The sequence below is a fragment of the Anolis sagrei genome, chromosome Y (genome assembly GCF_037176765.1).
Source record: "Anolis sagrei isolate rAnoSag1 chromosome Y, rAnoSag1.mat, whole genome shotgun sequence".
Classification (NCBI taxonomy): Eukaryota; Metazoa; Chordata; class Lepidosauria; order Squamata; family Dactyloidae; genus Anolis; species Anolis sagrei.
In genome coordinates this window covers 38,965,666-39,037,754 of record NC_090035.1, presented here as the reverse complement: position 1 = coordinate 39,037,754, position 72,089 = coordinate 38,965,666, and the positions used below count along the sequence as shown (strand labels likewise).

The 72,089-nt window shown below is 45.3% G+C and overlaps 1 protein-coding gene across 1 annotated transcript; it reads left to right on the top strand.

The window, feature by feature from the left end:
• Window positions 1-44,510: 44,510 nt before the first annotated feature.
• Window positions 44,511-71,528, top strand: LOC137095342 (ribonuclease ZC3H12A-like). Its single transcript, XM_067461878.1, has 6 exons — window positions 44,511-44,593; window positions 45,787-46,268; window positions 61,043-61,182; window positions 67,311-67,545; window positions 67,672-67,778; window positions 69,138-71,528. The coding sequence occupies exons 2-6, from the start codon at window positions 45,829-45,831 to the stop codon at window positions 70,196-70,198; spliced, it is 1,983 nt and encodes a 660-aa protein (XP_067317979.1). The 5' UTR covers window positions 44,511-44,593; window positions 45,787-45,828; the 3' UTR covers window positions 70,199-71,528.
• The last annotated feature ends 561 nt before the right edge of the window (window positions 71,529-72,089 follow it).

Here is a 72,089-nt window from a genome sequence, read left to right as displayed (position 1 = left end):
AATACTAGAAGGGTTTGGTGGGCATTGACCTCGAATTTTGAAGTTGTAGTTCACCTACCTCCAGAGAGCACTGTGGACTCAAACAATAATGTATCTGGGCCAAACTTGGCACAAATACTCAATATGCCCAAATGTGAACACTTGTAGAGTTTCGGAAAAATAGACCTTGACCTTTTGGGAGTTGTAGTTGCTGGGATTTATAGTTCACCTACAATCAAAGAGCATTCTGAACCTCACCAACAATAAAATTGGGCCACACTTCCCACCCCCATGACTAATAGAAAATGCTATGTTTACTGATGGTCTTTGGCAATCCTCTGACACCCCATCCAGACCCCCCAGGGGTCCTGACCCCTAGGTTAAGAAACACTGCTCTAACTGATCTATCCTATCTTTATCTATCGATCGATCTATCTATCTATCTATCTATCTATCTATCTATCTATCTATCTATCTAATATATCTCAGTGATTCACAATCTTTTTTTTTTTAGCCAGGGACCACTTGAACAGGGACTAGTTTGACTAGGGACCACTCTTCAACATTAGTACCAAAACCGTTACGAATTAGTTTTTGGTCAACCTGAGATTCGGTTTGGTTATTTGGGGTGCTGATCCAGAAAATTGCATTGACTACACTATATATTCCATCCAGTAGTTGCCGTCTGCTCACCCACAGAAAACCATATTTAATAATCTACAGCTGATGTGGTCTATCTGATGCAATTTTCTGAATCAGCATCCCCAAATAATTCCAGGATCAGGCCCTAAAACGAAGACACCAAGGAGCCCTCATTTCCAAAAACCACATGGATCAGCTCCGCTTAGGGAGAGGGGGGTGGAGGAGGAGAAGCAGCAATCAGAAAGCTGCTGTACTGCTTTTCATGGATAGTCAGCCTCCCCCCTCCCCCCCCCCCCCCCCCGACAACCCTGTTGCCTCGGAACTATAAAAGTCGCTCTTGTTCCTACGTGGCTTCGAGGCAATGGTATAGTAATGGTGAGTCCACAGACCATATTGTCATTCTTGTGGATCACTGGTGATCCACAGACCACAGACTGGAAACCACTGATCTATCTAATCTATCCTATCTATCAATCATTCAATCTAATCTATCCTATCCATCCATCCATCCATCTAATATATCCTATCTATCTATCCATATCTTATCTATCTATCTATCTATCTATCTATCTATCTATCTAATCTACCCTATCCTATCCTATCCTATCCTATCTACCTATCCCACTTCTATCTCTTGATCTCACAACATTAAAAGACAATATAATTCCAAATCCATAGCATTTGGCACAAGAAGGATGTAAATGGGAAGGAAGCGTCCACACTTGACTCAAGGTGGGAACACGTACTTGGCATTGGAAGAGGGCATTGCTCTAAAAGGGGCTGTTTTTAGGACACAAGTACCAGGAAAAGAAACAAATCTTTCCTATCCATGAGTTAAGTGTTTTGCTTTAAGGACAATCACAAGCATGCCAGGACAGGTTCTAAATATGAAAAATCAATTCCATCTGTGGTTGGCTGCAGAGTTGTGGGCCAATGCCATGGGTTGACTTTACTACTGATGAGGCTAAAACTTGGATCCAAAAGGCTACACTGTTCTCAACAGCAAGCAAAGGAAGCTATTGGCACATAGACCAGTGGCTAGTTGTCATTCTCCATTGCAACTGATTGCCTTGAGGTTTCTGCACTCCAGATCCCATAATCACAGACCACTGGATAAGCAAGGAGAGTTCACAACAAAGGAGAGTTCACTACCGAAGATCTCACCTGTGCCCTTTGATTTCGGTCACGTCCGTCATACCACCCACGCTGAAGTGGAAGTTTTCCTGGTTGAGGGTCTGGGCGATGGAGTGGGCGATGCTGGTCTTGCCGGCCCCCGGGGGCCCATAGAAGCAGAGGATCTTTCCCTGCATGGAGCCCTGCAACTGGCTGGAGCAATGAATTCCTGCAGGACGAAAGACCAGAGTTCAAGAGGAAGAAGAAAAAGCAGAGAGGAGAGGAAGCTCCTCTGCAAGAAGGTGGAGAGAACATATTAACACACATGCCTTTTGATTTTAGCCTTGCTACAGATGCAGAAAGAGGAACTTGTCTGACTGACAATGCAACCTCAGTCTTTTTAGGCCTTTGGGATACCCTGTCATGGTTCTCTGAGACTTCAAAGGGATGCCTTTCACGGATGGAAATTACAGCCATCTGGCATCATCAAGGCCAAGAAAGGAGAGGAAGCCACAAGTGTTTACCTGGTCAGATTCAGAGTGCTCAGAAGATGAGGAAGGAGATGCTGGGATAAATTTGGAGTGCCCAGAGGAGTCTGGAGAGAGTTGTTTTGGAATCTCCTGGTGGTTCTCATGAGGCTGGAGAAAGCTATATCAGTTCTCATGAGAACCTGCCAGAAGTGCAGGCTGAGAAAAATGTGGGGGACATATGTTTGTCCAGATCCAGGCGTTTGGAACTTCAGAGGCAGAGCGTACAACATAGACAGATGACTCGCTTTTCTCAGAGGCTTAGAGATCAGAAGAGGAAAAGCAGGTGTGTGTGCAATGATGTCATGGGAGTGATTGAGGTCTTTTAAAGTGGTTTCTGCTGGTACAATCTTTGGTGAGAGCAACGCTGAATTCTTGGTTCTTCGTCCTACATTTTTGGAATTCATGTTTCTAAGTTTGTTCCTGATTCTAGTTCATGTGTGGCATACATTGCCTGCTTTGGATTCATGCTAACATGTTTATGGATACATCTTTCGATGGACTCTTTTTTAAAAAAAAGATTTTATTTATAAATTTGTCCAACAAAATGTAGAAGCATACATTCTTCTCTCTTTTTACAGTACTTACTTAGGCGATCCCTCGTTGGACGAGTAAGATGGTCTTCCTTGATGATTATTTTTGTGGGTTTGTAGGTGACTGTGGAGCCCTATTCTTGACCCGCATCTTCTCCCACAGTGAAGACATTGGTTTCCAGGTGGAAGGAGGTCCCGGTCAGGGTTGGCTTGACGCCTTCCTCCTGGCACGTTTTTCTCTTTCACCCTCTACCCATCCCTCCTTGAATTCTGCAGCACTGCTGGTCACAGCTGATCTCCAGCTGGAGCAGTCAAGGGCCAGGGCTTCCCAGTTCTCAGTGTCTATGGCAGAGTTTTTAAGGTTGGCTTTAATGGCCTTAAAGCCAACCTTAAAAACTCTGGCATAGAGTTTTTAAATCTCTTTTCCTGTCCACCAACATTCCGTTTTCCATTCTTAAGTTCAGAGTAGAGCAACTGCTTTGGGAGACGGTGGTCAGGCATCCGGACAACGTGGCCGGTCCAGCGGAGTTGATGGCAGAGGACCATTGCTTCAATGCTGGTGGTCTTTGCTTCTTCCAGCACGCTGACGTTTGTCCGCTTATCTTCCCAAGATATTTGCAGGATTTTCTGGAGGCAGCGCTGATGGAATCGTTCCAGGAGTCGCATGTGACGTCTGTAGACAGTCCACGTTTCGCAGGCATAAAGCAGGGTTGGGAGGACAATAGCTTTATAGACAAGCACCTTGGTATCCCTACGGATGTCCCTATCCTCAAACACTCTGCTTCATTCGGGAAAATGCTGCACTCGCAGAGCTCAGGCGGTGTTGTATTTCGGTGTCGATGTTGACTTTGGTGGAGAGGTGGCTGCCAAGGTAGCGGAAATGGTCAACATTTTCTAATGTTACACCATTAAGTTGTATCTCTGGCATTGGGGAGGGGATGGCTGGTGACTGCTGGAACAACACTTTGGTTTTCTCAATGTTCAATGACAGGCCAAGCTTCATGTATGCTTCTGCAAAGGTGTTTAGAGTGGCTTGTAGATCTTCTTCTGAATGCACACAGACGACATTGTCATCAGCAAACTGGAGTTCTATAACATGTTGTTGTAACCTTGGTTTTGGCTTTCAGTCTGCTGAGGTTAAACAGCTTGCCATCTGTCCGATAGATGATTTCCACTCCGGTGGGAAGCTTCCCAACAACAAGGTGAAGTATCATAGCGATGAAGATGGAGAATAAAGTTGGGGCAATAACACATCCCTGTTTGACACGCGATTCCACCTTAAATGGAATATAGAAAAAGTATGGGTGACCGAGAAAATCCCAGCAGATTTCAAGGATGCTACCATCATCACCCTCTTCAAAAAAGGGGAAAGAACAGTCTGCGGAAACTGTCGAGGTATCTCCCTTCTAACTTCCGCTGGGAAAATCCTCACAAGAATCCTTGCAAACCGCCTTCTGCCCCTCTCAGAAGACAACCTCCCAGAATCCCAGAACGGCTTCCGCCCTTTCAGAGGAACCATGGACATGATTTTCACTGCACGACAGCTCCAAGAAAACGCAGAGAAAAAAATCAACCTCTGTACATGGCATTTATCGACCTTGCAAAGGCATTCGACACAGTGAACTGCAGCGCTCTCTCGACCATCCTCCAAAAAATCGGGTGCCCAAGCAAATTTGTGAACATCCTGTGGCTCCTCCATGATGACATGATGGCAAAAGTCTTGGACAGCAATGGCTCCCAAAGTGACTCTTTTTACAGTATCTTAGACAAAAGAGTATGTCATATTATATACAATCTAACAGTAAATAAACGTCAAAAACATCTTTAATCATATTTATTATCATTATTTTTAATTTCTATTACAATTTATGCTTTACAACTTCCATTACAACTCATGCAACAATGGAATAGACTCAAACTTGGCACACAGAACGCCCAATTATCCATAGAAAATACTGGAGAGGATTGGGGAACATAGGCCTTGGCATTTGGGAGCTGCTGGGATACAAAGTTCCTTCCCATCCAAAAGAATTCTGAAATCATGAAAAAATGAAATGGACTCAGACTTAGCACAGAATACTCCCATGATCAACAGAAAATACTGGAGAGGCTTGGGGAAAATAGACCTTGGCATTTGGGAGCTATAGGGATATATAGTTCCCTCCCTTCCAAAAGTATTCTGAACACATGCAATCATGGAATGGACTCAAATTTGGCACAGAGAACTCCCATGATCAACACAAAATACTGGAGAGGATTGGGGAACATAGCCTTTGGCATCTAGGAGCTGCTGGGATATATATTTCCCTCCATCCAAAAGCATTCTGAACTCATGCAACCATGGAATGGACTCACACCTGGCAGAGAGAACTCCCATGATCAGCAGAATACTGGAGACGCTTGGGGAACATAAACATTGGCATTTGGGAGCTGCTGGGATATATAGTTGCCTCCAATCCAAAAGCATTTTGAACTCATGCAACAATGGACTGAAATTTGACACAGAGAACTCCCATGATCAACAAAAAATACTGGAGAGGTATAAAGATTGGATAAATCAGATCTCACTCGCTGCCACCAAATTATAAAGATCTATTCAGATCACTAATCAATGCTGCCATCAATACTAAGAGTGACCATCAATTGTCAAGGGTTACCCAAATTTTAAAAGGCTTATTTACTTTGAAAGTATGCTGTCACCATTAGTTTCTTCAAAAGTTGCTTTTGTAATCTTCAAACTTTGAGGCACGCTTGAGTCAGGTTTTGATGAACAATAATCAACAAAGTTTATTATTTAGAATGGGTACAAATGCATCAATATCTTGGCTGTTACAGAAAGTTGTGTCTTAAAAGCGTGATGGTTACAAGAATGGTTCTATCTTTGTTACAAAAGAGTTTCTTCTCTCCCTCCAAAACAAAACAAGAATCCCAACAGGACTGTGTCTCTGCCAGAGATTCTTCAGTAGCCCAGATAAATCTAGCCTGATTCTATCCTGCTACTACCCAGCTAATCTCCTATTAGCTATAAGTTTGCTTTAGCTACTTTGCTAGCAAACTCCTGGCAAACTTAGGCCTTTTTTCCTAACTCTAACACCACTCCACTTCTAAACACCCTTTCTCTTCAAACCCCAAACTCCAACAACTCTTTAAAACGCTTCTTTTCCCTCTCAGTTCCTCCTACACTCTACCCCCTTTTTCTCCACCAATCCCGGCCATTCCCTGCTGGCTTCTTGATTAGGCCACGCCCTCTGCTCTGAAACTCTCTAAGATGGCATCTCCCTTCACCAATATGGCCGCTGATGTTTCACCTTGCCCATAACTAATCCCACTAAGCTTATAGGCTTTTCTAGGCCCTCCATCCTGGCTGCTAATAAGGTAAGGGTTCTTTACAAGAGGCTTGGAGAACATAGACATTGGCATTTGGGAGATGCTGGGATACATAGTTACCTCGCATCCAAAAGCATTCTCAACTCATTCAACAATGGCATTGTCTCAATGTTAGCCCAGAGAATTCCCATGATCAACAGAAAATATGGGAGAGGCTTGGGGAACATACACCTTGGCATTTGGGATTTGCTGGGATATCCCATCCAAATGCATTCTGAACTCATGCAACCATGGAATGGACTCACACATGGCACAGAGAACTCCCATGAGCAGCTTGGGCAACATAGATTTGGAATTTGGGAGCTGCTGGGATACTTATTTCCCTCCCATCCAAAAGGATTTGGAACCCATGCAATGATGGAATGGACTAACACTTCGCACCGAGAACTCCCATGATCAACAGAAATTACCAGAGAGGCTTGGGGGACATACACCTTGGCATTTGGGAGCTATTGGGACATATAGTTCCCTCACTTCCAAAAGAATTCTGAACTCATGGAATGGACTCACCCTGGGCACAAAGAAATCCCATGAGCAGCATGGAGAACCTAGACTTGGAATTTGGGAGCTGCTGGGATATATAGTTCCCTCCCATCCAAAAGAATTCTGAAATCATGCAAACATGGAATGCATTCAAACATGGCACAGAGAACGCTGATTCTCAACAGAAAATACTGGAGAGGCTTGGGGGACATAGACCTTGACATTTTGGACCTTCTGGGATATGTATTCCCTACCATCCAAAAGCATTCTGAACTCATGCAACAATGGAATGGACTCAACCTTGGGACCGAGAACTCCCATGATCAAGAGAAAATACTGGAGAGGCTTGGGGAACATAGACCTTGGCATTTAGGAGCTGCGGGGATATATAGTTACCTCTTATCCAAAAGCATTCTGAACACAGGCAACAAAGGAACTCACTCAAAGTTAGCACAGAGAACTTGCATGATCAACAGAAAATACTGGGGAGGCTTGGGGAACATACACCTTGGCATTTGGTACCTGCAGGGAAATATAGTTCCCTTCCATCCAAAAGTATTCTTAAACCATGCAACCATGGAATGGATTCACACTGGGCACAGAAAACTGCCATGATCAACCGAAAATACTGGAGAGGCTTGAGAAACATAGATCTTGGTATTTGGGAGCTGCTGGGAAATATAGTTCCCTCCAATCCAAAAGCATTCTGAACTCATGCAAAAATGGAATAGACTCAAACTTGGCACAGAGAACTCCCATGATCAACAGAAAACACTGGAGAGGCTTGGGGAACATAGACCTTGGCAATTTGGACCTTCTGGGATATGTATTTCCCTACCATCCAAACGCATTCTGAACTCATGCAACAATGGAATGGACTCAGACTTGGCACCAAGAACTCCCATGATCAAGAGAAAATACTGGAGAGGCTTGGGGAACATAGACCTTGGCATTTAGGAGCTGCGGGGATATATAGTTACCTCTTATCCAAAAGCATTCTGAACACAGGCAACAAAGGAATTGACTCAAAGTTCGCATAGAAAACTCGCATGATCAACAGAAAATATTGGGGAGGCTTGGGGAACATCCACCTTGGCATTTGGAAGCTGCAGGGATATATAGTTCCCCTCCATCCAAAAGTATTCTGAAACCATGCAACCATGGAATGGACTTACACTGGGCACAGAAAACTACCATGATCAAAAGAAAACACTGGAAAGGCTTGGGTAAAATAGACCTTGGCATTTTGGACCTTCTGGGATATGTGTGTCCCTCCCATCCAAAAGCATTCTGAAATCATGCAACAATGGAATGGACTCAAACTTGGCACCGAGGACTCCCATGATCAACAGAAAATACTGGAGAGGCTTGGGGAACATAGACCTTGTCTTTTAGGATTTGCTCGGATATATAGTTCGCTTCCATCCAAAAGTATTCTGAACTCATTCAACCATGGAATGGACTCAAATTGGCACAGAGAACTCCCATGATCAAGAAAACATATGGGAGAGGCTTGGGGAACATAGACCTTGACATTTGGGAGCTGATTTGCAACTTTTAACTCTCTAGCTTGATACTTTGTGTCTCTTAGAATCATAGAATCATAGAATCATAGAATCATAGAGTTGGAAGAGACCTCATGGGCCATCCAGTCCAACCCCCTGCCAAGAAGCAGGAATATTGCATTCAAATCACCCCTGACAAATGGCCATCCAGCCTCTGCTTAAAAGCTTCCAAAGAAGGAGCCTCCACCACACTCCGGGGCAGAGAGTTCCACTGCTGAACGGCTCTCACAGTCAGGAAGTTCTTCCTAATGTTCAGATGGAATCTCCTCTCTTGTAGTTTGAAGCCATTGTTCCGCGTCCTAGTCTCCAAGGAAGCAGAAAACAAGCTTGCTCCCTCCTCCCTGTGGCTTCCTCTCACATATTTATACATGGCTATCATATCTCCTCTCAGCCTTCTCTTCTTCAGGCTAAACATGCCCAGTTCCCTAAGCCGCTCCTCATAGGGCTTGTTCTCCAGACCCTTGATCATTTTAGTCGCCCTCCTCTGGACACTTTCCAGCTTGTCAACATCTCTCTTGAATTGTGGTGCCCAGAATTGGACACAATATTCCAGATGTGGTCTAACCAAAGCAGAATAGAGGGGTAGCATTACTTCCTTAGATCTAGACACTATGCTTCTATTGATGCAGGCCAAAATCCCATTGGCTTTTTTTGCCGCCACATCACATTGTTGGCTCATGTTTAACTTGTTGTCCACGAGGACTCCAAGATCTTTTTCACACGTACTGCTCTCGAGCCAGGCGTCCCCCATTCTGTATCTTTGCATTTCATTTTTTCTGCCAAAGTGGAGTATCTTGCATTTGTCACTGTTGAACTTCATTTTGTTAGTTTTGGCCCATCTCTCTAATCTGTCAAGATCGTTTTGAATTCTGCTCCTGTCCTCTGGACTATTGGCTATCCCTCCCAATTTGGTGTCGTCTGCAAACTTGATGATCATGCCTTCTAGCCCTTCATCTAAGTCATTAATAAAGATGTTGAACAGGACCGGGCCCAGGACGGAACCCTGCGGCACTCCGCTCGTCACTTCTTTCCAAGATGAAGAGGAAGCATTAGTGAGCACTCTCTGTGTTCGTCCACTTAACCAATTACAGATCCACCTCACCGTAGTTTTGCCTAGCCCACATTGGACTAGTTTCCTTGCCAGAAGGTCATGGGGGACCTTGTCGAAGGCCTTACTGAAATCCAGGTACGCTACATCCACGGCATTCTCCGCATCTACCCAGCTTGTAGCTCTATCGAAGAAAGAGATCAGATTAGTCTGACATGACTTGTTTTTGATAAATCCATGTTGACTATTAGCGATGACTGCATTTGTTTCTAAGTGTTTGCAGACCACTTCCTTAACAATCTTTTCCAGAATCTTGCCCGGTATCGACGTGAGGCTGACCGGACGGTAGTTGTTTGGGTCGTCCTTTTTTCCCTTCTTGAAGATTGGGACCACATTGGCCCTCCTCCAGTCTGCTGGAATTTCTCCCGTTCTCCAAGAACTCTCAAAGATGGTTGCCAATGGTTCCGAAATGACTTCCGCTAGTTCCTTCAATACTCTGGGGTGTAGTTGATCTGGCCCTGGGGACTTGAACTCATTAAGAGCGGCCAGGTATTCCTGGACGACTGCTTTCCCAATTTGGGGTTGGATGTCCTCCAATCCCTCATCCACTCCATCTTGCTGAGGTTGAAGACTCTCTTTTTGTGAGAAGACCGAGGCAAAGAAGGCATTAAGTAGTTCTGCCTTTTCCCTATCCCCTGTCAGCATTGCCCCATCTTCTCCTCGAAGAGGTCCTATCGCCTCCTTGTTTTTCCTTTTTCTACTGACATAAGAATAGAAGCCCTTTTTATTGTTTTTAATGTCCCTGGCAAGTCTGAGCTCGTTTTTTGCTTTAGCCTTGCGGACCTTTTCCCTACAGGTGTTGGCTATTTGTTTGAATTCTTCTTTGGTGATTTCTCCCTTTTTCCACTTCTTGTGCATGTCTCTTTTGTGTCTCAGCACAGTTAGAAGTTCTTTGGACATCCATTCTGGCTTCTTTGCACTTGTCCTATTTTTTCTCTTTGTTGGCACGGTTTGCAATTGCGCCTTGAGTATTTCACTCTTGAGAAATTCCCATCCATCCGTAGCTCCCTTGTCTTTTAGTATCTGTGTCCACGGAATGCTGCTCAGCGTTTCCTTCATTTTTTGGAAATCAGCTCTCCTAAAGTCCAAAATGCGGGTTTGACTTGTCTTAGTTTCGGCCTTCCTTTGTACCTCAAATTGCAGGAGCACATGGTCACTTGCCCCTAAGGATCCTACCACTTCGACCGCATCGATCAGGTCCTCCGCATTTGTTAGGATGAGATCAAGAGTAGCCAATCCCCTTGTTGCCTCTTCTACCTTCTGGACCATGAAATTGTCTGCAAGGCAAGCGAGGAATTTGTTGGACCTTGTACTCTTGGCCGAGTTTGTTTTCCAGCAAATATCGGGATAGTTGAAATCGCCCATGACTACTACATCTCTTTTCTGTGCCTGTTTGGTCAACTGTTGGCAGAAGACTTCATCACGATCTTCCTCCTGGCTTGGGGGTCTGTAGTAGACGCCTACAACGACATCTTTTTGAGTCCCAGTTCCCTTGATTCTTATCCAGATGATTTCAAGCTGGTTTCCCAGATTGCTGTCTTGAATTTCTTGTGCAGCATAAGAGTTTTTGACATATAAGGCTACTCCGCCTCCTCTCCCCTTTGTTCGGTTTCTGTGAAAGAGGTTATACCCCTCGATATCTACATTCCAGCGATAGGAGTCATCCCACCAGGTTTCAGTGATGGCTATGATATCATATTTGTGGTGTTGTGCTAGAAGTTGGAGTTCGTCTTGTTTATTTCCCATGCTCTGTGCATTAGTGTAAAGACATGTGAGCCCCTGGGATCTTCCCTTGAGCTGTTTAATTGGTATTATTGTGTTTTTGGTACGTGGTCCTTGTTGTGTTTGTGCAGCCCTCCGTTTAGCCTTCTGGCGATTCCCAGACATTATGGGTAAAGTAGTGTTCGCAAGGCTGTTGTCCCCCTCCCCCGGTGGACCTAGTTTAAAGTGCGTCTAATGAGGTTTGCGAGTCTGTGAGCAAAAAAGTGTTTTCCTACTTGTGTGAGATGCACCCCATCCCTTGCCAGTAGGCCATCCTCCTGGAATAGCAGGCCATGGTCGAGGAAGCCAAAGCATTCCTCCTGACACCATTTTCTAAGCCAGTCATTGACCTGTACTATTTTTCTGGCTCTTGTGGGTCCGTGTCTTACAACAGGGAGGAGGGATGAAAAGATCACCTGTACATTACATTCTTTTAGCATTGCTCCTAGAGCTCGAAAATCATTTGTGATCTTTCGAAACGTATGCCTTGCAGTATCATTGGTTCCTACATGAATCAACATGAGGGGAGGACGGTGATAGGGCTTGAGGAGCCTGGTGAGTCTCTGAGTGATATGGTGTATTTTTGCCCCCGGTAGGCAGCATATTTCTCGAGCCATCCCATCTGGTCTGGAAATGACAGCTTCCGTTCCTCTAAGGAGGGAGTCGCCTACTACCAAGACCTGTTTACTTTCAGGAATGACAGCGCCCCTTTTGTGCAATGTAGTGTGTAGGTCTCCAGAAAAGTGATCCTGTTGGTGTGAATTGTGTAGGTGAAAAGTGTTGTCCTCCTCCTCGACATCCCCGGTGCATTCGTCAAGGACAATCCATTGAGATTCGTCCGAGAGCCTATGGTTCTCCTGTATGTGTTCCTGTTGCTCCTGGTCTATGGTTGGGGATGGTACACCTGCAGGATTGTGCAAGTGTGAATGTTGTAAAGTGTTGTCCCAGTCAGGGCTGTCCCCCGCACACTGATCAAGGATGAGCCACTGATCAGTATCTAAGCCATTCTGGTCTTCCCCAATATGTTGTGTTTCTTGGTCAGGTGCTAGTTGTGTGAGAATTTGGAATCTATTGTGTAACTGCAGCTGAGCAGAGGTATTCTGAGGAGGCTTCTGGGTCCTATGTGTCCTTCTAAGGGTGACATTTCTCCAAGCCTGAGGGTTGTCCACATCTGAGGTGCTGTTCTGTTGAGCCTCCCCGTAATGTTGGTGTGATATGGGCTGCGTGTCTAGGCCAGTGTGGTGTGTGGTATCTAAGAAGAGCTCAAGTTCCTGAATGTCCTTAAGGGTCTTAATACGGTCCTCGAGTTGTCGTATCCTGTGTTCCATGCGAGTGATCTGTGTACACTTGGGGCAGATGTAATTGAGTAATTGTAGTGTGAAAAAGCTGAACATGCCACAGCTAGTGCATGAGATGGGAAGTTTTCGTGTTTGTTCCATCTGGAGGTTGCTAATGCTCTTGGTGTGTGTTTGATGTTGTTGTCTGTATGCAGGGGTGAAAGTATAGGTTACTGAGTGTACGAGTTCAGGAAGCCCCGCCTCTCAAAGAAAGCAGCCCTGAAAGCTGTTAAATTCAAACAAAGCTTACCCTGAAGCAGAAGGAAACAAAATGGGTTCCTGCTTCCTCAACTTCTGTGGAAAGCCCAGCTGCCCCTTGGGTTCAGACACTGGTTTATATAGGATAACCAGGAAGCCCCGCCTCTCAGCAGTTATTTTTTAAACTCAGGAAGCCCCGCCTCTCAAAGAAAGCAGCCCTGAAAGCTGTTAAATTCAAACAAAGCTTACCCTGAAGCAGAAGGAAACAAAATGGGTTCCTGCTTCCTCAACTTCTGTGGAAAGCCCAGCTGCCCCTTGGGTTCAGACACTGGTTTATATAGGATAACCAGGAAGCCCCGCCTCTCAGCAGTTATTTTTTAAACTCAGGAAGCCCCGCCTCTCAAAGAAAGCAGCCCTGAAAGCTGTTAAATTCAAACAAAGCTTACCCTGAAGCAGAAGGAAACAAAATGGGTTCCTGCTTCCTCAACTTCTGTGGAAAGCCCAGCTGAAACTATCCCTTCTTGCCTGAAACTATCCCAATGCATGAAACTAACCTTTTCCAGGCTACGGGAGACTGCAGGCCTGTCCGGAATGCCTTCCTGGCATTCTAGGGAGGCCGAATCTGCGCTCCCCCAAACCGCGGATACGGAAACCCCCAGGGGGCCCCGTATCCGCAAGATGGCAGATCGCCTCCATTTAGGTGGCATATTTTTCCTAGCTTAATACTAACACTATCTGCTATCTTGCTTTTTGCATTTTGGGCTTCAATGCTCGGGAAATAATCTTTTAAATTTTAAGAATATTTTAAAAGAAACAGCTGATTGTCAAAAAGCCGGCGCCATTGCTGCTGCGTTGCTGCTTTTCACCATTCCGTCGCATCTGCCAGATCCTGGCCCTGAAGACTCAGTGCCGCTACCCCATGAGGCACTTGGGGAAGAGCCTAGTCTTGGGGCTCTAGTCCTTAGAGGGAGTTATAGTTTCCCATGGACCAAAGACCAACTCGATGTTGGCATTGCAGGAATCCATTCCTTGGCTCAGTGGAAATCATCAAGCCCCTTTTGTGACTGTTGGACTTTCTTCAACTTATTTTTGGCTCTAATGAACTCATTTTCACATCAGAAATTCCCCAGTATGAACTATGGACATATGTCTTATTAAAATTATTATTTTAATCAATTTCTCTGGCGGACGGAGGGTGGGGAGGGATGTTTGATATGAATTTCTTGGGATTTCTATATTTTCCCATGTATTCTTCCCTCATATTTTCTGACCTGACTCTGAACTCATTGCCCCTTGCCCCTCCCCTCGGGGGTAATCAATCAAGAAGCTACCAGCTGTGCGGAAAGGACAATTAGCAATCACAATTGACTCTTATCATGATAACTCGTGCTTGGAAATATAAAATTGGAAGCCTTAAGTTGAGCCTCTGAGTTGGTCCACTCAATGAAAGGGTTTCTTTTAGCACCTTGATCACATCACCCTGGGGGGGGGGGGCTGAAAACCCTCGAAAGGTCTTTCCCCCCGAAACTGTCTCTTCCTTTTAAACTTGCCACAACCAACATTCACCCCAGCCTCTCCATTGTGTCATATGTGATAGCGACAGGAAGACCCATGTAAAGCAATCAACGCTTATCACAGATCCATTTAAAGACAATAGGCTGGGCATCCTTCGCAGACCGGATTTCTCGGACTCAGGATTCCCCAAGGCATGAAATCCATTAATCCATTCACGAGCCCATTGTTTCTTCTTCGTCCCACCTCCCTTATCCTGATTCGCCAGAGCGCTAAGGTGGTAGGAGCTCTCCTATTGGCTCCTGTGCAGCGGAGAAGCCCAGTGATTGACTCTGGTGCAGGGTGGGTGGCCAAGCGTCCTCCCAGCTGGAATCGCATCAGCCAATCACCTGCAAGCCAGGCGGAGGGCGGGAATTTTGAAACTTCTAAGCCTGTAAACCCTATAAAATGTCTCTGATATTTGTAATGGCATGCTTTGTAGGCGAATTATTGCTACATTGCATCCATTTCAGCTGAATCGCTAATAAAAACACCTCGGCGCTGCTTCTTTAACTTTGGTGAGATTTATTTGGAATTTTTAAGGAAATAAAAGTTGCTGCAATGAGGCTTCTCCTAGTTCGCCAAAGTAGCGATCCTTCTTTGGTGGGGTCTCAGGATCTCTCCTCCTGGGGAAGACCCTCCTAAAGTTCCTATCGACTTCAATGGGATATATATTTCCTGCCTATCCAAAAGCATTCTGAACTCATACAACAATGGAATGGACTCAGACTTGGCAACGAGAACTCCCATGAACAGCAGAATATACTGGAGAGGCTTGGGGAACATAGATCTTGGCTTTTAGTATTTGCTCAGATATATAGTTTGCTTCCATCCCAAAGTATTCTGAAGTCATGCAACAATGGAATGGACTCACAAGTGGCACAGAGAACTCCCATAAGCAGCTCGGGCAACATAGACTTGGAATTTGGAAGCAGCTGGGATATATAGTTCCCTCCCATCCAAAAGCATTCTGAACTCATGCAATGATGGAATGGACTCAAACTTGGCACAGAGAAGTCCCATGAGCAACAGAAAACACTGGAGAAGCTTGGGCTACATAGATCTTCACATATTAAACCTTCTGGGATATATATTTCCCTGCCATCCAAAAGTATTCTGAACTCATGCAACAATGGAATTGACTCAGACTTGGCACCGAGAACTCCCATGATCAACAGAAAATACTGGAGAGGCTTGGGGAACATACACCTTGGCTTTTAGGATTTGCTTGGATATATATAGTTCGCTTCCATCCAAAATATTCTGAACTCATACAACCATGTAATGGACAAACACTAGGCACAGAAAACGTCCATGATAACCAGAAAATACGAGAGAGACTTGGGGAACATACATCTTGGCATTTGGGAGTTGCTGGGATACATAGTTACCTCCCATCCAAAAGGATTCTGAACTCATGCAACCATGGAATGGACTCCAATTAGACAGGGAGGACTCCCATGATCAAGAGAAAATACTGGAGAGGCTTTGGGAACATAGACCTTGGCATTTAGGAGCTGCAGGGATATATAGTTACCTCTTATCCAAAAGCATTCTGGACACAGGCAACAAAGGAATTGACTCAAAGTTAGCATAGAGAACTCGCATGATCAACAGAAAATACTGGGGAGGCTTGGGGAACATAGACCTTGCCAATTGGGAGCTGTTGGGATATATAGTTCCCTCACATCCCAAAGCATTCTGAACTGATGACACCATGAAATGGACGCACACTTGACACAGAGAACTCCCATGAGCAGCATGGGGAACCTAGACTTGGAATTTGGGAGCTGCTGGGATATATAGCTCCCTCCCATCCAAAAGCATTCTGAAATCATGCAACCTTGGAAAGGACACACACATGGCCCAGAGAACTCCCTTGGGCAACATAGACTTTGAAGTTGGGAGGTGCTGGGATATATATTTCCTTCCCATCAAAAAGCATTCCGAACTCATGCAACTATGGAATGGACTCAGACTTGGCACAAAGAACTCTCATGATCAACAGAACGTACTGGAGAGGCTTGGGGAACATAGACCTTGGCGTCAGGGATGTACTGGGGTATAGAGTTCCCTCCCATCCAAAAGCATTCTGAACTCATGCAACCATAGAATGCTCTCAGACTTGGCACTACCATGAACTACCATAATCAACCAAAAAGACTCCCATGATCAACAGAAAATACTGGAGAGGCTTGGGGAACATAGACCGTGGCTTTTCGGATTTGCTCGGATATATGGTTTGCTTCCATCCAAACATATTCTGAACTCGTGCAACCATGGAATTGACTCAAACTGGCACAAAGAACTCCCATGATCAACAGAACAGAACATACTGGAGAGGCTTGGGGAACATAGACCTTTGCATTTTGGAGCTGCTGGGATACATGGTTACCTCACATCCAAAGCATTCTGAACTCATGCAACAATGCAACAATGGAATAGAATCAAACTTGGCACACAGAGCTCCCAAATATCAATAGAAAATAAGGGAGATGCTTGGTCAACATAGACTTGAAATTTGGGAGCTGCTGGGATATTTAGTTCCCTTCCATTCAAAAGCATTCTGAACTCATGCAAGTTAGGACAGAGGACTCCCATGATTAACAGAAATTGATGGGGATGGTCGGGGAACACAGAACTTGCATTTGGGGGCTGCTAGGATATATAGTTCCCTCCCATCCAAAAGCATTCTGACCTCATGCAACCATGGAATTGACTCAAATTGGCACAGAGAACTCCCATGATCAACAGAACATACTGGAGAGGCTTGGGGAACTTACACCTTCGCATTTGGGAGCTGCGGGGATATATAGTTTCATCCAAAAGCATTCTGAAACCATGCAACAATGCAATGGAATCACACTGGACACAGAAAACTGCCATAAAAAACAGAAAAAACTGGAGAGGCTTGGGGAACGTACACTTTGGCATTTGGGTGCTGCTGGGATACATAGTTACCTCCCATCCAAAAGCATTCTGAACTCATGCAACAATTGAATTCACTCAAAGTTAGTACAGAGAATTCCCATGATCAACATAAAATACCATCACACCCCTGACGCCAAGGAGAGGCTTGGGGAACATACCCCTTGGCATTTGGGAGCTGCGGGGATATATAGTTCTCTTACATCCAAAAGAATTATGAAACCATGCAACCTTGGAATGGACTAACACTGGGCACAGAAAACTGCCGTGATATATGATACTGGAGAGACTTGGGGAACCAAGAACTTGTCATTTGGGAGCTGCTGGGATATATAGTTACCTCCCTTCCAATAGCAATCTGAACTCATGCAACAATGGAATGGACTCTAATTTGACACAGAGAACGCCCATGATAAAAAAAATAAATACTGGAGAGGCTTGGGGAACATAGACTTTTGGCAATTGTGAGCTGTTGGGATATAAAGTTCTATCCCATCCAAAAGCATTCTGAACTCATGCAACCGTGGAATGGATTCAGACTTGGCACCGAGAACTCCCATGAGCAACATAAAATACTGGAGAGGCTTGGGGAACATACACCTTGGCATTTAGGAGTTGCTGGAATATATCGTTCCCTCCCATCCAAAAGCAGACTGAACTCATTCAACAATGTAATGGAATCAAACTTGGCCCACAGAACTCCCAAATATCAATAGAAAATACTGGAGATGCTTGGAGAACATAGATTTGGAAGTTGGGAGGTGTTGGGATATATATTTTTCTCCCATCCAAAAGCATTCTGAACACATAACACCATAGAATGGACTCACTCTTGACACAGAGAACTCCCATGAGCAGCATGGGGAACCCTGACTTGGGATTTGGGAGCTGCTGGGATATATAGTTCCCTCCCATCCAAAAGCATTCTGAAATCATGCAAACATAGAATGCATTCAAACTTGGCACAGAAAACTAGGATGATGAACAGATAATACTGGAATGACTTGGGGAACATTCACCTTGGCATTTAGGAGTTGCTGGAACATATTGTTCCCTCCCATCCAAAAGCAGTCTGAACTTATGCAACAATGTAATAGAATCAAACTTGGCTCACAGAACTTCCAAATATCAATAGAAAATAAGGTAGGTGCTTGGGGACCATAGACCATGGTATTTGGGAGCTGCTGAGATATATCATTACCTACCATCGAAAAGCATTCTGAACTTATACAAAAATTGGAATTCACTCAGAGTCAGCAGAGAGAACTCCCACAAACAACAGAAAATACTGGAGAGCCATGGGGAACATACACCTTGGTATTTGTGAGCTGCAGGGATATATAGTTCCCTTCCATCCAAAGAATTCTGAAACCATGCAATCTGGGCACAGAAAATTGCCATGATCAACTGAAAATACTGCAGAAGCTTGGGGAACATAAATCTTGGCATTTGGGACCTGCTGGGATATATAGTTCCCTTCCATCCAAAGAATTCTGACACCATGCAACCATGCAATGGACTCAAACTTGGCACAGAGAACTTCCATGATCAACAGAAAATACTGGGGAGGCTTGGGGAACATAGACCTTGGCAATTGGGAGGTGCTGGATTATATAGTTCCCTTCCATTCAAAGATTCTGACGCCATGCAACATAAAATACTAGAGAGGCTTGGGGAGCATACACAGAAAAAACTGGAAAGGCTTGGGGAACATAGACTTTTGGCAATTGTGAGCTGCTGGAATATAAAGTTCTATCCCATCTAAAAGTATTCTGAACTCATGAAACCATGGAATGGACTCAAACTGGCACAAAGAACTCCCATGATCAACAGAGCATACTGGAGAGGCTCGGGGAACATAGATCTTGGCATTTGGGAGCTGCTGGGATTTATAGTTTCCTTCCATCCAAAGAATCCTGACACCATGCAACCATGCAAACTTGGCACAGAGAACTTCCATGATCAACAGAAAATACTGGGGAGGCTTGGGGAACATAGACCTTGGCAATTGGGAGGTGCTGAGATATATAGTTCCCTCCCATCCAAAAGTATTCTGAACTCATGCAACCATGGAATGGACTCAGACTTGGCACTGAGAACTCCTATCATCAAAAGATAATAATGGAGAGTCCTGGGGAAGATAGACCTTGTCTTTTAGGATTTGCTCGGATATATAGTTAGCTTCCATCCAAACATATTCTGAACTCATGAAACCATGGAATGGACTCAAACTGGCACAAAGAACTTCCATGAACAACAGAACATTCTGGAGAGGCTTGGGGAACATAGAGAATGGACTCAAACTGGCACAAAGAACTTCCATGAACAACAGAACATTCTGGAGAGGCTTGGGGAACATAGACCTTGACATTTGGGAGCTGCTGGGATACATAGTTACTAGGCCTGGGTAACAACGGAAAATTTTGTTTCTAAAATCGATTCGTTTTTTGGGGGGGTTTTGCGTTTCGATTTTAAAAAGAATTCCGAAATTTTTCTTTTAAAAATTTAAAAATTTGTTTCGTTTTTAAGTTGCTCCAGAATGGTTCGTTATCGCTTCGTTATAAAAAAATAACGAATTTTTAATGATTTACGAATTAACTAAACGAAACCACCCAGCCCTAATAGTTACCTCACATCCAAATGCATTCTGAACTCATGCAACAATGGAATTGACTCAAAGTTAGCACAGAGAACTCCCATGATTAACAGAAAACACTGGAGAGGCAGGGTTGGTGAACAGAGAACTTGCATTTTGGACCTGCTGGGATATATAGTTCCCTCACATCCAAACAAATTCTGACCCCATGCAACCATGTAATGAACTCAAATTGGCACAGACAACTCCCATGATCAACAGAACATACAGGAGGGGCTTGAGGAACATTCACCTTGGCATTTGGTAGCTGTGGGGATATATAGTTCCCTTCCAATAAAAACCAAACTTGGCACAGAGAGCCCCCATGGCCAACTCAACATTCTGGTGATGTTTGAGGGAGACTATGGATGATGATGGGCAGTACTCACTTTCTGAGACCGCTGTGACCCTCATCCAATGACTGACCAAGACCAAACTTCGCACACAGAGCCCCCATGTCCCACTCTCCATCCTGGTGCAGTTTGTAGGGGGGTGGACCACAGATGATGGGATTCGCAGTACCTTCACTAACTTCCTGAGACCACTGCAAGCCATATAAATAACTGATAAAGACCAACCTTGATATACAATTCCTTTCTCTAATAATCTGGGCAGCGCCGGGTCCCCAAGCTAGTCTATATTTATATCTATATCTATCTATATCTATATCTATATCTATCTATATCTATGTATATAATAAAAGTCAAAACTTGTATGCGGAGGACAAAAGTGTGGCGGGAGGAGTATGTGCCAGCGTTCTGATTGGCTGGGCAGTGGTGCTATTTGCATATGGTCTCTGATTGGCCAGCTTCAATAGGAGCCCCTGGTGGAGAAAAGAGTTCATGACAGAAATGGGGACATGAGAAGGAAATTTGCATATGATCTCTGATTGGCCAGCCTCAATTCCAAGATTCTGAGATGACAGAGAGAGGAAAGGAAAAGGTCAGAGGGGGCGGAGTCAGAAAATTACCAATACAGACCAGACTTGGCACACAGAGCCCCCATGACCCACTTGACATCCTACTGCAGTTTGGAGGAGGATGAACCATGGATGATGGGACTTGCAATACCTGCACTCCCTTCCTAAGACCATTACAACTGCCAACAATGATGGATCAGGACGACAATTTACACAGAGAGCCCGCATGACCCACTCTACATCCTGGTGCAGTTTGGAAGAATTTGACAATGTATGATGGGACTTGCAGTCACTTCACTCACTTCCTGAGACCACTGAGACCCTCGCCAATGACTGATCAAGACCAAATATGGCACACAGAGTCCCCATAACCCACTCTACATCCTGGTGCACTTTCGAGGAGGACAAACCATGGATGTTGGGACTTCAAGTACCTCCACTCCCTTCCCAAGACTTCTGCAACCGTAATGTAATGTCCGATCAAGACCAAACTTGGCACACAGAGCACCCTTGACCCACTCTACATCCCGATGCTGTTTGGAGAAGGAGGGACAATGGATGATGGGACTTTCAGTGCGGTTCAGGGCAGGATGGGCCACTAATGTTGGGATTTGCAGTACCTTCACCCGATTCACTTCCCACAGAACATTGTAGCCCCTACAAATCAGAGACCAGGCCCAAACTTGGCACACAGAGTACTCATGGCCCACCCTACATCCTGATGCAGTTCTAAGGGGGATGGGCCATGGATGATGGGACTTTACTCACTTTACTCACTTACTCACTCTTTACTCACTTACTAAAACCACTGCGACCCTGAACCAATGACTGATCAATACCAAACTTGGCACACAGAGCCCCCGTGACCCTATCTATTTATTTTATTTATTTATTTGGAAGTTTTCTATACCGGCCTTCTCTACATCCTGTTTAACACCAAACTTGGCATATAGAACGGCCATTACCCACTTTCTCAAATAACCCGGGCAGCGCCGGGTCCCCAAGCTAGTCTATCTATATATATAATAAAGAAGAGTGTTTGTATCGGACAGAGGAATTGTGGAGGGCGGAAGGGCGGTGTATGTGCCAGCTTTCTGATTGGCCAGCCTGAAAGTTCCAACATTCAGATTGGCTGCCGCAGTGGTGCTATTTGCATATGGTCTCTGATTGGCCAGCTTCAATAGGAGCCCCTGGTGGAGAAAACAGTTCATGGCAGAAACGGGGACATGAGAAGGAAATTTGCATATGGTCTCTGATTGGCCAGCCTCAATTCCATGATTCCGAGATGACAAAGAGAGGAAAGGAAAAGGCCAGAGGGGGCTGAGTCAGAACATTACCAATACAGACCAGACTTGGCATACAGAGCCCCCATGACCCACTTGACATCCTACTGCAGTTTGGAGGAGGATGAACCATGGATGATGGGACTTGCAGTACCATCACTCACATTCTGAGACCGCTGATAACCTCATCCAATGACTGATCATGACCAAACTTGGCACATAGACCTCTCATGACCCACTTTACGTCCTGGTGTGGTTTGGCCGGGGATGGACCATGGATTATGGGACTTGCAGTACCTTTGCTCAATTCTTGAGACCACTGCAATCCTCATCCAATTACCGATAAAGACCAAACTTGGCACACTGAGTCTCCATGACACACTCTACATCCTGGTGCAGTTTGGAGAAGGATGCACCATGGACGATGGAACTTGCAATACCTGCACTCCCTTCCTATGACCATTACAACTGCCAACAATGATGGATCAGGACCACAATTTACACAGAGAGCCCACATGACCCACTCTACATCCTGGTGCGGATTGGAAGAATTTGACAATGGATAATGGGACTTGCAGTCACTTCACTCACTTCCTGAGACCACTGAGACCCTCGCCAATGACTCATCAAGACTAAACTTGGCACATGGAGCTCCAATGACCCACTCTACATCCTGGTGCAGTTTGGAGGACGACAGACCATGGATGATGGGACTTCAAGTACCTACACTACCCAAGACTGCTGCAAAACTCATCTAATGACCAATCAAGACCAAAGTTGGCACACAGAGCCCCCATGACCCACTCTACATCCTGCTGCAGTTTTGGAGAAGGGTGAACCATGGATGATGGAACTTCCAGTACCTTCACTCACATTCTGAGACCTCTGCAAACCTCATCCAATGACGGATCAACACCAAACTTGGCACATAGACCTCTCATGACCCACTTTACGTCCTGGTGTTATTTTGAAAACTTTGGAGATGGATGATGGGACTTGCAGTACCTTTGCTCACTTCGAAGATTGCTACAACCCTCTTCTAATGACCAATTAAGACCAAACTTGGCACACAGTGCCCCCATGATCCACTCTACATCCTGCTGCAGTTTGAAAGAGGATGGACTTTGGATGATGGGACTTGCGGTACCTTCACTCACTTACTGACACCACTGCCACCCTCATCTAATGACTGATAAAGACCAAACTTGGCACACAGAGCCCCCATGACCCACTCTATATCCTGCTGCTGTTTGGAGGAGGATGGGCCATGGATGATGGGACTTCAAGTACCTTCACTCACTTCCTGAAAATAATGCAGCCGTTATCCAAAGACCAATAAAGACCAAACTTGGCATACAGAACCGCCATTACCCACTTTCTCTAATAACCCGGGCAACGCCGGGTCCCCAAGCTAGTATATAATAAAAGTCAAAACTTGTATGCGGCGGATGTGTGGCGGTGTATGTGCCGGCTTTCTGATTGGCCAGCCTGAAAGTTCCAAGATTCTGACTGGCTGCTGCTGTGGTGCTATTTGCATATGGTCTCTGATTGGCCTGCTTCAACAGGAACCCCTGGTGGAGAAGAGGGTTCATGGCAGAAACGGGGCATGACAGAAGGAAATTTGCATATGGTCTCTGATTGGCCAGCCTCAAATCCAACATTCCGAGATGAGAAAGAGAGGAAAGGAAAGGCCGGGGGCTGGGTCAGAACACTCCCAATATAGACCGAAATAGGCACACAGAGCCCCCATCACCCACTCTACATCCTACTGCAATTTGGAGGAGTATGAACCATGGATGATGGGACTTGCAGTACCACCACTCACATTCTGAGACCGCTGTTAACCTTATCCAATGACTGAGCAGGACCAAACTTCGCACAGAGACCTCTCATGACATACTTTACGTCCTGGTGTGCGGAGGACAAAAGTGTGGCGGTGTATGTGCTCGCTTTCTGATTGGCTGCCACTGCGGTCTCTGATTGGCCAGCCTGAAAGTTCAAAGATTCCAATTGGCTGGGCAGCAGTGCTATTTGCATATGGTCTCTGATTGGCCAGCTTCAAGAAGAGCCCTTGGTGGAGAAAAGAGTTCATGACAGAAACGGAGTCATGAGAAGGAAATTTGCATATGGTCTCTGATTGGACAGCCTCAATTCCAAGATTCCGAGATAACAAAGAAAGGAAAGGAAAAGGCCAGAGGGAGCTGAGTCAGAAAATTACCAATACAGACCACACTTGGCACACAGAGCCTGCAAGACCGACTCGACATCCTACTGCAACCATGGATGATGGGACTTGCAGTACCATCACTCACATTCTGAGACGGCTGTTAACCTCATCCAATGACTGATCAGGACCAAACTTCGCACATAGACCTCTCATGACCCACTTTACGTCCTGGTGTGGTTTGGAAGAAGATGAACCATGGATTATGGGACTTGCAGTACCTTTGCACAATTCCTGAGACCACTGCAACCCTCATCCAATTACCGATAAAGACCAAACTTGGCACACTGAGTCTCCATGATGCACTTTACATCCTGGTGCAGTTTGGAGGAGGATGCACCATGGACGATGGGACTTGCAATACCTGCACTCCCTTCCTAAGACCATTACAACTGCCAACAATGATGGATCAGGACCACGATTTACACAGAAAGCCCGCATGACCCACTCTACATCCTGGTGCGGATTGGAAGAATTTGACATTGGATGATGGGACTTGCAGTCACTTCACTCACTTCCTGAGACCACTGAGACCCTTGCCAATGACTGATCAAGACCAAACTTGGCACACAGTCCCCATTACCCACTCTACATCCTGGTGCACTTTCGAGGAGGACAGACCATGGATGATGGGACTTCAAGTACCTCCACTCCCTTCCCAAGACTGCTGCAACCCTTACTAATGTCCTATCATTCTGGTGCTGTTTGGAGGAGTACGGACAATGGATGATGGGACTTGCAGTACCTTCACTCACTTCCTGAAACCACAGTGACATTCATCCAAATACCAATAAAGACCAAACTTGGCACAGAGAGCCCCCATGGCCAACTCAACATTCTGGTGATGTTTGAGGGAGACTATGGATGATGGGACTTGCAGTACCTTAACTCACTTTCTGAGACTGCTGTGACCCCCATCCAATGACTGATCAAGACCAAACTTAGCACACAGAGCCCCCATGACCCTCTCTCCATCCTGGTGCACTTTTGAGGAGGACAGACCATGGATGATGGGACTTCAAGTACCTCCACTCCCTCCACTCCTTTCCCAAGACAGCTGCAACCCTTACTAATGTCCGATCAAGACCAAACGTGGCACACAGAGCCACCTTGACCCATTCTACATCCCAATGCTGTTTGGAGGAGGACGGTCAATGGATGATGGGACTTCAAGTTCCTTCACTAACTTCCTGAAAACAATGCAGCCGTTATCCAATGACCAATAAAGACCAAATTTGGCATACAGAACCGCCATTACCCACTTTCTCTAATAACCCGGGCAGCGCCGGGTTCCCAAGCTAGTCTATATATATAATAAAAGTCAAGACTTGTATGCGGAGGGAAAAAGTGTGGCGGTGTATGTGCTCGCTTTCTGATTGCTGCCACAGTGGTCTCTGATTGGCCAGCCTGAAAGTTCAAAGATTCCGATTGGCTGGGCAGCGGTGCTATTTGCATATGGTCTCTGATTGGCCAGCTTCAAGAGGAGCCCCTGGTGGAGAAAAGAGTTCATGACAGAAACGGAGTCATGAGAAGGAAATTTGCATATGGTCTCTAATTGGCCAGCCTCAATTCCAAGATTCCGAGATGACAAAGACAGGAAAGGAAAAGGCCAGAGGGGGCTGAGTCAGAAAATTACCAATACAGACCACACTTGGCACACAGAGCCTGCAAGACCGACTCGACATCCTACTGCAACCATGGATGATGGGACTTGCAGTACCATCACTCACATTCTGAGACAGCTGTTAAACTCATCCAATGACTGATCAGGACCAAACTTGCCACATAGACCTCTCATGACCCACCTTATGTCCTGGTGTGGTTTGGACGAAGATGGACCATGGATTATGGGACTTGCAGTACCTTTGCTCAATTCCTGAGACCACTGCAACCCTCATCCAATTACCGATAAAGACCAAACTTGGCACACTGAGTCTCCATGATGCACTTTACATCCTGGTGCAGTTTGGAGGAGGATGCACCATGGACGATGGGACTTGCAATACCTGCACTCCCTTCCTAAGACCATTACAACTGCCAACAATGATGGATCAGGACCACGATTTACACAGAAAGCCCGCATGACCCACTCTACATCCTGGTGCGGATTGGAAGAATTTGACATTGGATGATGGGACTTGCAGTCACGTCACTCACTTCCTGAGACCACTGAGACCCTTGCCAATGACTGATCAAGACCAAACTTGGCACACAGTCCCCATTACCCACTCTACATCCTGGTGCACTTTCGAGGAGGACAGACCATGGATGATGGGACTTCAAGTACCTCCACTCCCTTCCCAAGACTGCTGCAACCCTTACTAATGTCCGATCATCCTGGTGCTGTTTGGAGGAGTACGGACAATGGATGATGGGACTTGCAGTACCTTCACTCACTTCCTGAAACCACAGTGACATTCATCCAAATACCAATAAAGACCAAACTTGGCACAGAGAGCCCCCATGGCCAACTCAACATTCTGGTGATGTTTGAGGGGGACTATGGATGATGGGACTTGCAGTACCTTAACTCGCTTTCCGAGACTGCTGTGACCCTCATCCAATGACTGATCAAGACCAAACTTAGCACACAGAGCCCCCATGACCCTCTCTCCATCCTGGTGCACTTTCGAGGAGGACAGACCATGGATGATGGGACTTCAAGTACCTCCCTCCCTCCACTCCCTTCCCAAGACTGCTGCAACCCTTACTAATGTCCTATCAAGACCAAACTTGCCACACAGAGCCACCCTGACCCACTCTACATCCCGATGCTGTTTGGAGGAGGACGGACAAAATGATGGGACTTTAAGTTCCTTCACTCACTTCCTGAAAACAATGCAGCGGTTATCCAATGACCAATAAAGACCAAATTTGGCATACAGAACCGCCATTATCCACTTTCTCTAATAACCCGGGCAGCGCTGGGTCCCCAAGCTAGTATATAATAAAAGTCAAAACTTGTATGCGGCGGATGTGTGGCGGTGTATGTGCCGGCTTTCTGATTGGCCAGCCTGAAAGTTCCAACATTCGGATTGGCTGCCGCAGTGGTGCTATTTGCATGTGGTCTCTGATTGGCCTGCTTCAACAGGAGCCCCTGGTGGAGAAGAGGGTTCATGGCAGAAACGGGGCATGACAGAAGGAAATTTGCATATGGTCTCTGATTGGCCAGCCTCAAATCCAACATTCCGAGATGAGAAAGAGAGGAAAGGAAAGGCCGGGGGCTGGGTCAGAACACTCCCAATACAGACCGAAATAGGCACACAGAGCACCCATCACCCAATCTACATCCTACTGCAGTTTGGAGGAGTATGAACCATGGATGATGGGACTTGCAGTACCACCACTCACATTCTGAGACCGCTGTTAATCTTATCCAATGACTGAGCAGGACCAAACTTCGCACAGAGACCTCTCATGACCCACTTTACGTCCTGGTGTGGTTTGACCGGGGATGGACCGTGGATTATGGGACTTGCAGTACCATTGCTCAATTCTTCAGACCACTGCAACCCTCATCCAATTACCAATAAATACCAAACTTGGCACACTGAGTCTCCATTGCGCACTCTACATCCAGGTGCAGTTTGAAGGAGGATGCATCATGGACGATGGGACTTGCAATACCTGCACTCCCTTCCTAAGACCATTATAACTGCCAACAATGATGGATCAGGACCACAATTTACACAGAGAGCCCGCATAACTCACTCTACATCCTGGTGCAGTTTGGAAGAATTTGACAATGGATGATGGGACTTGCAGTCATTTCACTCACTTCCTGAGACCACTGAGGCCCTCGCCAATGACTCATCAAGACTAAACTTGGCACATGGAGCTTCAATGACCCACTTTACATCCTGGAATAGTTTGGAGGACGACAGACCATGGATGATGGGACTTCAAGAACCTCCACTACCCAAGACTGCTGCAAAACTCATCTAATGACCAATCAAGACCAAAGTTGGCACACAGAGCACCCATGACCCACTCTACATCCTGCTGCAGTTTTGGAGAAGGGTGGACCACGGATGATGGAACTTCCAGTACCTTCACTCACATTCTTAGACCTCTGCAAACCTCATCCAATGACGGATCAAGACCAAACTTGGCACATAGACCTCTCATGACCCACTTTACGTCCTGGTGTTATTTGGAAAACTTTGGAGATGGATGATGGGACTTGCAGTACCTTTGCTCACTTCCTGAGACTACTGAGACCCTCGCCAATGACTAATCAAGACTAAACTTGGCACATGGAGCTCCAATGACCCACTCTACATCCTGCTGCAGTTTGGAGGAGGACAGACCATGGATGATGGGACTTCAAGTACCTCCACTCCCTTCCAAAGATTGCTGCAACCCTCTTCTAATGACCAATCAAGACCACACTTGGCACACAGAGCACACAAGACCCACTCTACATCCTGCTGCAGTTTTGGAGGAGGGTTGACCATGGATGATGGGACTTGCAGTACATTTACTCACTTAATGAAACCACTGCAACCCTAATCCAATGACTGATCAAGACCAAACTTAGCACACAAAGCCCCCATGACCCACTCTACATCTTGGTGCAGTTTGGAGGAGGACAGACCTTGGATGATGGGACTTCAAGTACCTCCACTCCCTTTCCAAGATTGCTGCAACTCTCATCCAATGACTAATCTAGACCAAACTTAGCACACAGAGCCCCCGTGACCCACTCTACATCCTGCTGCAGTTTTGGAGGAGGGTTAACCATGGATGATGGGACTTGCAGTATGTTTACTCACTTACTGAAACCACTACGACCCTAATCCAATGACTGATCAAGACCAAACTTAGCACACAGAGCCCCCATGACCCACTCTAAATCTATATCTATCTATATATATAATAAAAGTCAAAGTTTGTATGTGTGGGAGGACAGAGGGAGGACGGAGGGAGGACGTAGGGCAGAAGAGTTTGTGGCAGCTTTCTGATTGCCTGCCACTGTGGTGCTATTTGCATATGGTCTCTGATTGGCCAGCTTCAACAGGAGCCCCTGGTGGAGAAGAGTGTTCATGGCAGAAACGGGGCATGACAGAAGGAAATTTGCATATGGTCTCTGATTGGCCAGCCTCAAATCCAACATTCCGAGATGACAAAGAGAGGAAAGGAAAGGCCGGGGGCTGGGTCAGAACACTACCAATACAGACTGAAATTGGCACACAGAGCCCCCATCACCCACTCGACATCCTATTGCAGTTTGGAGGAGTATGAACCATGGATGATGGGACTTGCAGTACCACCACTCACATTCTGAGACCACTGTTAACCTTATCCAATGACTGATCAGGACCAAACTTCGCACATAGACCTCTCATGACCCACTTTACGTCCTGGTGTGGTTTGGCCGGGGATGGACTGTGCATTATGGGACTTGCAGTACCATATATCAATTCTTCAGACCACTGCAACCCTCATCCAATTACCAATAAATACCAAACTTGGCACACTGAGTCTCCATGACACACACTACATCCAGGTGCAGTTTGAAGGAGGATGCACCATGGACGATGGGACTTGCAATACCTGCACTCCCTTCCTAAGACCATTACAACTGCCAGCGATGATGGATCAGGACCACAATTTACACAGAGAGCCCGCATAACTCACTCTACATCCTGGTGCAGTTTGGAAGAATTTGACAATGGATGATGGGACTTTCAGTCACTTCACTCACTTCCTGAGACCACTGAGACCCTCGCCAATGACTCATCAAGACTAAACTTGGCACATGGAGCTTCAATGACCCACTCTACATCCTACTGCAGTTTGGAGGAGGATGAACCATGGATGATGGGACTTGCAGTACCATCACTCACATTCTGAGACCGCTGTTAACCTCATCCAATTACTGATCAGGACCAAACTTGGCACATAGACCTCTCATGACCCACTTTACTTTCTGGTGTGGTTTGGCCAAGGATGGACCATGGATTATGGGACTTGCAGTACCTTTGCTCAATTCTTGAGACCACTGCAACCCTCGTCCAATTACCGATAAAGACCAAACTTGGCACACTGAGTCTCCATGACGCACTCTACATCCTGGTGCGGCTTGGAGGAGGATGCACCATGGATGATGGGACTTGCAATACCTGTACTCCCTTCCTAAAACCATTATAACTGCCAACAATGATGGATCAGTACCACAATTTACACATAGAGCCCGCATAACCCACTCTACATCCTGGTGCAGTTTGGAAGAATTTGACAATGGATGATGGGACTTGCAGACACTTCACTGACTTCCTGAGACCACGGAGACCCTTGCCAATGACTGATGAAGACCAAACTTGGTACAGAGAGTCCCCATGACCCACTCTACATCCTGGTGTACTTTCGAGGAGGACAGACCATGGATGATAGGACTTCAAGTACCTCCACTCTCTTCGCAAGACTGCTGCAACCCTCATCTAATGTCCGAACAAAACCAAACTTGGCATACAGAGCCCCCATGACCCACACTACATCCTACTGTGGTTTGGAGTAGGGCATACCATGGATGATGGGACTTGAAGTACCTCTACTCGCTTTCTGAGACTGCTGCGACACTCAACAATGACTGAACAACACCAAACTTGGCACATAGACCTCTCATGACCCACTTTACGCCATGGTGTGGTTTGACTGTGGATCGAGCATGGATTATGGGACTTGCAGTATCTTCGCTCAATTCCTGAGACCACTGCAACCATCATCCAATTTCCGATAAGGACCAAACTTGTCACACCGGGTCTCCATGATGCACTCTACATCCTGGTGCGGTTTGGAGGATTATGCACCATGGACGATGGGACTTGCAGTTCCTTCACTCATTTAGTGAAACTACTGAGACCCTCATCCAATGACTGATGAAGACCAAACTTGGCACAGAGAACCCCCATGGAGAACTCAACATTTTGGTGAGGTTTGGGGGAGAACAGACTACGGATGATGGGACTTCAAGTACCTCCACTCACTTCCCAAGACTGCTGCAACCCTCATCTAATGACCAATCAAGACCAAAGTTGGCACACAGAGCCCCCATGACCCACTCTACATCCTGCTGCAGTTTGGGAGGAGGGTTGACCATGGATGATGGAACTTCCAGTACCTTCACTCACATTCTGAGACCTCTGCAAACCTCATCCAATGATGGATCAAGACCAAACTTGGCACGTAGACATCTCATGACCAAATTTACGTCCTGGTGTTGTTTGGAAAAATTTGGAGATGGATGATGGGACTTGAAGTACCTTTGCTAACTTCCTGAGACCACTGAGACCCTTGCCAATGACTAATCAAGATTAAACTTGACACATGGAGCTCCAATGACCCACTCTACATACTGGTGCAGTTTGGAGGAGGACAGACCATGGATGATGGGACTTCAAGTACCTCCACTCACTTCCTGAAAACAATGCAGCCGTTATCCAATACAGACCAGACTTGGCACACAGAGCCTGCAAGACCTACTCGACACATCCTACTGCAGTTTGGAGGAGGATGAACCATGGATGATGGGACTTGCAGTACCATCACTCACATTCGGAGACCGCTGTTAACCTCATCCAATGACTGATCAGGACCAAACTTGGCACATAGACCTCTCATGGCCCACTTTACGTCCTGGTGTGGTTTGGCCGAGGATGGACCATAGATTATGGGACTTGCAGTACCTTTGCTCAATTCTTGAGACCACTGCAACCCTCATCCAATTACCGATAAAGACCAAACTTGGCACACTGAGTCTCCATGATGCACTCTACATCCTGGTGCGGTTTGGAGGAGGATGCACCATGGACGATGGGACTTGCAATACCTGCACTTCCTTCCTAAGACCATTACAACTGCCTTCAATGATGAATCAGGACCACAATTTACACAGAGAGCCCGCATGACCCACTCTACATCCTGGTGCGGTTTGGAAGAATTTGACAATGGATGATGGGACTTGCAGTCACTACGCTCACTTCCTGAGACCACTGAGACCCTCGCCAATGACTGATCAAGACCAAACTTAGCACACAGAGTCCCCATGACCCACTCTACATCCTGGTGCACTTTCGAGGAGGACAGACCATGGATGATGGGACTTCAAGTACCTCCACTCCCTTCCCAAGACTGCTGCAACCCTTACTAATGTCCGATCAAGACCAAACTTGGCACACAGAGCCACCTTGACCCACTCTACATCCCGATGCTGTTTGGAGAAGGACGGACGATGGATGATGGGACTTCCAGTGCAGTTCAGGGCAGGATGGGCCACTACTGATGGGATTTGCAGTACCTTCACCTGATTCACTTCCCACAGAACATTGTAGCCCCTACAAATCACAGACCAGGCCCAAACTTGGCACACAGAGTACTCATGTCCCACTCTACATCCTGATGCAGTTCTAAGGGGGATGGACCATGGATGATGGGATTTGCAGTATCTTTACTCACTTACTGAAACCACTGCGACCCTCATCCAATGACCAATCAAGGCCAAATTGGCACACAAAGCCCCCATAACCCACTCTACATCTTGGTGCACTTTCAAGGAGGACGGACCATGGATGATGGGACTTCAAGTACCTCCACTCCCCAAAACTGCTGCAGCCTTCATCTAATGACCAATCAAGACCAAACTTGGCACACAGAGTCCCCATGACCTACTCTACATATTGCTGCAGTTTTGGAGGAGGGTTGACCATGGATGATGGGACTTTCAGTACCTTCACTCATATTCTGAGACCTCTGTGAACCTCATCCAATGACGGATCAAGACCAAACTTGGCACATAGACCTCTCATGACCCACTTTATGTCCTGGTGTCGTTTGGAAAAAATTGGCGATGGATGATGGGACTTGAAGTACCTTCACTCACTTACTGAAACCACTGTGACCCTCATCCAATGACTGATAAAGACCAAATTTGGCACACAGAGCCCCCATGACCCACTCTATATCCTGCTGCTGTTTGGAGGAGGGTGGACCATGGATGATGGGACTTCAAGTTCCTTCACTCACTTCCTGAAAACAATGCAGCCATTATCCAATGACCAATAAAGACCAAATTTGGCATACAGAACTGCCATTACCCACTTTCTCTAATAACCCAGGCAGAGCCGGGTCCCCAAGCTAGTATATAATAAAAGAGAGTGTTTCTTTGTATGTGGGGGATGGAAGTGCGGAGGGCGGAAGGGCAGAAGTGTATGTGCCAGCTTTCTGATTGGTTGCCACTTTCACAGGCCACTGTGACCAACACGGGTGACACACCTGGACCAAACTTGGCACACATAACCCCTATGAATCCCTTTACATCCTGGTGCAATTTGGGGGAGGTGGACCATGGATTATGGAATCTGTAGTACTTTCAAATGGTGTGCTTCCCAGCGACCACTGTGGCCCCCAGAAAAGACCGATAAAGACTAAACTTGGCACACTGAGCACGCATTACCCACTCTACATCCCAGTGTGGATTGTAAGTATTTGGAGATGGATGAGGGGACTTGCAGTCACTTCACTCACTTCCTGAGACCACTGAGACCCTCGCCAAAGACTGATCAAGACCAAACATGGCACACAGAGCCCCCATGACCCACTCTACATCCACTTTCGAGGAGGACAGACCATGGATGATGGGACTTCAAGTACCTCCACTTCTTTCCCAAGACTGCTGCAACCCTCATCTAATGACCAATCAAGCCCAAACTTGGCACACACAGCTCCATGAGCTATCCTACATCCCGGTGCTGTTTGGAGGAGGATGGACAGTGCTGTTTGTTGATGGGACTTGCAGTACCTTAACTCATTTCCTGAAACCACAGCAACACTAATCCGAATAGCAATAAAGACCAAATTTGGCACAGAGAGCCCCCATGGCCAACACAACATTCTGGTGAGGTTTGGGGGACAACAGACTATGGACAATGGGACTTGCAGTACCTTAACTCATTTTCTGAGACCACTGCAACCCTCATCCACTGACTGATCAAGCCCAAACTTGGCACACATGACCCACTATCCATCCTGGTGCAGTTTGGAGGAGGATGGACCATAGTTGATGGGACTCGCAGTACTTTACTAACTTCCTGAGACCACTGTGAGCCCTATAAATGTCTGTTAAAGACTAACCTTGATACACAATTCCTTTCTCAAATAACTCGGGCAATGCCAGGTCCCCAAGTTAGTATATAATACACCATATTTTATTTTTCTGGTTATTTAATATTTAATGTTTATTTTACTTAAGTGATATTTGTCTTTACTGTTCTAATGTAGCATAAATCCAATGTAAAATCATGCTACATATTTTGACTTTAATATTGAAATCTGAAATAGATACAGAAAGTCTTTACTTTGCATGTATGCGGAGGACGGAAGGGTGGAAGGGCGTAGTGTTTGCGGCAGCTTTCTGATTGGTTTGTGTGTATGTGGAAGATGGGGGGCGGAAGGGCGGTAGTGTTTGTGGCAGCTTTCTGATTGGTTACCACTTTCACAGGACACTGTGACCAACACGGGTGATGGACATGGATCAAATTTGGCACACATAACCCCAACCTCTTAATATCCTCGTGAGGTTTGGGGGAGGATGGACAAAGGATGACAGGATTTGTAGTACTTTCAAACACTTCAATTCCCACAGACCACTGTGGCCCACAACAAACACCAATAAAGATCAAACTTGGCAAATAGAACCCCCATGACCCACTCTATAGATTGGAGGTGGAGGATGGATGATGGATGATGGGATCTGAAGTAATTTCACTCACTTCCCGAGACCGCTGTGACCATCAACCAATAACTGATCAAAACCAAACTTGGCACACAGAGCCCTCATGTCCCCCTTTAAATCCTGGTGAGGTTTGGGGGAGGAAGAACATTTGATGATGGGATCTGTAGTACTTTCAAACCCTTCGGTTCCCACAGACCTCAGTGGCCACAACAAAGTCCGATAAAGACCAAACTTGGCACATCCTACTGGACCACAGGTAATGGGACATGAAGTACCTCCACTCACTTCCCGAAACCACTGAGACTCTCATCCAATGACAGATTAAGACCAAACTTGGCCTTGGTCTTAAAGGGTCCATTACCCCCTTTACATCCTGGTGAGGTTTGGTGGAGGAAGGACAATGGATGATGAGATTTGTAGTACTTTGCAACACTTCGGTTCCCACAGACCACTGTGCCCCCCAACAAAGACAGATAAAGAGTAAACTTGGCACACAGCCCCCCCCCATGACCCACTCTACATCCTACTGAAGATTAGAGGAGGATGGACCACAGATGTTGAGACTTGTAGTACCTCAACTCTCTTCCAGAGACTGCTGAGACCCTCATCCAATGACTAAACCCCTATGACCCCCTTTACATCCTGGTGAGGTTTGGGGGAGGATGGACAATGGATGATGGGATTTGTAGTACTTTAAAACCCTTCTGTTCCCATAGACCACTGTGGCCCCCAATACAGAACCCCCATGACGCACTCTCCATCCTGGTGCAGTTTGGAGGAGGATAGACCATTATAATCCCCTCCCACCTACATCCAGAGAGCACTGTGCACTCAAACAATGACAGATCTGGACCAAACTTGGGGGTGCAGGTGGTGAGGGGATTTCAAAGGGGTCGCCAAAGACATACATTTCTGATGGTCTTAGGAACCCCTTTTGCAGAGAAGACTGAAGATCTCTCAGCCTGTCCTTCTCTTCCTTTTTGGAAACAGATGGTGAATCCCCCAACACGCGGGAAGTATTCATACAAAGTTTGGTCCAGATCTGTCATTGTTTGAGTCCACAGTGCTCTCTGGATGTAGGTGAATTTACATCTCCAAAACTCAAGGTCAATGCCCCCCGAAACCTTCCAGTATTTGGCTATGGGAGTTCTGTGTGCCAAGTTTGATTCAATTCCATCTTTGGTGAAGTTCAAAGTGCTCTTTGATTGTAGGTGAACTATAAATCCCAGCAACTACAACTCCCAGATGACAACATCAACCCCCCCCCTCCCCCATGCCACCAGTATTCAAACTTGGGCATATCAGGTATTTGTGCCAAAATTTTTCCAGTGAATGAAAATACATATCAGATATCTACATTATAATTCATAAAAGTAGCAAAATTACAGTTATTAAGTAGTTATGGTTGGGGGTCAGCACAACATAAGGAACTGTATTAAGGGGCTGCAGCATTAGAAAGGTTGAGAACCACTGCTGTAGCCCATCTCTTCCCTTCTGGGCAGATTTCAGGGCCAGATGACACATTCATTTGCACACACAATACACATACACTAGTGTATCCCTCTTCCCACTTTTGCACAACTATGAGAGCCTTTCAATTTCACCTTTGTCCTTTTGGCCCCTTGAATGACTTACAGGTTGGACAGACAATTTGAAAGGAACAGATGAATGTGTGAGGGCTGAAAAAACACATTAAAGGGGAGTTAATAAATCAGATCCTGGAAGGTGGGAACAAAATCAGCACCATGGTCAAGAACTTAACACCACAACATTAAAAAAAAACAGATTTACCAAGGAAGGATGCAGAGAGAATTCAGAAATCTCAGCTCAGCCTCATGTAAGGGACTGGTCAACTCAGACACATTCTTTCCAATCATCCATATTTGGGAAATTCAGTTCTGGGAAATCCTCCATCGTTCCGCTTTTTCATCTGGTTGGACCTTTTTTTGTCTAGATGAAGAAGTTCGCATTGAGTTCAAGATTGCGTAAGCAGAGTTTCACATGGGCAGGGTCACAGCTCCACTAACCTGGTGGCATTGCACAACTGTCGCATCACTCCACAAGCAGGTGGTGACGCTGAAATCTCCTTGATGCAGAGCCTCAGCAGTAATGCATTAGTAGTATGTGAAATGGGAACCCTGCATGCATTGCCCGGAGAAGGAGGGACAGATTAAGACCTCCCCATGGGACACATCTGGGCCCCTTCCAAGGCTGGCACCCATTTCTGTAAGGCAGGTCAGAATTCATAAGAAATGAGAAGATGGATTCTCATGGCTTGCCCAAATCCACCTGACAAGAAATTAGATTCAACCAGGGACTTCCTATAACATTATGTAACATGGTATCTGTTCCTGAATCATAAATCTTCTTTTTTTCAGCATTGGCACAGTGGGTTAAAACACTGAGCTGCTAATCTTACTGACCAAAAGGTCAGCAGTTCAAATCCAGGGAGCAGGGTGAGCTCCTGCTGTTAGCCCCAGCTTCTGCCAACCTAGCAGTTTGAAAACATGCAAATGTGAGTAGATAAATAGGTACCACTTTGATGGGACGGTAACGGTGCTCCATGCAGTGATGCCAGACACATGACTTTGGAGGTGTTTATGGACAAGGCCGGCTCTTTGGCTTAGAAATTGAGATGGGCACCAACCCCACAGAGTCGGACACGACTAGACTTAATGTCAAGGAGAAACCTTTACCTTTACTTGTCCCATTTGATGACAGGGTCGGCTTTACTGGCTTGTTGGTGCCGTTATATCCAGTCATGCGCCTGATCAAGTTGTGTGCCAGTAGTCAACCGTGTTGTGAAACTTTTGGGCTAGCTTAGTTGCCCCAATTCCATCTCTGAATCAGGGGCCCTCACATACTTTCCACTTTTGGGTTTTGTAAGAGGAGGTCATTTCCCACGGATTCACAGGCACCATAGCCTTTATTTGGGATCCATGGGCAACAACCCTATGAAGTGAAATTGATGATCCTGTATCGGCCAGCCTGTCAAGTAAATAGACCTGTCGCTGAAGTATCCACGTTTAGCTCACCCCAAATTGTCGCAGAATCTCCAATGACACCAACGTGGAGGAACAGACTCACCACCTCCTAGATTATAAATGTCATTTCCCAATTGGTTCTAATAAAAACCCAGAAAAAGTTTTTTAAACTGAAAAATCTTTGTTTCTGTGGGACATCCTACCACATGTTTTGCTAAAGTTTTTCAATGAATATCTCACAGAGAGTACTAACCAATTCAACAGAGTTTGTGGAATATAGCAACTGCTTTCAAAGTAAGTACAATAGATGGGTTGTAGGTTTTTTTGGGCTATATGGCCATGGTCTAGAGGCATTCTCTCCTGACATTTTGCCTGCATCTATGGCAAGCATCCTCAGAGGCAGTGAGGTCTGTTGGAACTAGGAAAAGGGGTTTATATATCTGTGGAATGACCAGGGTGAGACAAAGGCCTCTTGTCTGCTGGAGCTAGCTGTGACTGTTTCAACTGACCACCTTGATTAGCATATAATGGCCTGACAGTGCCTAGAGCAAACTTTTGTTGAGAGGTGATTATATGTCCTTGTTTGTTTCCTCTCTGTTGTTGTGCTGTTGTAATTTTAGAGGTTTTTTTTTAATACTGGTAGTCAGATTTTGTTCATTTTCATGGTTTCCTCCTTTCTGTTGAAATTGTCTACATGCTTGTGTATTTCAATGGCTTCTCTGTGTAGTCTGACATGGTGGTTGTGAGAGTGTTCCAGCATTTCTGTGTTCTCAAATAAAATGCTGTGTCCAGGTTGGTTCATCAGGTGCTCTGCTATGGCTGACTTCTCTGGTTGAAGTAATCTGCTGTGCCTTTCATGTTCCTTGATTCGTGTTTGGGCGCTGCGTTTGGTGGTCCCTCTGTAGACTTGTCCACAGCTGCATGGTACACGGTAGACTCCTGCAGAAGTGAGAGGATCCCTCTTGTCCTTTGCCGAACGTAGCATTTGTTGGATTTTCTTGGTGGCCCTGTAGATAGTTTGTATGTTGTGTTTCCTCATCAGCTTCCCTATGCGGTCAGTGGTTCCCTTGATGTATGGCAAGAACACTTTTCCTCTGGGTGGATCTTCATCTAAGGACCATAGAGTCTCGCTTATCCAATCTTTGCCTATCCAACATTCTGTATTATCCAACGCAGTCTGCTTCCCACCCGGATCTGCAGCTCAGCTGTTTCAATACATTGCAAACTTTTGGTGCTAATTGGTACAGTAATTACTACATAACATTACCATGCATTGAACTGCTTTTTCTGTCGTTTTGTTGTAAAGCATGATGTTTTTATGCTTAATTTGTAAAATCATAATGTAATTTGACATTTAATAGGCTTTGCCTTAATCCCGCTTTACTATCCAACATTTTCACTTATCTAATGTTCTACCAGCCCGTTTATGTTGGATAAGTGAGACTCTTCTGAATTAAACAGGAAATAAAACTTTCAAACCAGGAACAGATTTTTTTTCAAACTATTATATAGTGTAAGCAACAGCTCTGTCTTTTCAACCTGTTTATTGCCAGGGAAAAAGAAAGACATCAAACAAGGAGTGTTTTGGCAAAGATTAAGAAGGAACTCAGCAGGTGGATGTGGATTCTGTGGGTGTCAGAAGTTGGTCCAGGTGCAGCTTTTCCTACACAGAGCAAGGAAGGGAGCCTCTTTCCCGCTTGGTGCCACTCACTTCACTCCCACTGCTATTTGTGACCTGGAAGCACTGAGATGCCTCCTCTTTGCAGAGCAATGCCTTCACTGTGAGTGTTGTTGTCCTTGTTACCAATTCCCAGCCCTCCCTTTGCCAGCAGCTAGGCCCAAGAAGAAGGGTCCTTCTCTCTTCTCTATGTCTTCAAGGCTTCTGCTGCTTAGCGGGAAGCTGGCAGAAGGAGATATATTCAAACACACACAACCCTTTGACTTTCCCATATTTTTGTTGGGCTGCAATCTGGAACGGAAATGCATTGACAGAGTTACCATTTTATATACTACATTGGGAAGATGCCAAATAATAATACAATCTCAGCCTGCGTATGTTTGTGCTTGCAAAACTTGAAAAGTAGTTAGTTGATTGGCATGACATTTTGACACAACGTTGCAGTCCAATAGAATAAGAATACATGTGTGCATTTAGAGTAAAACAAGCAGTCCGGGAATAGACAAAGTAGAATCTGTGATGCCCAAAACAACCACTCACAGCCTACCTTTCATTTTACCTCAGCAATATAAGAAACGAAAACTGAGCTCTAGTAACCAATCACTGTGCAGCTTTCCTATTACTTCAGCAGTAAAAAAAAAACAACCAATCACAGAGCAGCTTTCCTTTTAATACAGTAGAAGAAGAAATAACAACCAATCACAACACAGCTTTCTTTTTACCTCAGCAGTATAAGAAAAATCAAGCAATCACAGAGTAGCTATCATTTCACCTCAGCAGTAAAATAAATGAAAGCTGAGCTGTGATTGGTTGGTATTGACATACCACTCATACCAACCGACATGGTGTTCGAGTACTAATGACTTCAATTTCCAATACTCCTTGGTTCACTATGACTATCAATAAAGTGCAGGGGAAATCTTGGCAAGTTTGCGGTTTGAATTTAGAAAATAATTGTTTCTCTCATGGGCACTTATACGTCACATGCTCTAGTTGATAAACCATCAGATCTTTATGTTTATGCAGAAAATGGACAAATCAAAAATGTAGTCAATCCACTAGATTTACAATAAAAAAATGATTTCTGTTAAAAATCTAATTTCTGTTATTTAAAGAACCCTCCTTTTCTTTCCTTTCCTACTATTCTTTTAGATACAACAAGGTAGGATGAAAAACTTTTGGATTGGGTAGTCGGATAAGGTAGGGGGTGAATGTTAAAAGAAGCAGTAGACAAAAAAACTAAACAAAAAAGATAAATATGTATATATCTATACCTATATCTATAGATAGCTAAGGGAATTTGGATGTTAAGGATGGGGTATCCAGTAGAAGATTTTGTACACATACACCAATGAATAAACAAAAACATTAAAATCACATAGTCGAGATAATATTCCAGGGCCACATAGTCCAGATCATATTCCAGTAAAAATTAGAAGACAGGAATACAAGGCCAGAGCTTATGCGGATGATATAATTGGGATAATCGAGAATCCACGGGAGAATATTAAAAACTGGCTGAGCACTATAGAAGAATTTGGTAAACCGGAAGGCTTTAAATTAAACAAACAAAAAACTACCATCCTAACGAAGAATATGGCAAAGGAGAAACAAGAAAAATTAAAGGAAATTACGGGCTTCCAAATTGTAAATAAGATGAAATATTTGGGCATCTGGATCACTCCTAAAAATGGTCAGCTTTTCTCTAACAATTATGAAAAACTGTGGAAATAAGGCCAGGCCTCCTTGAGTTGCGTCAGGGAAGAACCTGGTGGCTCTCTGTAGGCAAATCTTCCAGTTGCACAAACTGATTTGCATAGAGGCCAGGTGTGTCCCCAGCAGAGGAGAAAGGAGCAAAGGCAGCCTTACCGCCAGAAGAAAAAGGCAAGCCCGCCTGCCCTCTGCCTAATTCCAACCCCCATTGCCCAATCTCACCTTCCCAGGACAGTGCCAAGGTACAGTCTGTTCATCTCTGGAATTCTGTGAAGCAGGAAGAAATTCAGACTTTGCTGGAAGGGAGTCCCCCAGACTTCCCCACCTTTCCGACCTGGTTCAAAGGGATCTGATATTTCAGAAAGGAATATATGTTCTGCTGCTCTGGGACCAGAGTGAAGATGGCAAAGGCGGGAAGACACAGTTCCACCATGTCTCCTATGCCATCATAATAATATTAGAAACACAGAATCACAGAATTGGAAGAGATCATTTGGGCCATCCAGTCCAACCCCCTGCCAAGAAGTAGGAAAATCACATCCAAAGCACCCTCGACAAATGGCTATCCAGCCTCTGTTGAAAAGCCTCCAAAGAAGGAGCCTCCATAACACTCCGGGGCAGGGAGTTCCACTACTGAACAGCTCTCACAGTGAGGAAGTTCTTCCTAATGTTCAGGTGAAATCTTCTTTCTTGTAGTTTGAAGCCATTGTTCTGCATCCTAGTCTCCAGGGCAGCAGAAAACAAGCTTGTTCCTTAATATATGTAAAACAAGCTTGCATATATTAATATAATTATAATAAAATATAATATTGTAATATAACACATACACACATATATAATATTCTATTATAAAATATAATCAAAATATAATATAATAATTATTATATTATAATATATATTATAATGCACATATATAAATACAAGATCCTGCAAGGAAGACTCCAGCAATACATGGAGCAAGAGTTGCCAGATGTTCAAGGTGGGTTTAGAAAAGGCAGAGGAACCAGAGACCAGATTGCCAATATCTGCTGGATAATGGAGAAAGGCAGGGAGTTTCAGAAAAACATCTATTTCTGCTTCATTGACTATTCTAAAGCCTTTGACTGTGTGGATCATAGTAAATTGTGGCAAGTTATTGGTGGGATGGGCATATCAAGCCACCTTGTCTCTCTCCTGAGGAATCTGTACAAGGACCAAGTAGCAACAGTAAGAACTGATCACGGAACAACAGACTGGTTCAAGATTGGGAAAGGCATACGGCAAGGCTGCATACTCTCACCCAACCTTTTTTAACATGTATGCAGAACACATCATGCGATTTGCGGGGCTTGATGAATGCAAAGCTGGGGTGAAAATTGCTGGAAGAAACATTCACAACCTCAGATATGCAGATGACACCACTCTGATGGCCAAAAGCGAGGTGCTGAGGAGCCTTCTAATCAAGGTGAAAGAAGAAAGCGCAAAAGCTGGGTTGCAGCTAAACATAAAAAAACCCAAGATTATGGCAACAAGAATGATTGACAACTGGGAAATAGAGGGAGAAAATATGGAGGCCTTGACAGACTTTGTATTTCTAGGCGCAAAGATTACTGCAGATGCAGACTGTGGCCAGGAAATCAGAAGATGCTTACTTCTTGGGAGGAGAACAATGTCCAGTCTCGATAAAATAGTAAAGAGTAGAGACATCAGACTGGCAACAAAGATCTGCCTAGTCAAAGCCATGGTATTCCCTGTAGTAACCTACGGATGTGAGAGCTGGACCTTAGGGAAGGCTGAGCAAAGGAAGATAGATGCTTTTGAGCTGTGGTGTTGGAGGAAAGTTCTGAGAGTGCCTTGGACTGTGAGAAGATCCAACCAGTCCATCCTCCAGGAAATAAAGCCCGACTGCTCATTGGAGGGAAGGATACTAGAGACAAAGTTGAAGTACTTTGGCCACATCATGAGGAGACAGCAAAGCCTAGAGAAGACAATTATGCTGGGGAAAGTGGAAGGCAAAAGGAAGCGGGGCTGACCAAGGGCAAGATGGATGGATGGCATCCTTGAAGTGACTGGAATGACCTTGAAGGAGCTGGGGGTGGTGACGGCCGACAGGGAGCTCTGGCGTGGGCTGGTCCATGAGGTCACGAAGAGTTGGAGACGACTGAATGAATGAACAACAATATATAATAATATATTATATATTACTATGGATTATGATTTCATGACTATGTGCTTTGTTTTTAACTGCTTATTTAAATGTATTCATATGTGCAATGTAATTTGTATGTTTTTTTAAATATCTTAATGTGGCATTGAATTATTGCTAATTTGGAAGCCGCTCCAAGTCCCCTTCGGTGTTGGGACAGAGCGGAGTAAAAATAGAGTAAATAAATAATATGGCAGAACTATCTGAAAATATTTACAGCAATATTGGCAAACAGTTTTTAAAAAACAACATTGAGCTTCTTCTTTTTCCTAGTCTTTTTCCCATGAGCATCCGCTTGTTTGAGCAACTGGATTAAATCTGATCAAGTAGGCTTCTTATCTTGAATGCAAATGAAAGACAATGTAAGGACAATCCTAAACATAATTAAACCTATTCCAAATGCATTTTTACTATTAGATGCTGAAAAGGCATTTGAAAGACTAAATTGGAATTTTATTATGGAACTACTAAAGAATTTAAGATATGGCAAAAAATGTATCAATAGAGTACCATCAATATTCACAGAACAAAAAGCTAAAATCAAAATAAATGTAGGCATGACCAAAACCTTTCCACAACTGTGAGACATGGGACAGGGATGCCCTCTCTCACCAGTATTATTTATACTCGCAATAGAAATCTTAGCATGGAAACAGGCCCCTAGCCAGGATTTCGTTTCAGGGAGGGCTGAATTTTTTTCAGGGGAGGGGGGGGTGGTTCGGGGGGGGGGTGAGTTTCGGGAGGTGGCTGAGTCTGAATGAAAGAGGGTCTAGCCTAGCAAACCTTTTGTATCATTACCCCAATACCCTCATGCATATGGGATATATTGAGTATGGTTATCAGATCATGATATGAATAAACATAACAGTTTAAATAATGCACCAGTAAAGCCTTTTCGCGAACCACCATGAGAATTTCGGGGGGGGGGGGGGGGGCTGAAGCGCCCCGAGCCCCCCCCCCATGCCTGCATGGAAATTACCACAAGGGACGTTCTCACAGGGGGCGGGGCTTCTGTAGCTCCGCCCCCTCGCCGCTCCTCCCGAGGCCTCTCTTCCGCCTCAGTTGTCAGTCGCCTGTCGCCGTTGCCGCCATGGAGCAGAGGGAACCGCAAGGGAGCGGAGCCCAAGGGTGAGGCCTGGCAGGAGGAGGAGAAGCGGAGAAGGGGGCGTCCGGGTGGGGGGCTCCTCGGGGCAGAGACGGACTGCAGAGGGAGGGGTTCCATTCCCCGAACGGGAACCCCTTCATTTGGCCTTTCTTCCCCTTTCGCTCCTTTCTTCCCTCTCCCTTGCTTTTTATTTCTTTCTTCCTTCCTTCTCCATGTTTCTTTCTCTTACCTTCAATTCTTTCTTCTTCCCCCTTCATCTCTCCTTCCTTCCCGGATCTCCCTCTTTCTCTTCCTTCCTTCTCTTTCTTCTTTCCTTATTCCTCTTCTCCTTCATTTCTCCCTTCCATCCTTACTAACTTCCTTCCTTCCGTACTCTCACGCCTTCCCTTCCTTCCCTGTTTCACTCCTTCCTTTCTTTTTATTCTCCCCTTCCTTCCTTCCTTCCTTCCTTCCTTCCTTCCTTCCTTCCCTGCTCTCCCTCCCGTCTTTCCTTCTTTCCATCTTCTTTCCCTGCTCTTCCTCCTTTCTTTTTATTCTCCTTTTCCTTCCTTCCTTTCTTGCTCTCCCTCCCTCTTTTCCTTCCTTCCTAACTTCCTTCCTTCCCTACTCTCACTCCTTCTCTTCCTTCCCTGCTCTTTCTTTTTATTCCCCCTTTTCTTCCTTCCTTCCTGCCCAGCTCTCACCACTTCCCTCCCTCCCTCCCTCCCTTCCTTCCTTCCTTCCTTCCTTTCTCCTTTCTTTTTATTATCCCCTTCTTTCCTTCCTTCCCTGCTCTCCTCCCCTTCTTTCCTTCTGTCCTTCCTTCTTTCCCTGCTCTTCCTCCTTTCTTTTTATTCTCCTTTTCATTCCTTGCTTGCTTTCCCTCCCTCCCTCATTTCCTTCCTTCCCTCCTTTTCTGCTATCCCTCCCTTCTTTCCTTCCGTCCTTCCTACATTTCCTGCTCTTCCTCCTTTCTTTTTATTCCCCTTTTCCTTCCTTCCTTCCTTCCTCTCCCTCTTTTCCTTCCTTTTTCCCTGCTCTTCCTCCTTTCTTTTAATTGCCCCTTTCCTTCCTTCCTTTCCTGCTCTCCCTCCTTCCCTTCCTTCCTTCCTTCCTTCCTTCCTTCCTTCCTTCCTTCCTTCCTTCCCTGCTCTCCCTCCCTGTACTCCCTTCTTTAGTTTTCATCCCCTTCCATCTCTTTTCAATCCTGACACTCCCCTCCTTATCCTTTTTGCAGGCACTGTGCCTCCAACTAAGGAAAGAAAGAAGGGAGGAGGCCATGGAGGCTGGGGGCCTGGCCTTTCCCTGCTGGAGGGGCCCTTCTGAAGCTGACGAGGAGGAGCCCTCGGGATTCAAGAGTGGTTACTTGAGCTTCTCCAGGAGGGGCCCCGAGGAGAAGGAGGTGGCAGAGGAAGAGGAGGAGGTCCGCCTGAAGGTGGACTTCTTCCGGAAGCTGGGCTACTCGGTGGAGGAGGTGGAGGGTGCACTGCATAAGCACGGCCCCGGCGCTGACACCAACACCGTCCTGGGTGCCTTGGTCCAGCATGGGGCCCCCGAGCAGCAGCAGCAGACACATCTGCCGCCCAAGAGGAAGGGGCCCGGGTCCCCCACATCCATGGGACCCCAGGACACGTCTCCTGCCCTGCCACCTCACAGCCCTTCTGAGGAGGGGGCCCAACTCCGCCCCATCGTCATCGATGGCAGCAACGTGGCCATGAGGTAAGAATCACAGAATCCTGAAGTTGGGAGGCAGCCCAAGGGCCATCCAGTCCAACCTCCTTTTTTCAGGCAGGAAATGCACAATCACAGCATTACCAACAGATGTCTATCCAGCCTCTGTTTAAAAGCCTCCAAGGAAGGGGCTTCCACCAAACTCAGAGGCAGAGAGTTCCACTGTTGAACAGCTCATCTTACTAAGAAAGTTCTTTCTAAGGCTAAAGTGGAATCTCCTTCCCTGTCAATAGAACCTATGGCTTCCTTGAGGTCTAGGCTCCAGGGCAGCAGAAAAAAGCCTTCTCTCTCTTCCTTAGGACATCCTTTCACATATATAAACATGGCTGCTCTCATGTCTCAGCTTTCTCTTCTGGAGGCTAAACAGGCCCAGTTCTTTCAGCTGCTCCTCAGAGGGATTATTTGTGGTCTCCAGATCTTTGATCATTTTAGTTACCCACCTCTGGGCACCTTCCGGCTTGTCAATATCTCTTTTAAATTGCTTAGCTCAGAACTGGACACAGTATTCCAGGTGAGATCTCACCAAAGCAGATGAGAGGGGCACCATGACTTCCCTTGATCTAGAAACTAGATTCCTTTTGATGCAGCCCAAAATCCCATTGGGATTTTTAGCTGCTGCATCACACTCTTGGCTCCTGTTCAATTTGTTGTCTACTAAGACTCCAATACCTTTTTCACATGTAACTCTGTTGTTGAGCCAGGCATGACCCATTCGGTATCTCTGCATAAGAGACCCCACCCTGTCCACATTGAACAGTTGTGGCACCTTGATCCCCTTTGAGTCTCCTTGTGGAGAGAAAAAGTGGATAATAATAATAATAATAATAATAATAATAATAATTTTTGTCGTGTCAGGAGTGACTTGAGAAACTGCAAGTCACTTCTGGTGTGAGAGAATTGGCCGTCTGCAAGGACATTGCCCAGTGGACACCCGGATGTTTGGATGTTTTATCATCCTTGTGGGAGGCTTCTCTCATGTCCCTGCATGAGGAGCTGGAGCTGACAGAGGGAGCTCATCCATGCTCTCCCTGGATTCGAACCTGCGACCTATAAATTTTCAGTCCTGACGGCACAGGGGTTTAACCCACTGCTCCACCGGGGGCTCAATAATAATAATAATAATAATAATAATAATAATAATAATAAAGCTGCCCTGGTGCCAGGCCTTGGAGCTGTCACCTGGCAAGACATTTTACCTGGAGCCTCATCAGACTTCCAACTCCCAGGTCCCCACAGAATCCAGCCTTGGCAGTTCCATGTGGATTTGCAGATACTACCTTAGTTCACTGCAATTCCTTCTCTGTCAAGGAGTGCAAAATCCTATTGCCTTGAGCCACAGAAGTTGAAGAGCCATCAGTGCAGATTCACCTTACCTATCTCCCAATCTCTTCTGCCCCTCACGTCACAAAAGCCCTCTGAGAAGCAATGCCCTGCTCCACCAAACTACAAATCCCAGAATCCTGTAGGATCAGGATACTGCAGAGGGGAACAAGGGGCAGTGTTGTTCTCCCAGGGATCCCATGACCAATGCACACCTTGGGGCCTCCAATGTGAGCACTGTTTCTGGGCCTATCTGACCTTGATTCCAAAAATTAGACTCATTTCCCCCTTTCAGCTCCAGTTTTTGAGATACAGAGCATATGGCACCTACCAGTCATCATCTACTCTCCCATAAAAAACAGGATAACCCTAAGAATATTAGAATATTATTAGAATAGCACGTTGTCTCTTGTGCTATTCTAATTATATAATATAATGCAATATAATGTTGTATATACATATAATATTTATATTATAATATAATGCAATATAATACTAATAATAATATGATATTATTATATATTTATATTGCATGTAATATTACTAATAATATTACAAAATAAAGGTATAGTACAGTGTAGTAATATTTAATATTGATATTGTACTATGCTAATATAATATATTGTATGTATATATACTTTGTAAGCCGCTCTGAGTCCCCTTCAGGGTGAGAAGGTTGGCATATAAATGTCGTAAATAAAAACATAAATAAGAAACTGGAGCTGCTGAGGTACATCCAATGCCATTTTCTGAATCAATGGTCCAAATAACCCTGGGAACAGGCCTAAAAACCAAGACACCGAGAAAAGACGTTTGTTTATCTTGAGCTGCGTTATCTATGGTTTGAACTGTGTTTAGTTTTGATTTATAGGGTGAGCCTCTTTGGGTCCCCTCTGGGAAGAAATTAGTTGAGCGCTATCAGTGCAAATGCACCATTGCATTCTGTGGGATCATGGGAAATGGAGAAGTGGCCCAAGATGCTTCCTTGCCCCTTGTGCATAGGGAGAGGGGATGGGATGCCCTTTGCCCTCAGCTTTGCTCCCAATATCCACCCCTGCTGACCTCTGACCCCCAGGGGATTCCCCAAAGACATTGTACCCATCTTCCTTGGTGCTTGGCTTTCACCACTCCGGTCCTGGAGGGGGAGGGGGATTCCCACTCACTCCAATTCCTCTTGATTCACCTTCCCCAAGTTGTAACTGGCAGCAACTTGATATGCAAAGATATGCAAATCTCGAATGGGGAAGGTGCGGCAGAGAATTGGGCTCCGACTTCCTTCTAAGGAAAATTTTCTTCCGCTCTGGTTGCCAGAGAAGGCCCTTCATGCGGAGAAGGGAAGAAGTGGGAGAACCAACATGCAAATTTATTCAAAAGGGGAGGCAGCACAAACCTGCCCAGAGGAAAGTTTTTGATTTCAATGGTGTTGGAGGAAAGGTTGTTTACTCCAGCGCCAATTTACATGCTTTTTGAATTATAGCTTCCCACTTTTAGGAAGTTCTGGTTGGAGGAGAAAAAACTGGAGAGGTGAAACTGACACTTCTGGACAAATCCTAAAAAGGAATGCTACATTCGCCATCTTGGCAGATCAATAGCTACTTTGTTACTTTAAGAACACCAAACACATCTGATTTGGTTTGGCACAAAATTGCAAGGTCAAAACATTAAAATTGATAGTTTGTTCTGACAATAATAACAAGGATGCTTTCCTTTTTAAATAGTTTGGGTTCTGTTGCAAATGGTGCTACAACAATTCTGATTTGTATCTTTGGTTTTGCGGAGGTGGAAAAAATATTGCAAAAACATCCATATTAGCAAAACAAAGGAGATAGTTTTCTCCCTTCCGGTCCTGCATAATGCCAGGCTTAGAAAAAGAACTGGGTTTGGATGCCTTTTGTCCGACTGTTTGCAGAAACACACCTGGCTGGAAAGGGTTGTGTGTATTTGCATGCTTTTGTGTGTGTGTGTGCTTTTCAAAGAGGCACCAAGAGAGGAAGCGGTTTTTGTTTCCTGTGGTGCGCCTGCCAAGGGAAACTCCTGCCTCTGGCGAGTCACTGTTATGGGTGCCCTACTTGTACCTTTGGCACTCTGCACATGCCTAAAGCTACCCTCTTCTGTTCTGTGGAAGTCCTCTTGGTGACCAAAACGATCCAAGCTTTGGAAGCCACAAATCTCTCTGAGCGGTGGCCTATGGAACTGAGTCTTGGAGAAGATAAGGTTGACACAATGGATCAGTGGATGCAAACTGCAGGAAAGGAGATTTCACCTAAACATTAGGAAGAACTTCCTTAAAAACAAAGGCTGTTCTAAAAAGGAATATTGTTAACTGGAGTCCAGACTTCAGTGGAGTCTCCTTTCTTCTCTGGAGGTTTTGAAGCAGAGGTGGATGGCCATCTGTTGGGAGCATTTTGTTTGTGTCCTCCTGCACTGCACAGGATTGGACTAGATGGCCCTTTGATGCCTCTTCCAGCTCTGTGATTCTGAGCAGATGCACTCTGCCTATGCTCTGTTGCAGTGGTGTCAGGGAGAAGGGTGCAAATCCCAGGACCATGCAGAAGCGCCGCAGAGACACATGTCGCCCGGAGCACCCACAGTGCTGCTCTGCCTGCCCTGGGTGTGCCAGATTCCTTCCTCATGATGAACCTCACAAGCAAGAACAAACAAAGCATCCCACCTGCAAAAGGGCATTGTTTTCTGTTTGGTTTCTGTGAGAGTTATGGGGTAAGAACCCCCTCCAAAGTCTTGGTAAAAGACTTTGGAGAGAGTTCTTTGGGAACTCATTCAGCCCACCAGCACTTCTGACCAGTTGCACTTGGTATGGCCTTTCCTGTTGTAGATGAACCCTTGGCCTGTTCCCATATGAACAGGAAGAGCAAATAATAATATAAAGCAGCTTTATTGATATCCCACCCCCTCTCCCAAAAGGGACGCAAGGAGACTCTGATATCCCAGGTGGAGCTCTAGTCTCAAGGAGAAATACTCCCATTGCTTTCTCTTTCATGATGTTTACAACTTCATTTTTCAGTGCTTATAAATACACATAGTAAATCCAATCTTCTCTATATAAGTTTATATCTAACTTACACCATGTAACAAAATTTGAAAAAAAAACTGTTCCTGGTTTGAAAGTAAGTATGTGGAGCTTATTTTAAAAGTAGTTGTTCTACTCCAGAAACTTCATTTTTGTGGCTGCCACAACTTACGTTTAATTAGTTGAGACTCTGTGAGATAGTTTGCTCAGAGATATTTATTGGAAAACTATAGCAAAATGGACTGCGAGATGTCATTCCTGCAAAAACAATGTATTTGCAGTTTAATAAATATTTCCCATGTTTTCATGACAGAACCAATTAGGAAATGACATTTATAACCCAGGAACACAAATTGTGCTACATCAGTGGTTCCCAACCTGTGGTCTGTGGACTACCAGTGGTACACAAGAACTAAAATATGGGCTGCGACCTTACCATTACTACACCATTGCAATGAGAGCAGCTGGTCTCGCAAAACTGTCTTATAGTGCCAAGGCTTATTAAATAAGGTTTCTGGTGGCAACTACTGGATGGCATATGTTCTGTATCAGAAACTGGAGCTGATGTGGTCTATCCAGTGCAGTTTTCTGAATCATCATCATCATCATTTAATAACTTATTAATCGCTCTCCATCCGAGAATGCTCCAGGCGATTTACAGCTAAATTACAAAAGATAAAATACATACATACAAAAATTAAAAATCAACAGAGATCGAATGCTCTAGTAAAAAGCCAGGTCTTAAGTGCGAGAGTAAAAGGCCCTAAGTCACGTATGACTCTCATATAGGGCGGCAAGGAATTCCATAAGGCAGGGGCAGAAATAGAAAAAGCCCTGCGTCTGGTCCTTTCCAAATGCACTTCTCTAGGATCTGGTATATGGAGTAAGTCACGTTGGGCTGGTCGTTGCGACCTCCGATGATGGGAGAAGGAGAGGTGGTCCCTAAGGTATGATGGACCCTGGCCGTAAAGAGTTTTAAAGGTCAGAACTAGCATCTTATACAGGCCACGGTACTCAGTTGGAAGCCAATGTAAATGTTGCAGCACTGGTGTTATATGGCATTTCATGGGTGTTCTTGTGAGTAACCTGGCTGCCGCATTCTGAAGAATATGAAGCTTTCGGGTCGTAGACATCGGAAGGCCCACATACAGGGCATTGCAATAGTCCAGCCTAGACGTGACCGTGGCATGGATGACAGTTGCCAGAGCCTCGTCAGATAGGTAGGGTGCCAGTTGCCTCGCTTGTCATAGATGGAAAAAGGCCTGTTTGCTGGCAGCAGCGACCTGAGCTTCCATTGTCAGCTGTGAATCCAGGATGACACCTAAGCTCTTAACAGTGGTCGATGGAGATAGGGCGGCACCATCGAAGGTGGGTAATGGAGGAGTCAGACCTGCCGGGCGGCCATGCCAGAGAATCTCAGTCTTCGCTGGGTTCACTTTCAGTCTGCTAGCACGTAGCCAGTTTGACAGAGCTTCCAGACATAGGGTAAAATTGTCTGGAATTGACGTTGCTCCAGGCGCAGAAGGAGTTGGGAATCAAAACTCCAAATAACCAAACTGAATCTAAACTTGACCAAAAACTGATTCGTAATCTTTTTGGAACTAATGTTAGAGAGTGGTCCCTGGGCAAAGTGGTCCCTGGGCAAAAAAGGTTGGGAACTGCTATGTAGTGTAAACAAATCCTTCTAATTCTCAAAACTCTCAGAGATGAAAGGAAGCCACTTTTTATCTCTGTGCATTTTCCTCATATCTTACTTGTTTTCTTTCTGTTCTTTCTTCTTTCTTTCATTCATTCATTTCATGTTTATAGTTTCTTTAAATATTTACAGCAGTCAATGTATTTGGAAAGTTATCAATAAAAATTACTGAGAAAACAAAACATCCAGTTTTCAGGTTTTGCCAAACTTCGGCCCTCCGGGTCTTTTGGACTTCAACTCCCACAATTGTGGGAATTGAGGTCCAAAACAACTGGAGGGCTAAAGTTTGCCCGTGCCAGGTTAAGGGGAACTGCACACAGAAGGAAGGTGTGCATTTCTAGACTGATGCCACAGAGAGACCGGGCTTGAATGCCCCAAAGGCATCCTGATGCCTGGACCCCACCCTGAAAGGGACATTTGTATATTTGTGCCTATAAGTGAGCTGTTAGGTTACAACAAGCCCAGATATGCCCTGGGTTCTTTTCTCTTTCTTAGGAAGTTTCTCGGCACCAAGAGGAATGCTTAGTAGCTCTACAGACTTTGCTCCCATTTCCCCAGACCACCCCAGATGCCTTTAGCTGCCCACAGAGAGAGAATGGTTAGTCCTGAGAGATTGGCAGGACTTTTGCTTCTGCTTGGTTTCCAGACAAAACCACCTTGGAAAGGAACACACAGAGACACATCCTACTTTATGGGGGAAAGTGCTAGAAATGGCAACAGACCAACTTGACTACCTGAAATTTTTTAACTCTCTTTAGTGTGCGAGGGGTCCCCGGTGGTGCCGTACTGAGCTGCTGAGCTTGCTGACTGAAAGGTCGCAGGTTCAAATCCAGGGAGCATGGTGAGCTCCCGTTGTTAGCCTCAGCTTCAGTGAACCTAGCAGTTTGAAAACATGCAATTGTGAATAGATCAATAGGTACTGCTTCAGTGGGAAGGCAATGGTGCTCCATGCAGTCATGCCAGCCACATGATCTTGGAGGCATCTAAGGACAACACTGACTCTTCAGCGTAGAAATGGAGATGAGCACCAACACACACACCCCCACCCCCGAGTCAGACACAAAGGGACTCAATTTCAGGGGAAAACCTTTACCTTGGTGTGCAGTGCTATGGTAAACATCCTCATGAGGGGCTTCATTTAGAATAGAATAACTTTTTTGTCATGGTACATCATACAAAATTAAGTGCCATCCCCAATATGCATTATATACGTAGAATTACAAAACCTAAACACCCATCCTTCCACATTCAATTGCTATTGCACAATCTCTCATGCCAGTGTATTGGTGAATGGATACATAATGATCAAGTAGATGGGTTCATGGATAAATTGGTAGATTATAAAGAAATACAAAGGTTAATACAGAGAGAAAAGAAGTGTATTGGTGAATGGATGGGTGGAGAGGTGGATCAATAAGTAGATGATAAAGGAAGATAGAGAAAGAAATGGATTGGTAAGTAGGTATGTAGGTAGGTAGAGAAAGAGTGAATAGAATAACAAAACATCCTTCTTTTCACATTCTAATCACTATTGCACAACCCCTAATGCTACATCAGTGTGAAACCATAGAGTTCAATATAGTCACAGCTCTGGGATAAAAGCTCTCTCTCAGCCTCTTTGTCCTTGTTTTTATCATCCTATACTGTCTGCCACATCATAATAATTCCAAAAAAAAAGTATCCAGAGTGAGATGGATTCTTAAGAATATTTTGAGTTTTCTAAAGGCAGCGGGAATGATAAAGTTCTTCCAAAGGCAAAGAGAGCAAGGTTTAGCACTAAAGTGCTGGAATAGGGTGGCATAGAGTCTGTATTGAAGGGTTGGGGTATGGAGTTGCCCTGCCCTGTGTTGTGCCTCAAATCAAATCAAAACATTTATTTCGGTCATTGACCAGCACAGGAAATAGTGTCACATTTCCATACAAACCTGGCATGTTTGGTACATTAAAAATATAAATATAACTACTAAAAACACAATATGGGTGAGGGAGCAGAAGGGGAAACAGGGTAAAAACATACAATGCCCAGATCCATCAACAAATTGTAGATTCAGGGAAGAAGATTACTGGACACACAGTTGACTTTTGGAACTAGTCATTCCCTGGCGGATTTTGTATGCTGCTGCACAGAACTTTGCGACATTGTAGGTTGTAGCTGAATTAGTATCTGCAAGTAGCAGGGAGGTATAAAATTGTCCTGAATTGCCTGGGTGCTTGTCTATCAGAGGTAAGATAAGCCTGGCACGGGTATCTCTGTAGAACGGGCACTGAAGGAGCACATGTTCTATTGTTTCTACATGACCCGAGTCACAGGGGCAGAGTCTCTCTGGGAAAGGGATCTTCCGGTAGCGGCCTTCGAGTACAGCTGATGGGAGAGCGTGGCATCGGGCCAGGGTGAAAGCCCTTCGATGAATAGGAACCTCTAAGTATGTTAAATATGCCATAGGGGAGACAAGGTATCTGCTGTCTTCACTGATAAGGAAGGTTGGAGCCGAGGCCAGATCTAGTTGGCGCTCTGTGTCTGTGATACGTTGTTTAATAAGTGCTTTGGCTTGATTGTAATCCATAGCTAATAGTACACCTGGAGAAAATCCCAACGAGGAGATTTTGGATGCTACCGCCTGCTTCCATGTGGATTGGAAGTCATCCTCCATGGTTAGTGGGGCAAGGCCAAGGGGTGCTCGGGACAGTCTGAGCCAGAGGTTAAGTATGGCCACCCACACCCTGGCCTCCACTCTCATAAAACCCGTCTCTAGTCGCAGGGTGGCATTAGAAACACATTTAGGTACCTGCAAGGCCGATCTCAGAAACTTGGACTGAACCACCTCCAGTGGGGCAAAACTGGGGAAGGGGCCCAGCTGAGCACCATACAAGAGTTGGGCTAATGACTTGGCTTCAAACAGCTTGAGCGCTGCCGGTGTGAAGTGGCCCCCTCTTGTCCTGAGATATTTAAGAATGGCAATTGAGCTCCCCTGCGCGGTGTTGGATACTTGATCCCCATGAGCTCTTCTGCTACCATTAGATTGGAAAACTACACATAGATATTTGAAGGATGTAACTTGTTCAATTTTATGACCATCTATGCTCCAAGAGTAAGTCCTGGGCCTATTAGCGAAAGCCATGATTTTGGTTTTATTGTAATTGAGTTGGAGCTGATCTGCGTTGCAATGTTGTATTAATGCTCTCAAAGCTCTTTTGAGCCCAATGGGTGTTCTAGAGAGTACAGCAGCATCATCTGCATAAAGCAGGATGGAGATGTGTCTTCCCGCCAGCTTTGGGGGGTGGAAGTCCATGTTTTGAAGCTGGTCCACTATGGAGTTTATATAGAAGTTGAACAGCAAAGGGGCCAGAATGCAGCCTTGCTTGACACCCTTGCATGTTTCAACAGCCTCAGTGAGGTGGCCCTGTGGGTTGCATCTTACTTTGAGTGTGGTCTTTTCGTGAAGTTGGCGTATTAGATATAGTGGACGGCGATCAATTGTAGAACTCTCCAGTTTTTCCCAAAGTTTAACTCGCGAGATGGAATCGAATGCTGCTTTAAAGTCAATAAAAGCAGCATACAGTGAGGTTATGTTTTCAGAGGAATATTTTTCCACAAGGTGTTGCAGCACTAGGCACTGATCTATGGTGGATCGACCTTCCCTAAATCCAGCTTGCTCCTCAGCTAATATGCTTTCTTGTTCCAACCAATCTTGGAGTTTCCATTGTAGATGTCTAGCATATAGCTTGCTGATAGTGTTAAGGAGGCTTGATTGGTCAATAGTTCGCAGGATCATCCTTTTTCCCTTTCTTTTTATAGATGGGAACAATGATTGCAAGCCCCCAATCCTTGGGGATTTGGCCATGGTTGTCAATACATGTAAAAAGTGAGGCTAGGATGGGGGTCCAGAAATCCAGGTTGTTCTTGATGGCCTCTGCTGGGATAAGATCTTCTCCTGGGGCCTTGCCTGATCATAGTTGGGCAACCAGGTTCTTAATTTCTGTAGCTGATACAGGTGGCCATGGTGGAAGGTTCTCTGTATCAAAGTTGGGACAGTTCCTTCCAGTAGAGGTGTCCATATAGAGATCCTGGAAATATGCCTCCCAAATACCCGGAGGGATGTGGGAATCCTCAATAGGTTGATCAGATCTTTGGCCATTTGATGTAATATGCCAGAAAGTGGCTGAGTCTTTCTCTTTGACAGTTTTAATAAGCTGAGCCCAGTTGTTTTTCATAGCTTCCTTTTTCTTATATGCGAGCATCTGCTTGTAATGTCTCTTGTTGAAGGGGGTCTTGTGCTGCTGATGGTGAGGTATTGGATATGAAGGCCTGATAAGTGGCAACAAGAGCATTTTTAGCATTGACGCAATCTTTATCAAACCAGGGCTTGGAGTATTGCTGTTGCTGCTTCCTTGATGTAAAATTGTTAAACCTTAGGTGCTTCTGTATTTCTTGAGTGATGTTCATATAGTTGTCAAGTAGTATGTTGGGGGATGTTGACAATGTCAAGGCAGTCTGTAGCCCCATTAGTCGATCAGAGGCCAGGAGCTCAGATATTCTTTGGTTCAGACAGGGAGTCCATTTGGCCCTGACATGAGTTCCTCCTGGAGGTGATAGGGAGGACTGGAAACATTCCACTGTGTGGGTATTTTGGGTGAAAGAATGTAGGTGCAGCAGGACAGGAAAATGATCACTGTCAAACTTGGGCTTAACTTCCAAGGTTTTGGCATATGGAAGAAGGTCCCTTGAGATGCCTATATAGTCAATGGCGCTCATTTTAGAGCCAGAAAGATATGTAAATTCTGCTGGGTGATCACCTTCCAGAGCACCATTTAAGATGTGGAGATTCAGTTGTGATGTTGATTGAGCCAAACACAACCCTCAAAGTTTGTTTTTTGATCTTTGGAATGATGAGTTAGAAGTGGAACCTCATATTCAGTGGCAGGAGGAAGGCCTTTGTAACATTTAAAGAGTGTGGCATCAGCAGGTCCCATTCTTGCATTGAGATCCCCTCCCATAATTACAGAGGCATTTGGGTTCTGCACCATGAGGTCTGCAGCATAATTTTCCAATTCTGACCATAAAGCTCTAGTTTGGGCTTTCTTCCTCGTTGGAGGCAAATAGACATTTATTATCATCAAGGTATGATACTTAAGTTGAATTAGCACTGCCATTGCAGTTGTTTTTAATGAGGGAAGGGGCCTTGTTATGGCACATAAAGTGGTAGAGACTAAAATCCCTAATCCATCTTTTGCTCTTCCATGTGTAGCTCCTGGCTCTGCCCCTACACAATATGAGTGGAATCCATTAGCTATCAGATCACCTACTGCCCAAGATTCCTGGATCAGAATAATATCATAGTGAGAGAGAAAGTCTATAAAACAAGGGTCTCTAATGGATGCGAGCCACCCAGCCACATTCCAAGTCAATAGGCTGACCCCGTACTGGCCCTGTAGCTGTCATAGTCCCAAGGGATCTATGGCCTGGTCATGATCCTTCTGTATCAGGTCCGGGTCATTGTTTGGTGAGAAAGAAACTTGGCCTTCTGATGAAGGGGCTGGATGGACCAATGCCACATGAGTAATGAAATGTGGGTCATTGGCGAGTAGGGAGCCAAACTCATTTGCTGTCTGCAAGCCCTCACCTATGACCGGTGGAGAGGCAAGCTCCATCTGGGGTTGAGGAGAGTCCATAGTGTGTGGAATGGTTAAAGCAGCACCTGCAGGAGTGTCTTTGATCTGCTTTTCTGTTACTTGAGTCATTACTGGAATCACAGATGGATCTCTGTCATTGTTGTTTTCTTTTGTAACGGTCTTAGAGGGGGGGCTTGACTTGGGAGGAGCCGTGGAAGAATCTGTATTAGGGTCTGATTTAAGTTCCAAATCAATGTAAGCAACTGCTGGGTGACAGTTCCTGTCTTGGAGCTGTGTTAACTGTGTTAGGTTTCTTTCTTGTACCCGTGTATCCAATGTACTTCGAGGAATGAGATGATTGACTGTCAGATCCTTAAATACCCTACTGATAGTTATGCCATGCCTGTCCCATAAGATGTCCTTCATTTGAGCTAGGCGATCTGACATCTCAAGAGAGTTGAAGGTAAGGAGGATTCGTTTTACACCATTCTGTGTTGGAAGAAAATGGTGATCCTTTAAGTCAATAAGTTTGGGCTGGGTTCTGAGCAAGTAAGCCAGTGATTTTACAATTTGTTGTTTATGGTTCCAGCCCAAAGCATTTTGATTGAGCTGCAGAACTATCTGGGTTTTTTGCAGAGTGAGGCATGCTTTAGTTTCAACTGTTGGTTTATTACTGTGATTTACAGCAGCTGTGGTCAGAGGAGCATCCTCAGCATGTGAGCACCTGGGCGTCTCTGCAGGCTTGACTCCCTGAAAACACTGTGTGGAATGCAAGTCAAGTAGCCTTTGAATTTGTTGTGAAATTTGACCTAGTCTGTTCAAAATCAGCATCATTGATTCCACTGACAGCAAACATATCTCCCGATATTTCTGCATATCATGGTCTAGGGAGGGGCTGCACCCCGGAGAGTTCAAATGACCATTATCTCCAGTACCCTCTGGCATTTGTCCTGGACTTGTCTCCTGGTCAGAGAGGGGGGAACCCACATTAAGTGAGTTTATCAAAGGTGTTATCAGTGCTCCACTACTCACAGTTTGTGATGTTGTTGCTATATCCGGAGAGTTTGGAAAGTAAGCATCGATTCTCATCTGTTTCCGTGCTTTTGGTGATTTATGGGACCCCGTTCCATTGCTGGGGCTGGTCCGGGACCTTTTCTTACCCTTGGATGTCATTTTGGGTTATAAATCCTGGGGGAGTTGTGGAAAAACAGCTATTTCCAGGAGCAAATTCCGGAGCTTATCTTAGGAGCTGCTCATTCGTCGCCACCTTCTAGGTGAACTCCGTGTTGTGCCTCATTGTACCCAGAATTCCCTATGCCCTGTATAAAGGCTCTATACTCAAGGAACTACTTTTTTCAGGGAGCAGGAACAGGGAATTTTAAAATTAGTGAATCTACCAACACTTATAAGGAACTCACAGGAGGGAGATTGATAAATCAGGGGAGGATATAACTGTGTATAAATATATCTGACTGAAGTCTGAACTGAGAGGTTTTGTAACTGTTTCTTTAATTGGGGTATGCTGCCACCTTTCTAATATTCAGGCTGAGAGGATACTGAGTAACACTCTTCTGTGTTAATATGAGGTTTATTTTCCTCAGAGGGTTTAAATATCAATGACATTCACACACAGGCTGTGGTAAAGAGATAACTATAACAAAACGTTTATTTAACAAGTTTAAGTTCCACTGTACAAATGCGTGATGGTTTCAGAAGTAGTTCAGTGCTTGAATTACAGGTTCTAGTCAAAACCTTTAAACTGAGAAACTCTTATTATTCCACTGAGCAGATTCTCCAATACAAACAGCCCAGTTCTCCAGGGTCTGTTTACACCAATAGTCAGGCCTGTAGCGAGGGGGGGGGGGGGGGTTTAGAGGTTCAACCCCCCCCCCCGAAATGTTTCAGATTTTTTTTTTAAAAAAACCAGTTTACTCATGAATTTTAACTGGTTAACCAAATCCCCATGCTAAGTCTATGAGATGCAAAAAATTAAGAGTCCCTCCAGAACTACAAGCACTATCTCAAGCAAATATTTATTTATTTATTTATTATTCGAACTTATCTGCCGCCACTCCCCTGGGGCTCGGAGGGGCTTACAAGAACAGGCTAAAATCGAACACAATTTAAAAACAATTTAAAACAATTTAAAAACAGCAGTATCAGAGATCAAAGGCCCGTCGAAACAGATATGTCTTACATGCCCTGCGGAAAGCGGGTAAGTCCCGCAAGGCACGGACTTCAGGTGGCAGAGTGTTCCAGAGTGATGGTGCCACGGCTGTAAAGGCTCTGCGTCTGGTCGCTGTTAGACGCAAGGTCTTGACACTGGGAATTTCCAATAGATCTTGTTCCTCAGAATGGAGGGATCTCTGGGGTTGGTAGAGGGTGAGGCGGTTCCTCAGGTACATCGGCCCCAGACCATGCAAGGTCTTAAATATTGACAATTTATTCACACTGTCATTACTTGCAGCAATAGCAAATGTAGTGAAGCAACCAAGTTGGGGTGTGTGTGTTGAATGCTCTCATTAAGGAGGCCAGACTTGGTGGAGGTGGTTGACAGGGGCAGAGCTGCAGGCTATTGAAGTCTGCTCTGCCCCCTGCTGTGCTCTTTGCTTCAGCATGAGCTAGAAGGCAGGTTTCAACCCCCCCCCCGCAAAATTTTCAACCCCCCCTGAAAATTTCAACCCCTCCTGAATTTTTTTTCTGGCTATGGTCCTGCCAATAGTTCTTCCTTGAAGCAACTATTAAGAATTTATCACAAGCTAAACTTCCTTCTTTTTCCCTTTTCAATTCCTAACTGCTATCCCCAAACTCCAACTGTCAAAACCCAACTACCAAAACTCAAGCCTCAGAATTCAAAAAGGTACCTTTTTTCTTTATCTAAATATTAGACTCCGCCCCCTATTCTAACCAATCCTGGCCATCTACCCTTTTCTTCCTTAACAAGGACACGCCCCCTCTAAGAAAACCTAACCTAAGATGACGTCTCCCTGTTTCCCTAATCTAAAATGGCCGCCGGGGCTTCACTAGGCCCATATCGTAACTGTTAAAGGCAAGGGTTTACCACACCCTGCATTCCAAATCAGTGATGTTCCCCCCTTCTTTTTTCAGTCATGGAGGCAGAGATGTCTTCTCCTGCCGGGGCATCCTCCTGGCGGTGAACTGGTTCCTTGACCGAGGGCACACCGACATCACCGTCTTCGTGCCATCTTGGAGGAAGGAGCAGCCAAGGCCAGATGCACCTATTGCAGGTAAAGAGAGGGAGTAAGTAGAGCAGAGGAACACTCTGGAACTGCTCTTCTGGATCTTCCCAGTCTAATGGAGGGTCAAGATGAACCTCATTGGGCTCCCAGTGAGCCCTATATCCCAGACACTCTTCCTAGAAAGTATTCCAGAATCCGGTACTGGAAAGCCCTCTAATTTTCCTCACAACTTCTGAGGATGCTTGTCGTAGATGCAAGCAAAACGTCAGGAGAGAATACTTCTGGAACATGGCCATACGGCCCAAAAAACTTACAGCAACTCTCTAATTTTCCTTTTGATGTTGACTCTTTGCTGAATCTTTCCCTGGACTGAGAATCCTGCTTAATATTGTTAGAAGTTTCACCATTTTTTGGACTGATGAGGCATTTGGCATTGCCTCCCCAGGGACAGGAGGAAAGTTTAAAGTGTGGCTGAAGGAAAGCAAAGCTCTGACCGAAGGCAGGCCGTGAGGGGAGTGGAAGGAAATGCCAAGATCTCACTTGGGTCAGGTTGTGACTGTGTGTGCTGCGTAGGTTTTTCCCTCGCAAGCGCCACTTCCAGCTCTGGTATTGTTTGCTCATTCCTTCTTCTGCAAATAGCAGACATAAATTCGCTCTTTAAAATAAGGAATTTCCTCTTTGCTGCTGCTGCGTCAGAAGCTGACCTGGCTGCTGACCTTAGCAGAAGCCCAGGCCCAGCCTCTAGGTGAGAAAAGGCACACTCCTCTTATTTTGACTTTTATCACAATGCAGAGGACTCACAGTTCACCAGAATTTGTGTGACTGGGACTCCTTAAGCAATCAGCAAAAAACACCAAAGAAAGGATACCTTAAACCAGTGGTTCTCAAGTTTCCTAATGCCATGACCCCCGAATACAGTTCCTCATGAAAATATTTTCATTGCTACTTCATAACTGTAATTTTGCTACTGTTGTGAATCGTCATGGAAATATTGTTGTTGTTCATTCATTCAGTCGTCTCCGACTCTTCGTGACCTCATGGACCAGCCCACGCCAGAGCTCCCTGTCGGCCTTCACTACCCCCAGCTCCTTCAAGGTCAGTCCAGTCGCTTCAAGGATGCCATCCATCCATCTTGCCCTTGGTTGGCCCCTCTTCCTTTTGCCTTTCACTTTCCCCAGCATAATTGTCTTCTCTAGGCTTTGCTGTCTCCTCATGATGTTGCCAAAGTACTTCAACTTTGTCTCTAGTATCCTTCCCTCCAATGAGCAGTCGGGCTTTATTTCCTGGAGGATGGATTAATCGGATCTTCTCGCAGTCCAAGGCACTCTCAGAACTTTCCTCCAACACCACAGCTCAAAAGCATCTATCTTCCTTTGCTCAGCCTTCCCTAAGGTCCAGCTCTCACATCCGTAGGTTACTACAGGGAATACCATGGCTTTGACTAGGCGGATCTTTGTTGCCAGTCTGATGTCTCTACTCTTCACTATTTTATCGAGACTGGACATTGCTCTCCTCCCAAGAAGTAAGCGTCTTCTGATTTCCTGGCTACAATCTGCATCTGCAGTAATCTTTGCGCCTAGAAATACAAAGTCTGTCAAGGCCTCCACATTTTCTCCCTCTATTTCCCAGTTGTCAATCATTCTTGTTGCCATAATCTTGGTTTTTTTTTTTTTGACGTTTAGCTGCAACCCAGCTTTTGCGCTTTCTTCTTTCACCTTGATTAGAAGGCTCCTCAGCTCCTCCTCGCTTTCGGCCATCAGAGTAGTGTTATCTGCATATCTGAGGTTGTTAATGTTTCTTCCAGCAATTTTCACCCCAGCTTTGCATTCATCAAGCCCCGCACATCGCATGATGTGTTCTGCATACAAGTTAAAAAGGTTGGGTGAGAGGATGCAGCCTTTCCCAATATTGAACCAGTCTGTTGTTCCGTGGTCAGTTCTTACTGTTGTTACTTGGTCCTTGTACAGATTCCTCAGGAGAGAGACAAGGTGGCTTGATATGCCCATCCCACCAAGAACTTGCCACAATTTATTATGATCCACACAGTCAAAGGCTTTAGAATAGTCAATGAAGCAGAAATAGATGTTTCTCTGAAACTCCCTGCCTTTCTTCATTATCCAGCGGATATTGGCAATCTGGTCTCTGGTTCCTCTGCCTTTTCTAAACCCAGCTTGAACATCTGGCAACTCTTGCTCCATGTATTGCTGGAGTCTTCCTTGCAGGATCTTGAGCATTACCTTACTGGCATGAGAAATAAGGGCCACTGTACGGAAGTTTGAACAGTCTTTTGCATTTCCCTTTTTTGGTATGGGGATATAGGTTGATTTTTTCCAGTCTGATGGCCATTCTTGTGTTTTCCATATTTGCTGGCATATGGCATGCATCACCTTGACAGCATCATCTTTTAAGATTTTAAACAGTTCAGCTGGGATCCCGTCGTCTCCTGCTGCCTTGTTGTTAGCAATGCTTCTTGAGGCCCATTCAAACTCACTCCTCAGGATGTCTGGTTCTAATTCATTCACCACACCGTCAAAACTATCCTCGATGTTATTATCCTTCCTATACAGATCTTCTGTATAGTCTCGCCACCTTCTCTTGATCTCTTCAGCTTCTGTTAGATTCCTGCCATCTTTGTCTCTTATCATAACAATTTTTGCCTGAAATGTACCTCCAATGTTTCTAATTTTCTGGAAGAGGTCTCTTGTCCTTCCTATTCTGTTGTCTTCTTCCACTTCCATGCATTGCTTATTTAAAAATAGTTCCTTGTCTCTTCTGGCTAACCTCTGGAATTGCGCATTTAACTGGGCATATCTCCCCTTATCACCATTTCCTTTTGCTTTCCTCCTTTCTTGGGCTACTTCCAGTGTCTCAGCAGACAACCATTTTGCCTTCTTGGTTTTCTTTTTCTTTGGAATGTACTTTGTTGCCGCCTCCTAAACAATGTCGCGGACTTCTGTCCATAGTTCTTCTGGGACTCTGTTTACTAAATCTAGTCCTTCAAATCTGTTCTTCACTTCCACTGTATATTCGCTAGGAATGTTAGTGAGATCATATCTAACTGGTCTGTGTATTTTCCCTGATCTCTTTAGTTTTATTCTAAACTGAGCAATAAGAAGTTCATGATCTGAGCTGCAGTCAGCCCCAGGTCTTGTTTTCACCGACTGGATGGATGTCGCCACCTTTGGCTGCAAAGGATGTAGTCAATCTGATTTCGGTGTTGACCATCTGGTGATGTCCATGTATAAAGCCGTCTTTTAGGTTGTTGGAAGAGAGTATTCGTTACACACAGCGAGTTTTCCTGGCAGAATTCTATCAGCCTGCGCCCCGCTTCATTTTGTTCTCCCAGACCATGCTTGCCTGTGATCCCAGTTGTCATTTGACTTCCCATCTTGGCATTCCAGTCTCCTGTAATGAAAATAATGTCTCTTTTTGGTGTATTATCCAGTAGGTCCTGCAGATCCTCATAGAACTGATCTACTTCTGCTTCTTCAGCAGCTGTGGTTGGGGCATATATTTGGATCACTGTGATATTGAAAGGCTTTCCTTGCACTCGAATTGAGATCATTCTGTCATTTTTTGGGTTGTATCCAAGCACTGCTTTAGCGAATTTCTTATTAATTATGAAGGCTACTCAATTTCTTCGATGTTCCTCTTGTCCGCAGTAGTAGATCTGGTGGTCATCTGATGTGAAGTGGCCCATTCCAGTCCATTTCAGTTCGCTGACCCCCAGAATGTCTATCTTTAGTCTTGACATCTCACCAATAACAACATCCAATTTGCCCTGGCTCATAGATCTTACATTCCAGGTTCCTATGGTGTGTTGATCTTTAGAGCATCGGATTCGTTTTTCACCTCCAGTACCGTCGGCCGCTAGCCTTCCTTTCGGCTTTGAGCTAGCTGCATCATCACATCAGGGGCTAGTTGAACTTATCCTCTGCTCCTCCCTAGTAGCATATTGGCCATCTTCCGACCTGGGAGTCCCATCTTCCAATGGCATACCGACATATCTCTGGTTTACTGGTCCATTTAGTTTTCTTGGCAAGGATACTGGGGTGGTTTGCCATTGCCTTCCCCAGGGATTACGCTTGGTCTGACCTCTCTGCCATGACCGTCCTGTCTTGGGTGGCCCTTCACGGTTTCGCTCATGACATCATTGAGGTACTCAAGCTCCAGCGCCATGTCACGGCGGTGATCCTTTGCTGGAAATATGCAGGATGTATTTTCATTCACTGGACCACATTTGGCACAAATACCCAATATGCCCCAAATTTGAATACTGGTGGGGTTGGGGCAGGGATTTATTTTGTCATTTGGGAGTTGTAGCTGCTGGTGTTTATAGTTAACCTACAATCAAAGAGCATTCTGAATGCCACTAGTGATGGAATTGAACCAAACTTGGCAGCCAGAACTCCCATGACCAACATAAAATACTGGAAGGGTTTGATGAGTGTGATGTCTCGGCCTAGTTTATTTTCCTGTTTATTTCCCTGGAGTTAGACTGTTCCATTCTGTTAAGTTTTAGAATAGGAGCTTAGGCTCCCCCTATAGGCCGAGCTCTTTGGTTCAGCCCATTCTGCCTCAGAGCCTGGTGAAAGACTTTTTGGCTCCATTCCTTTTGGTCATAGTTTATATAGTTGCCAGAAAAGTGTCTGGTCTGGCTTGCAGTCCATACAGGCCATCCTTATCACATATTTGGCTTAGAGTTTATAATAGATGTTATAAAGAATAGATAATATATGCTTCATAGAATTCTTAGATAATATTTGCCATAGTTCATAAATAATACATGCCTTATAGATAGATAGTTCAGATATACATGCCCCATAGATTACAGATTATAGTCAATGTTATATAGAATAGATAGTACATGCCATAGAGTACTTGCCTCGTAGAAATTAAGGTTGTTTGTTGCCTCGGAGTTTATATTTCACTATTCAAACTGTACTTTTATACCTTGATTATTCAGTAAACAATTGTTGAATTTGGTCTTGTTTTTAGAGTTTTATTTTTGGGGGCATTAAAGTAATTAGGGCATACCGATGGTCACTGGGAGAATGGCCAGACACATTTAGTTTTCTCCTTAATCTTCGCGGTGTGCCATCATTGAACTTGAGTTTGGGAGTTGTAGTTCACCTACATCAGGAGAACTCTGTGGACTCAAACAATGATAGATCTGGACTAAATGTGGCATGAATACAAATGATAAAAGGTCTGGAGAACAAGCCCTATGAGGAGTGGCTTAACGAGCTGGGCATGTTTAGCATGAAGAAGAGAAGGCTGAGAGGGGATATGATAGCCATGTATAAATATGTGAGAGGAAGCCACAGGGAGGAGGGAGCAAGATTGTTTTCTGCTTCCCTGGAGACTAGGACACGGAACAATGGCTTCAAAGTACAAGAGAGGAGATTCCATCTGAACATGAGGAAGAACTTTCTGACTGTGAGAGCCGTTCAGCAGTGGAACTCTCTGCCCCGGAGTGTGGTGGAGGCTCCTTCTTTGGAAGCTTTTAAACAGAGGCTGGATGGCCATCTGTCAGGGGTGATTTGAATGCAATATTCCTGCTTCTTGGCAGGGGGTTGGACTGGATGGCCCATGAGGACTCTTCCAACTCTTTGATTCTATGATTCTATGATTCTATGCTCAAATATGAACTCTTGTGGAGTTTGGGTCAAATAGACCTTGACATTTGGGAGCTGCAGTTGCTGGAATTTATAGTTCAGCTACAATCAAAGAGCATTCTGAACCCCACCAACAATAGAATTAGGCCAAACTTCCCACACAAAAGTCCCATGCCTTGAAGGGACTTGCTGGGAGTTGTAGTTGCTGTGATTTATAGTTTAACTACAATCAAAGGGCATTCTGAACTCCATAAATGATAGAATTGGCCCAAACTTCCCACACGGTACCCCCGTGACCAACAGAAAATACTGTGTTTTCTGATAGTCTTTGGTGACCCTTCTGACACCCCCTGGTGACCCCCCCAGGGGTCCCAGCCCCCAGGTTGAGAAACATTGCCGTAAACACTTCCCATCAAAATTAAAACATAATCCTTGTAAACTAGCTCTGAACTAAAATTGCATCCTGAATTCACCAAAATGTTTTTATGATCCAGTTAAGTTTTTATAGAATAAAATTACAGGCTTGGAAGAGACCGTCTTTTTTCTTCCTTCTTACAGACCAGGGCATCCTTCTGGATTTGGAGCAGAGGAAGATCTTGGTCTTCACGCCCTCACGGCGGGTGGGGGGCAGGCGGGTGGTCTGCTACGATGACCGCTTCATTGTCAAGCTAGCCTGTGAGTCGGACGGCGTGGTGGTCTCCAACGACACCTACCAGGACCTGCAAGCTGAGCGGAGCGAGTGGAAGAAGTTCATTGAGGAGAGCTTGCTCATGTACTCCTTTGTCAATGACAAGTGCGTCCCATGATGTCTACCTCTGGGAGTGAGGAGGCTTGGCCATCATCTGAATCAGGGAGCACAGAGCCCTCATGGCTGCAGAAGACATCATCCCTGAAAATAACATTTTCTGTCTCCTTCCAGGTTCATGCCTCCAGATGACCCCCTCGGGCGCCATGGACCCAGCTTGGACAACTTCCTCAGGAAGAAGCCACTGGCTCCCGAACACAAGAAGCAGCAGTGTCCCTATGGTGAGCCTCTCTCTGTCTCTTTCCCGCTTGGCATCCCCCTCTTTCCTTGTACATTGAAGAGTGTGCTTTTGTTGTTGTCTTTGACAGCAAGTGTTGAATTAGGTGGCCCATCCCAACTCAGATTCAGTGTGTTGCATTGTCTATTTTGGATGTCAAAATGCCAATTTTTCAAAATGCCTATTATCATTATTGTTATTATCATGTTTGTTATGTGTATTTATACCCTGTTTTTTCTCTCAAAAGCAGCTTAAAAGCTTTTCCATACAATTTGAAATCTACAAATATATAAACATTAAAGCAGAATTCAGTATCGTTGAGTTTTTTTAAAAAAATAATCAGTTAAAATCCATAAAAAACATACTCAAAACTGAAAATGATAACAGACCTTGACTCCTTTTTGTCCTGTGCATGTGATACCCAGGTAACAGCAGTGACCAAGAAAGCAAACATCTCCCCACCCAGGTTGAGCCCCAAACTGGAGAATCAAATTCCCTAAGGTGTTGTGTAGGGGTCCCCCAGTGGTGCAGTGGGTTAAAGCCACTGAACTTGGTGACCAAAGGGTCAGTGGTTCAAATCTGGGGAGCGGGGTGAGCTCCCACTGTTAGCCCCAGTTCCTGCAAACCTAGTAGTTTGAAAAACTACTTCAGCAGGAAGGTAATGGCATTCCATGCAGTCATGCCAACCACATAACCTAGGAGGAGTCTATGGACAATGCTGGCTCTTCAGCTTAGAAATGGAGATGGTGGTCATTTTTATGGAAATGACCATCAAAAGCAAAAAGGAAGTCAACAAATATCTATTTTTCTTTTTTTCTTTTTTTACAGTTTGTAAAATTTCAGATTTTTCATTTTTTCTCTTTTTTCTCTTTTTCTCTTTTTTTCTTTCTTTCCCCCTATCTCTCTTTTTCCTGCTTTCTATACAAGCAAATGTTCTCCCACTTTCAGTGTAAAGGAAATACTATCTTTGGATTTCTTTTTTCATTTTCTTTATTTCACATGATAAAATTTCAATAAAAAACAAAAAAAGAATGGAGATGAGCGCCACCTCCAAGAGTTGGGACTTGATTAGACTTAATTAAACTTAAAGGAAACCTTTACCTTTACCTAAGGTCTTGTGTAGTGCCTTGAGTGTTAGACCGGGTTGCCATGGCCCTGAAATACCGTAGACAAGTCACTTACTCAGCCTTGGTGGAAGGATGGGGCGACCCCTTTTGAATAAATTCTACTCCTTGTGGAGTGAAAAGACTGAGTATAAATAAACATAATGATGATGATAATGATACAAAGAGGACCTGGTGATAAGGTTGCCATATGTAATGATGTGGAAAAGGGAGCTAACGCTGCCCACTTCTCTCCACAGGCAAGAAGTGCACCTACGGCATCAAATGCAAGTTCTACCACCCGGAGCGGGCAAACCAGGCACAGCGCTCTGTTGCAGATGAGCTCCGCGCCAACGCCAAGCTTTCCCCAAGCCAAAGTGCCACCAAGGAGGAGAGGAGTACTCGCCGCTGCCACCCGGAAGGGGAGTCCCTAGGTCCTGAGGGTGGCAGTGAGAAGCTCCCCTCGCCAAAGGCCGCTACAGCTGAGAAGAAAGGCTCTGCTCGCAAAGGGGGCAAGGCAGGGGAAAGAGCAGCCCACTTGCCCAAAATGGGGGGTGCCTCCCCCAAGAAGGGGGGCAGCAGCAGCAGTGGAGGGGGCCATTACCAGCCACAGGATTGGTACCAAGCGCCACCACCCCTAGCCTCCCCCTGCATGGATTCACTCACGTATGTCTCTCAGGAGCACCTTGACTCTGGGATTGGCTCCTTGGAAAGCCAACTGTTTGAGATGTGGCCACACAGCCACTATGGCCACCAAGAACCCCTGGGGAGTTACCAGGGATCTGGCTACCCACTTTCCTCCTGCTCCTCCTCCTCTGGTCCCGGGTCCAGCAGCTACCACCCTTTCCAGCCCCAGAGCTACCACCCACGACTCTCGGCCTCCGGATCCGGCTTCATGCCATATGGCCAAGACTTACCCTCCAGCCAGGCCCCCCTGCCGCACTCCTTTTCTGGGTATCCTGTGCCTGCTGACTCTTCTCTGGCCTCAGGAAGGAAGTACTGGTCTGTAATGGAGCCAGACTGCCTGCCTAGGGACTCTGAGCCAGACTGCCTGCCTAGGGACTCCCCTTGTGGGTGCCTGCCTGTGCGAGAGTTTCCCAGGGCCCCCCGGATGGCCTACAAAGACAGGGCCCCCTCTCACCCTTCCTGGCCGGCCCCAGAGCGCCTGGCCGAGGAGCAGGCCAAGGTCCACATCAAGCTCTGCGGAATCTTCCATCCACACTTAGTGAATGCCGTCATGAGCCGCTTCCCGCACCTTCTGGACCCCCAGCAGCTGGCAGCCGAAATCCTCACCTACAAATCGCAGAATCCCCAGATCTGAGGGCAGCGATCCCTGTATTTTGATGGGCAGGAGCCCATTCCCTTTAGGTGGCTGTCTAGTCAAGGTGTTGGCATGGGAAGGAGTGGGCCATGCAGAAGGGGGGTTGCCGAACATGGCCAGGGGATGTACCATAATCCTAATGGTTCTCCCTGTTGCAGAAGTGATGGCACCTTATTTAGTCTGAAGTGAAATGTCCATTTTCCATTCAGAGCAGCAGAAGTGGAGTTCTGCCTGCCCACTTAGGCTTGCATACATATGTTGTGTGTGGCACATTTTCACACATGGCTTTGCTTGCACATTTGTCTGTGCAGCATAGCTGTACATTAACCGATGACATTGAATAGCTGCCACACAATCATCTTCCCAGCCTCCTCCTTCTCTTCTCAATTCCTTGCTCCTAAACCTAGCCATTTGTGTACATATTCAGGAAAATGGCATAGGGTTGGAGATCTAGTAACCCCCTCCAATCACAATGGCCGCTGGCCACTAAGATATCCTCAAATCATTGGCTTGGTAGCTTCGCCACTGTGATGGCCAAAGCCCATCCTCGGATTCTGGCTGTACTTGTGGCCGGCTACTCTCTTGGGACATCCCTAACTCTGCAAAGGAAGGGGTGTCTGTCCCTCTCATTTTGAAGAGAAAGAGGGAAAACTGCTCTCTTTGCTCTCCTTCTCTTAAATGGCTCAGTCATGATGACTGGTAAGTCTGACGTTAATGGTTCTGGAGCCTCTCGGTAATGAATCTGTCACAATTGCGTCTGGTGCCTGACCGCTCATTCCATCCCAAGGGCGTGATTCGCTCACAGGCCAGGAGCAATTGACCCTGTTGATGCATATTGTATCCCTGTATTACATATTGTGTATTACTCTCTTTTAAGAGGTCCGCAACGTGGCTTTAAGGTGAGGGCACTGTGTGCCACTTCAGGAGCCACCTGGACAGGTAATAAAAACATGTAAAATCGCGTATGCCTAGTTGAGGATGAGACATCACCAAAGTGTGACGGTTTCATGTTAGTAAGTAAAATGCTTCTTAATGATAAGTTTGATCTTAATAACTTTTGCACATTTTGTAATTCAAAGAGACAATAGTTTGTAATGGAATTGTATTTTTTAATAGTCATTCCTTTGGCAGTAATGGTTTTTTTGTCTATTCTGTCCTGCTCAGAGGACCTCTCCTAGAAGTAGAGGTTCAATATGCAATAATGATAAATTAGCTGGAACATTTCACTCCTTGGAACTTGCAATGTGCAAAACAATAATATATATTTTAAAAAGATCTCTTTGTAAAGCAATAACTGTTTTGCACAAATAAATGGCTTGGTTTGCTCATATTAATTGTTCCTCTTTGTACTTTTATGATCTGAGGAATTGGGACACTAAGCCAGCAGGCCACAGCTTTAGAAACTTTGGAGGTTCCTCAACATCTGAGTCCCTTCAGGGAGAGACGGTGGGTTATAAATAAGGCATATTATTGGGTTGCTGAACTTGCTGATGAAAGGTCACAGGTTTGAATCCAGGTACCAGCATGAGCTCCTGCTGTTAGCCCCAGTTTCTGTCAACCTAGCAGTTTGGAAACATGCAAATGTGAGTAGATCAATAGGTACCGCTTCAGTGGGAAAGTAACGGTGCTCCATGAAGTCATGCTGGCCACATGACCTTGGAGGTGTCTACGGACAACGCTGGCTCTTCGGCTTAGAAATTGGGATGCGCACCAACTTCCCAGAGTTGGACATGACTGAATGTCAGGGGAAAACCTTTACTTTTACCTATGGCATGGCCATGTTCCAGAAGCATTCTCTCCTGACATTTCACCCACATCTATGACAGGCATTCTCGGAGGTTTTGAGGACTGTTAGAAACTCGGAAAATGGGGTTTATATATCTGGAATATC

Excerpts from the sequence above, each read along its gene's own strand:
- LOC137095342 (XM_067461878.1), top strand. The coding sequence starts at position 45,829 with ATGGAGGCTGGGGGCCTGGCCTTTCCCTGCTGGAGGGGCCCTTCTGAA. Across the intron at positions 61,183-67,310 it reads GCCAGATGCACCTATTGCAG|ACCAGGGCATCCTTCTGGAT; the intron begins GTAAAGAGAGGG and ends TCCTTCTTACAG. Across the intron at positions 67,779-69,137 it reads GAAGCAGCAGTGTCCCTATG|GCAAGAAGTGCACCTACGGC; the intron begins GTGAGCCTCTCT and ends TTCTCTCCACAG.